The sequence below is a fragment of the Rhamphochromis longiceps genome, linkage group LG6 (genome assembly GCF_057381845.1).
Source record: "Rhamphochromis longiceps isolate RC_006_pf linkage group LG6, R_longiceps_female_GT1.1, whole genome shotgun sequence".
Classification (NCBI taxonomy): Eukaryota; Metazoa; Chordata; class Actinopteri; order Cichliformes; family Cichlidae; genus Rhamphochromis; species Rhamphochromis longiceps.
In genome coordinates this window covers 39,549,639-39,621,727 of record NC_140562.1, presented here as the reverse complement: position 1 = coordinate 39,621,727, position 72,089 = coordinate 39,549,639, and the positions used below count along the sequence as shown (strand labels likewise).

Here is a 72,089-nt window from a genome sequence, read left to right as displayed (position 1 = left end):
GGAGAGTCATTTCACTGTTGGGGGGGACCCTGTGCAGCAGCTAGAACACAGCACAACTGCTCTATGACAATGACAACTATCATTATTGTTTTAAGCTTAACAGTAAGTTATTAAGTTTATCGAAAGAAACTAATTTTTTAACATAAATGTCTTAGCTGTCTTATAGCTGGAGCTAATATGCTCAATTTTAAACTAATCCTGGACTCTTATTCAAGAGTAGTGCTGCAAATCACAACTAAAAATCATTACTTACTGACACTTGGTGCAGGGCTTGGTTTTCTTCAAGCCAGTGTTCTTCTGACCGGCTTGCAAACGGAACATTTGAAGAGCAGGTAAGAGGAGCTTTGGTGCTCAAAGTCAGAGTTGTGATGTGAGACGATCGCATTAGCAATCTCACTGATGTCATACAGAGTCATGGTTCTTCTAAAGCTTGGTGAATCAATATTTTGTTTCCAAATTCACTTTGGAGGTGTATTTTATTCATTCCTAAATTATTTTGTATGCAAACTTGTACGTTTGACTTTATATGAAAGAACTGCTTTTGTTAACTCTTTCGACCTCTTCTTTAATAAAGATAATTAAACATGCTGCAACTATGAGTCACTTGTGACTTTCTAATTGAATTATATTTTTACTTACTAAGCCCTCCCACTCTTCCAGCTCTACACACAGTTCTCTCAGAAGTTTACTTTCGCAAAGACCCCGTGCCAGACAGTCACAGCTGACCATTTTCCTGCAGTTATCTAACTGGGCAGCAACAGTCAGAGTCATGGTTTTGTGAGTGCATGACATGTGTGTATTTGAATGTTACCATCATCAGACATGCATCATGTTGTGTGTGTGGCCTGGTGTGTTCATCGATACATAAACAGAAACACAGTCACACTGAGATGTGAAATGTTTTGTCTCCATGGTGTTCTCCTCAGGGTGCTTGTGTGTGCGTGTCTGTGCTTATGCACACATCTATGACTGACTGTGTGTGTATATGTGTTATTTATGCTATTTTATTTGCACTCTTCTGCTCTGTACATAATTGCCTAGAAGGGGTTCTGGCACAAAATTAAAATTCACTTTTAAAACCTCCCACTAATGCAATGTCACTCAGTTTGTGCACATGTAATATCAAAATAAGATGCCAAAGTGCACCAAAAGAAACAAAAGAGAAAGAAAACAGAGGCATGAAAAGCATGTACCCATACACTGGACTGTAAATCTTCACCTTTAAAGCATCCATTTAACCCAGAGTGTAATAAATCACAAAGTAGTTTTATTGCCACCATCTCCACTCTTCTTCTGCACATATCTGCCTGTCCATCACAGTGTAGCATAAACTCAGCAATATTCAGACTGTTGTTTAACAATTTGAGCCCTCACATTTGTGCTCCCTAAATTCCTTGGGGAAAGAGAAAATAAAAACAAGGAGCAAAAACAAGAGAAGCAACAGACTAAGGGAGACAGGGAGTGAAGGAGAGGCAAGTTTGAGGCTGAGTCACTGACTGACAACCAAGCACTGAATGAATGATCAATAAATGAATCAGTTTTGGGGCAAAGTGTAAGCATGTGACTGACAGAGAAACTGACTGAGAAATAAACAAGCTATTCATACTGAATTCAGAGGAACTTTGGCATACTCCATATGAATAGATAAAGAGATATGTTTTGTGCATCAAAAAGTCAAGGTAAAGTTAGGTGTCTCACACTTAACGAGAAGAAAACATACTATAGGTGCAGGGAAAGACTATTCAACCATCTATTCCTATTCTTAGTACATAACGTTCTCCATTACACTTTTCCCAGCATATATTTCACTAAATAAAATTTTCCATTTGTAAATCATATTAATTATAATGAGTCTAGCTCTTTTGCTTTTTGATGCCCACTAAAAATTTACTTCTTAGGAATTATTGGTTACATTTGACCAATAATTCCCAAATTTCTCCTACACAGGCATACGTTGTTTTTGTGTTCTCGCCAAGGTAGATGACATTTGATAGAAAAACAGACAAAAGCAGACTCGCCAGCAAAGCTAATTTTCTTGTATTTGGACTGTGGAAGAAAACCCACTTGAGAGCAGATAACCAAGTAACCTTGACATCAGACTAACAAGCAGTGTTTCACTGCCCTCTTTGGTTTAAAGTTTCAGACCTCTTTCACCTCCCCTACAGTTTTCCAACTTATGTTGGAAACTGGTGGGCCTCACTTATAAAACTTTCTGACAATTTAATTCACACAGTTCACACAGCAATTTAGCTCAGTGGATTTGCTGGATTTTAACAAGTTTTACACAAGACAACAGTTTTTAACAAGCAACAAGACACAAACTGAGCAGATTACACATAGAATGTTCTGCAAAAACAAAAGAATTCCATTGCAGTTGCTGACTGTACGCATAACATTGTTTTGCTTTTGGTTTTTTTTATCTTCATCTGTGTTATATAATTTTATTCCATTCATTCTATTCCATATAGACCTGTGAGACAAACTCTTTATTGTACCCCTGACAAATTAAGCAGAGTTCTTCAACCAAAATCAAAGTGCTGGTGCTCTTAAAATGAAAGTGTTAAAAGGTGTTAAAACTTTTACTTAGAACATTCAGGCTAAAAGCACTCTACATGCCAGTAGCAACACTTGGAGGTTCAGTATGTTTTTGTTAGTTGTGTTTTTCTTTTGCTGTACCTGTTAATGCAAAACAAAACATGTATCATTCAGCTAAGAATGTCTAAGCTAGACACATTATGTAATTCCCTCAACAGACACACCCAACCACAAACTGAAAAATCAACTAAAAATTTTCTATGTTTACTATAAATTTGATGTAATGTTTCTTATCGACAGACATTACAGAAATCTGTGCTGCTGAATGAGTGGAAATTTGGGGGGGAAAGGGAAAATCTTAGTAACACAACTTGTTTCACTGCATTAAAAAAAATGTGAAAAAAATCTGTGTATTTATTGTTGTGATATAAAGCAGATCTAACGTGGTAACACTGTTTTATCTGTTAAGCAGCACCAAGTACTTCTGTTGTTCTGTTGCACTGCTAAATTTTGTGGCAATGCCTATATACAGTATCTCCCGATCAGCCTTACTCTGCACTGTTATCAGTGGGGACAGCTTCTTGCTTATGTGCTCGGCTTAGAAGTTATATATTGTTCTATTGTTATATCATCAATGCAGTAGTAAATGATTGTTCCTCAACTCCTTGGTTGGAGACAGTTGAAAACCGGGAAGTAAAAACTTTTTTTTTAGCTGACAACAGACCAGATCTCTTTCACAGAGCTGCGTGGGTGTGACATTTACACTACTAGGATGCTGGTGATGTCAACAAACAGCACACTAAAAGAATTTCGAATCCTGGTTCACACTCTGAAAGGTGAGAGAAAGCGACAGATAAAGGGAGTGCGGGTGGATGTGTATGAAAAGAATAAAAAACATGACAAGGTGTGAGGGACATTGCAAAAGAGTCTGGGACAGGCAGCAAAAATGTGGTGACAGCTGGAATGTCAAACTGACAGCCTGAGGTCTGCGTATGTCACTGTGTATGTTTTTGTGTGAGTGCAACCGAGCATACATGCATGTCAGGGGAGGAAACTAAATCATATTCATACACAGTTACAAGAAGTATGATTCTTTCATAATTTAAAATCATATTTTTTCCAACAGTTACGCTTTAAATGAACATCTGGTTTCAACCCTTTCTACAAGGAAAATAAGAAAAAAGACTCTTTTACATAAATTCCTGCATTAATTAAATGTCATCACAGGACCAAGAACACCTTCAAATTATTGAATCATTTTTTAGCTGTCCTAATTATTTATTTCTACTGCAGATATGTTCCTACAGCAGACTATTAAGACTAATCAGCCTACACACAATTGCACTGTGCTGTAAGTTATAATAGTACCTGTGAAGTTATAAACTATTACACTGGTCAGGGAGCAAATCTCTGTTTTTCGAGATATTCAATATGTGTGTGTGTGTGTGTGTGTGTGTGTGTGTGTGTGTGTGTGTGTGTGTGTGTGTGTGTGTGTGCGCGCGCAAAGGGATCAGTAAATTATTGTTTTACATGTTTCAGCAGAATTTCTTCACTGAATAACTGAAGTGTGCCTCAACTCCCCTCATTATCTAGCTGCCACTTGTAGCTGTGTCTACTGATGTCAGCTGATTCCCTTTTAGGTATTAGTGCCAATATTTCATAAATATTTTTTACTGATGAACCAGGATGAAACAGAAATTTTTGTTACTTTCAGGGTCTTAGAAAGAGAAACTGACCAGCATTTGAAATTCTCTCATTTATACTGAGCACGCAGACAAGATATCTAACTTGCCAGTAAAAGCCTGTTAAATCTAAGGGTTGAGGAGAGCTGAAATAGATGTAGTACTACACACCAACAGCTTTTCCAGTGCAATTGAAAAAAGTGCCAACAAAGGATATGGTCAGTTGTTTCAGTGTAGTTACCAGGTCAACTAACACTAATGCAGTGCACTCACCAGGACTGGCATGCATCATGGGATTATTAGCGACCTTGTGATTCACATGTGCTGCTGAAGAATGCCAGACTATGCAAGAGACTGGTCTGGTTATAAAAGCTTTAACCTGTTGAATGTCCACAGCAGTGAGTGACATCTTTGCCCGCAGAGCCATTTATCTAGAACATTAGCAGGAAGGTCTGAAATCACATGTTGCACATGTGCACTTACAAATGTGGGGTTATAGGCTTTTAGCTTACATTAGAGGAAGAAAAAAATCCCAAGAAAAGCAATGGGTTTGGCAGAGCTTGGTAAAGGTGCAAATAATAGGCCTGTAGAGAGAAATTCAAACTGATTCCTTTAAGAAACATCCATCTAAAACAAACTACACACACACTAACACAAGTTAATTTTCACAAGGAAATCTTCCCAACCAGGGTCTTCATAAAGCAATGAGTCCGACAAGGCCACGGTTAATAGTCATTTTAGAATAGCTAAGGGGCTTTGTTAGGCACAAGGCCAAGCCAAGGCCTCCTGAGAGATATTGCTTTTAAAATGGGGACTACATATACCTGGCAACATTTCATAAAATAATCATGCAGCAACAGAAAGAATTCAATAGATGAAGGATAACAAATAATTGCTTCTTTCCTATGTCAAGAAATGTAGCTCTTGAGATTTACAAGAACGTTAGCTGCGAGCAAAACACACAAGCACCAACATAATCAGTGGGAGCAGGAGTTTCACCTTTGCTGTTTTTCACTTTAGAGCAAAAAACCCCTTTCAGCTCCATTTTGGTGACTGTTGTAAAATCAGCTGATCATTCTTAGCATGACCGGTGTCAGTGAGCCACTCAGTGCTCAGTGCTACTAATCTATCTGGTCATTGTAATTATAGCAGCTTTACAACAGCTGTAGAGGCAGCTCAGCCCACAGCCCAGAATTGTCTAGTTCATAGACCAACATTTTTTTCACAATCCTACCAGGAATTTTCTTGGCACAGATCATAAAGGTCCAAAAATTCATCATGCAATAAATATGGCCTCTCTAAAGGTCATATTGTTATTTTTTTTTTAATCTAAACTCTATTTTCATTTAAAAAGTACTTGTGTTTAATGTGTATATGGTAGGAAAATGCTCTTTCAAAATTATGGCAGCATACCCAGGGCTCTACAAGCATTTCACTTAAGAAATAAAAGTGAAATCTAGAATGTGAATAGATATTTTTGGCGCACCACTGCAAATAAGTCTTGCATTTTCACACCCTTATTAGTGAAGCTCAGAGTATAAAAATTCAGACAGTGACTTTAAGCCACTGCTGATAATCCCTGTTGCTAGTTAGAATGACAAACAGCAGGTCATGTCAGATCTTGCTAACGCACTTCTTACTGAACTTAATGACAGGATAAAAAATGAAACTGTGCTGTTGTTAGGTTTGTGCACTCTCTGCAAGCTAGTGGAGAAACAGGCTGTGACACAACATGACTGCTGTAATCACTCAGCCCATCATAGTTTTATGAGCTAAAATGTATTGCTCTGTAAAAATCAGTACAAAGGGAGGAGATTCTTTTCTTCAAGCAAAAATAATCAGGTCAATCAGAAATTTTATACAAATATATTTAGGCTGCTTGATTTTTTCAGTTTTGTGTTTTTAGTTTTTTCATCTTCATTGATTCATTGATTTATAGTTTCTCATTTTCACTTTGCAGGTTGATAGCATGATGTCACCTTACAGAAAGAAACTTCAGAAAAGGTTTTAGTAACAAATAAATGATTTCTCTTTCATCACATAAACACTGTGTGGTGATGAGTAGAACAACGTTAAAGAGACTGCAGAAAACTGCAATTGGACAGAATGAAAAACTACAAAGTTGGAATACTTGGCCAGATTTGTGCAAAATACAATAGCTGGCAATGGACTGATGCAAGGATATTGATCGTACGCCCCCGTACAGTAAAGAGGCAGATTAACAAGATGTAATAAGACAGCTGATGAAGTTGTTTCGGTAACTCAACTCATCTACAAGTCATTTTTTCAGAGGATTATTGCAGCCATGCTAGAGGTTTAACTTTAAACGAAAACTTCAATCTCCACATTTTAACTTTATTCTCAAAATAATATTTTTAATTTGATCTCAAAAAGACATGTTGAGTTTAATCTTAAAATGTTGACTGTATTTTCAAAATGAACGATATTAGTGATAACTAATTTGCCCCCAATACTCTGTCATAATACCTGAAATCAGGTTTGTTTGTACGTGTCTTTTTTCATAATTCTTGACCACAGGGTTATCAAATGATTTGAAATGACCCGAAATGTTGAAGCTCTGAGTGTCATGGATTGCCGGGGCAAGCCGTGTGGAATTGTAGAAAGGGACCAAAAGGCGGCAGCTCTGGTGCAGGTGAGTAAGTACAAACAACGGTGGCGACAAAACATGAAACTGGAAACCTAAACTGGGTAAACTAATAAGACAAACCAGAAACGAGGATGCAGGGAGGTCCGGAGAAATACATACGGGAAGACGCAGGGAGACCGAGGGGAAACAACACAGACGAACCAGCAACTACTATGACAGAAGACAACTTAAATACACTCAGAGAACACAGGGAGATTACATACAGGTGGGAACACAGCTGGGAGTGATCATGTGACGAGTGTAGGGAGACAAACTGAAACACTCACATAAGACGCAGACCTTCACAATAAAACACATACACGCAATGACATAACACACCAACTTAACACAGACTGGGGGACACAGAACATAGGAACATGAACCATGAAACAGAAGAGTATAAACACCCAAGGTAACCAAAACCACAGGATACTAATAAACTAAACAAACACGGAGTCGCAGACTCCGGATCATGACAGGACCCCCCCCCCCCCCTCAAAGGCTGGCTCCAGACAGCCCAACAAGAAAAACAGCCAGAAAAAACAGAAAACAACCCGACCAGGGCGGGCGGCGGGGGTCCAGGACGGAGGGCTCAAGGCAAAACAAAACAGGAGCACCAGAAGGCCAAAAGACAAAAAGAAAAACAAAACACGAGACCCAACCCAAGAAAACCAATGAAACGAAACACACCACAGCCCAAGAAAAATGGAGTCCAAAACAGTTCAGGGGGCCGGCCAGGGGGCCGACAGCACAGGAGTCCAAACAGTTCAGGGGGCCGACCGTGCGGACGGCAACGGCGGCCACTCAGGCGAAGAGGGTCCGGGGGCCGGCCGTGCGGAAGGCAACGGCGGCGACGAGGGAGACGACGGAGCAGTTCAGGGGGCCGACCGCGTGGAAGGCGATGGCGATCCGGACCAGGCGAAGCACAGGCCGGGGCCGGACCAGACGAGGACGAAGGCTCTGATGAAGCCGGACCAGACGAGGACGAAGGCTCTGAGGCCGGACCAGACGAGGACGAAGGCTCTGAGGCTGATGATGATGATGATGATGATGATGCTGCAGCAGGCGAGGATGATGATGAAGCTGCAGCAGGTGGCTGGACGGGCTCCTCGGGCCCTCCAGCGGACGAGGCACGAGGCTGGACGGGCTCCTCGGGCCCTCCAGCTGAGACAGGTGGCTGAACAGGCTCCTCGGGCCCCCCAGCGGAGACTGGAGACAAAGGCCGGAGCGGTCCCTTGGACCCTCCAGCGGAAACAGGAAACAAAGGATGGAGCGGTCCCTCGGACCCTCCAGCGGAGACACGAGACGAAGGCCGGATGGGCCCCTCGGACCCTCCAGCGGAGACACGAGACGAAGGCCGGAGCGGTCCCTCGGACCCTCCAGCGGAGACACGAGACGAAGGCTGGACGGGCCCCTTGGACCCTCCAGCAGAAGCCATCACAAAGCCAGCAGGCATGGAGTCCTCTGGCAAACACGAAGGCAACTGGCGATGCACTGAGCACTGGCTCTGCCCAGGCAACGCTGACATGGTGCAGTTCTCAGGTGGCGGCATAAACTTCAGGGGTCCAGAATCGGCCGGGGACTGAGACCTAGCCTCTGGGGAAGCCCTGGAGCGGCAAACTGTGCCAATGGCGGCTGAACCATGAAAAGCACCTTGAGGTGAAATTAGACTTTCTCCCTGCATGGAGTGAATGAGTGAAACCGGTGATACTGGGGCCTGCGCTACGGGGGACACTGGGGCCTGCGCTACGGGGGACACTGGGGCCTGCGCTACGGGGGACACTGGGGCCTGCGCTACGGGGGACACTGGGGCCTGCGCTACGGGGGACACTGGAGACTGAACTGAAGGAGGCACAGGAGACTGAACTGAAGGAGGCACAGGAGACTGAACTGAAGGAGGCACAGGAGACTGAACTGAAGGAGGCACAGGAGACTGAACTGAAGGAGGCACAGGAGACTGAACTGAAGGAGGCACAGGAGACTGAACTGAAGGAGGCACAGGAGACTGAACTGAAGGAGGCACAGGAGACTGAACTGAGAGGAGCACTAGCTGCGGGGGAGCTAACCGAGCTGAGAGTGGCTGCGGGGAAGCTAACTGAGCTGCCGGTAGCTGCACAGGTGATAAGCAGCTCGCGTTGACATCCGCCACACAAAACGCAGCCCCTGAATGAACAGTCATGCAGTCCGGAAATGAAAATGAGTCCTCACTCACCACAGCCGGCGATTTAGAAGTCCGAATATCCGGCTGTGGGGTGGCGCGCTTGCGGCGCGATCGGCGTCTCCTCCCCGCAGACGGCTCCGACGGGCCGGGCAAGATCACATCCGGCGAGTCGGGCAGCGAGGCAGGAGTGGCTGAGAGAAGGTGGGGTGTGTGCCGGAGAAAAGCCTGCACGGTCGGAGGAAGCGAAGTTAGAAGCCATGGCAGGCCGGAAAAGAGCCGTTGTAGCCGACTTTCCACGGCGCGGCAAAGCTCCTCTGGAGGGTCCTCAAGCCACAGCCCGAGGAGAATCTCCACGTTATATGTAACGTCGTCCCGGAGCTCCTCGGACGGATTTACTGCCGCTGGGTCCATGGTGGCTGGTTCGTACTGTCACGGATTGCCGGGGCAAGCCGTGTGGAATTGTAGAAAGGGACCAAAAGGCGGCAGCTCTGGTGCAGGTGAGTGTTTATTCACAGAGGTGGGTAAGTACAAACAACGGTGGCGACAAAACATGAAACTGGAAACCTAAACTGGGTAAACTAATAAGACAAACCAGAAACGAGGATGCAGGGAGGTCCGGAGAAATACATACGGGAAGACGCAGGGAGACCGAGGGGAAACAACACAGACGAACCAGCAACTACTATGACAGAAGACAACTTAAATACACTCAGAGAACACAGGGAGATTACATACAGGTGGGAACACAGCTGGGAGTGATCACGTGACGAGAGTAGGGAGACAAACTGAAACACTCACATAAGACGCAGACCTTCACAATAAAACACATACACGCAATGACATAACACACCAACTTAACACAGACTGGGGGACACAGAACATAGGAACATGAACCATGAAACAGAAGAGTATAAACACCCAAGGTAACCAAAACCACAGAATACTAATAAACTAAACAAACACGGAGTCGCAGACTCCGGATCATGACACTGAGGGTACTGCTGTCAGAAATAGCAATTATAATCTTTTATTGATGAAAAAGTATGCCAGGAAACAGCAGTTTCCGAAGTGAATTTGTGACAGGTGAGATGAGGTGAAAAGATTTTTAAAGTTAAAAGCTGATATGGTACTGTAGCTGGCTTAAGAGGGAATAAGAGAAAAAGAAACATAAGCTATTCTGCTAGCCACTTAGCACTGCGTTATAGACAAAGGATTAAAGCAGAGGAAGAAGTTGAAATGTCAGGCTTGGGAAAAACGTGCTCACATTGAGTTTCACCACCATCCCTTTAATCACTGACTCTTGCAGTACTGTGTGGAGCTCTGCCAAGGTGTGTACGTACGAGTGCAGAGGTGCACTTGTGTGTTTATCATAAAAGAGAGAGGCACTTTAATGGAATCCCACATCCATCTCATAGCCATTCCAAATTTAAATGAGACATTTTCCCTTCCTGCCTTTTAGCGATGAGGCATATTAATAAGCTGGGAAACGATGCTGAAAGGTTAGACAACTTTTTTTCATACAGAGGAGAAATGGTGTGTATTGTCTAAAGTGCTCGGAGGTTTTAAATGCGGGGTCTGTGTGTGGAGGTGGGGCAGAAGGACTCCAGACATTATTCACAGCTGTGTGAATCGAGGTAAAAGGTTGATCAAACACTATCTAGAGGTCCATTTCAGTGGTGACAGTTTTAGGAGTCCTTTCACATGCTTGAACAGTGGCCTCCAATCCAGTCACTTTATTCCTTCTTTCTCCCGTCTCATCTCCTCTGTTATTTTCATATCTATCTCGACCCGTTCTTTGTTGTTTTTGCTTGTCTTCTTTGCTTCTGTTCCTCTACTTCTCTCAGTCATTATCAGAAGGTGACAGAATGGTTTCACAGCACAGCTCAGAAGCACTCTGCAAAAGGCCAAGAGCAACTTATTCCGTTTTAAGAGAATGCTTGTCATTTCTTAATCTCTCTTAATTTTCACATTCCCTCTTTTTCAGGTGGAGTCAGTGGCAGTGGAAAGAAGCAACATTCTCTGATGTTGTTTTCACTTTTCAACAGATTCTGTTATCACCTTGCCTCAGCATACTTGTCATTTCAAACAAGTATGATTAAAAAGCTTCTGTATGAAGAGTAGTGCTCTTCGATCATTTTTACAGTGATGATCAAGTCTATTCATATACTGTCTGTGCACATCTGTGTTTGCATGTTCGTGTGCATTTACTATCAAAGACTCAAAGGTTAATCACAAATACAAGATGCCAACTCCAGTTAGGCAATTTATAGATCAATTTCTGTGATGTGCTACCATTTTGTTTGAAATAAGCAGCTCCACTAATAGACTCGTTACCTTTTTTTTTTTTTTTTTAAAGAAGCTTTAATACATTTTTGAATTTGTGGCCATTTCAACCAGCAGAACCTTTTGCAGTAAGACCCTATAAAATTACTATGACAAATGTGTTCACACTCATTGCCCATTACCACGGTTAGCCACAATGGAAGAAAAACATTTTATTTTGAGGTTGCGTTTTCTAAAGGTAGTTTCAAAATTTACTCACCAGCTAGTTGTTGTGTTTGCCAGCCAGTAGATGTGATGATAAAGGGAAAAAATTGGTTATTGGAGTATTTTTTTTTTCAAGGAAACAGAGCCTTCTGCGTTAAGAAACGTGGCTGATAAGAGCAGTAAGGCTGAACTTAAATAGTGAAAAACTTTGGCTTTAAAAATCTGAAAGTTACCCCAGTGCTCCAGAAAGCTGGGAGGATCTGCAGAGTCAAGTGCTTTTATTTGTGATTTTAGTTTATACCAATCATATCATTTAACAGACTGTATTTAAGCATAATGAATAGTGCAGCTTTAGGATTCACTGGAACAGTCATAGGTATGCTCATAATCTAAATGTCATGCAGAATTTTCCAGTTGAGAATCACTGGAGATTTTCCTCAGTCGTTCTTTCAATTAATTCCATTGCATTCATAGACTTTGTTGCAATCTTCAGCAATTGGGAAAGGTATCCTCCCCTGAATAATTTTGAATGTTCAAATGGCAGGAGAAAAGAACAAATAATAAAGCAGTAATTTTTAGATCTCATACTGATACTTTGCACAATTGCCAGTTATGAGATGGAATCGTGACTGCTGCTTTCATTGAATCATCTGGCATTTATTCCAACAGTAACAGCCCAATGCTCATTCCCTCACTAATCCCACTGTGGTTTGGTGGTCACAAAACTCAAACTCATATCTGACTCCTAACTGGGTCAACAAAACTTTGAGACATGCAAACGTTTTAAAAGTACTTTTAACAATACGACAATAAACTAACAATAAAGCATTATTTTTGCTCTCTTGCACAGCGTTACAAGAATACCATCTAGCACCGGTGGTATACAAGTCTTTTGGCAAATCAATATACAGTGACTTTAAACTTACTTATACCTGTTATTATTATTATTATTATTTATTTTGAATGATTTGAATGAATGATCTCCTTCTTGAGATTTGTCTCATTGCAGTGTGGTGAAAGGTTATGGGTGCTACAGCGGACATTTGCCCTGTCTGAGTTTGGGGATAAAGCTGTCTTAAGGACAGACTTGGTGCTGTTGTAGCAGGCCACTCATATTGGCTGGGATGAGACAATACCTTAAAGCAGGTATATACACCATTCAATTTCCGGGTGTCTCCCCAACATGAAAGAATCATTCGGTCAAAGAAAACTGGGCATTGTAACCATCCTGCAACCAAAGAAAGACAAAATTCTACCAATGAAATGGAACTGACAGTTGTCTGTGAAGGCCAAAGGCATATAGGTCTGCTACCTTATTCTTTATCATGGGAGATTGTCTATAGAGTTCCAGACAACTAGAGCATTTAGCATCACCTGTGGTGGCAGGGCACGTGACAAAATCTGTAGTATCATGCGGTCCATCCATGTCCACCTACTAACTCTCACATCAGCATCATTGGGGTCACAGTAAACAAGTGCTGATGTTCTCAAATTAGAACAGTATCGAAGTGTTTTTCTCTTGTTCCATTTTCATGCAGTAAAGAGATATAATTAGTCCATTACATTTGCTAAGCAAACACACTTGCAATTACCATCTTTCTTTTTTTTAACCACCAGTTTCAATGTGGTAGAGCACAAATTGTCAACTTTTCAACACATTGCTAAGAAAGGCCTATTTTTGAATATGGCTAACCAATACACACACATTATCATATGCATTCTTAAATATTCAACCGACATTTGTAACAATTAGCAGCTGAAAATGTGTAAAATCAACTGTAATATTTCATTCATGCAGATTATATATGGAATCAGTAACAAACTGGAGAAATTGAGTAGAAGAGGAGTGAAGAGAAAAGCCGTGATGAGAGAAAGAGGAGCCATAATGCTCTGCTAAGTGAAACTCCCATGCAAGAGACTTCTGTGAAGTCAAGTCAAGCATGTGCCCCTGCTTCATCGCTTATCCATTTATTTGAAAACTGGCGCATTTCAGATTTTTAAATAATTTCTTCCTCATGACATTATGAATAATTTTCTTTCTACATGATTTGACAGAATATTGAATATAAACAGAGTTCTGTGCTTGCTCTTGAAGAGACGAACGATAATCATCTCTAACTATTGATTTTTCACAGTTCAAAAATGCATTTTTTCTTCTAAATCATGACTATTCTTTATATAGTGCTTTTGCGCATCCCTTCCTTCAGTAAAGACATAACTGCCTAATCTTTACTCAAGGCTTTAGATCACACTTGACGTACTGTACAGAGAGACATAAACACAGGAGATAGCTAGTTGACAGAGTTAGCAGTTCCACGAGGTTTGGGTAGAATTTCGCAGGGTGCTTTGATTTAATTCTCAGGAGATAATATGACTGAGATTCAGCTCCAAAGACAATGAAAGAAGGGTAGAAAGAGGAAGCAACAGCAAGAAGAGGGAGGTTAAATATATGTTGAGACAGCTTGTAAGATACAGAGACAAAGAAGAGATGGGACTGTGTATGTGGAGAGACTGACTCAGAGTGAGCTAGCCGAATTGTATGTCTTGAAATCGAAAAGGAAACTGACAGAGAGACTTATCTGAGTGAAGAGGATTTAATCACAGTCTCAGCAGTTAACCAATAACATCATCATCCTATTTCTCACTCTCTGTATCATTTCTTCTATCCAGCTCTGCAGTTTTCCCTGGACACAGACCATTGAGTACAGGCAGCTTCCCCTCCCTCACAGGTTCCCTCTTAATGGAAAACTAAAGGTGTTCTGGCTCATTCCACGTTCATCTGAGTCTAGCGCAGTAACTCTCCAAACGGAGCTCGTTATTCCATTATCACCAGCGTGTGTGTCCGCGTATGCGTGTATGATTCCCTTACAAGTCCCAGAAGTGCTTTTTATTTGAGAACAAAGCCATCAGGTGTCACAGTGTGAGATTTCTTTACCATCTGAGTCACAAGGATGAGTCAGTCAAGGCAACGGAGCTGATTGGAAAGACACGTGTCAGACATCAGCTCTCCTGACCGAGTGTCTCATACACAGTCCCTCAGGCAAGCCCTTAAGTACACTAAAATAAGGCTATAAGATTCCACTTTAGAGGAATTCTCATGCCCACAGTGGAGGGTTAGCTTAAAAATAATTCAATTATATACAAGTGAGGAAAAATATTTAAAATGCAGGCAAAGGTGACTATTAGGAATAACAAAATCATAATTTTATCTCATTCTCAGTTTGTTGCCACAATTCTTTCTCATTCCTGATCCAGCTTCTTTAAGAGTGTAAAACATGTATCATGTAACAAGGCAGAATGACACAGCTCTACATCAATCACAGTTTGAATACATGTTGATTAAAGTTCCTGAACATTTTAGCTAATAGGAAGAAAAGATGAGGTACAAGAAGTAAGATGCTTCTAAAACTGTTTCTTTTTTTCTCAGTGGCTTTTATTTTGATTCCAATTTGTGTGATCATAGCCAAGGACGTGAAATGTATAAGGTACTAAACTGTAAATATATGGTTTGCTCCAACACACAAACCAGTCCCTGACACTCCAGGAAAAATTTCTAAGACATGTGTCAGACATCATGTATGCTACATTAATTTTGCTACTAGATTATATTAATAACTGAAAGGGCCGTCGTTTTATAGATGCTATTTTTCACTGGTAATGAGAAAAAGCATAAAAACTGTCATTTTGCCTTTTTTTTCTATTTCATACATACTTGTTTACAGGAAAAAAAATGATTAAGATTATGACTCAGTTTTAATACGAATATAGTATGTAAAAAAATAATTGTGGAGTCATATAATGTAGCTATATTACCCCAAAGGACTTAAATTGAATTAATTAAAACAGCGTTAATACAGTGTAACCATATGGTCATAATAGCACTAATGGGCTACAGCGATTATATGCTTAGGAGGAATTTAAGAATTAATCACATTAACTTTCTAAAGTAGGGCTAAGCAAATATTATAAAACACTGCACAAATTCTGCAGTATTGCTGAGGATCATTTATATATTACATTGGGCACCATTATGCATGATGCACTTTAAATTAGTTGGTGTCATTTATATTTAAAGCTACTAGTTTCTTAGTTCTGAAGTAAGAAAAACATTCATTTAGGGGTTCACTTTCTAAGACAACAAGAAAATCCAACAAAAAAGTTGGATTAACCAAATCTGAACAGATATAAAATTAGATAAACTATAATTTGGTTAAAAATCCAATCCAAATACAGTCCGGATTGTATTGTTTTCCAGATACCTGAACCTACACATACTGCAATTCAGTTAAACATTAAATAGAAACTTCTAGAAGCGCACACCAGCAGAACAGCTATAAACTGTTGTGTCAGCATCTTCTATAGTTAGTTACTGGTATCAGACAAGCTGTACTGTATATGTTTGGGGGCAGAAAGGGCATGGATTTATCTGGGCATCAGCATTCTGTCATTTTACTTTATACCTCTTTCAGGTTGAAACCTGTCCATGTACCGGGTCATTCCTATATTTCAAGAGTCTAAACTTGGCACAATATTTTCCTAAATTATCCATTGGCTGTGGAGCTTGAAACAAATAGTCCATTAATAATATTTTGAATAAGAACTAGAACTTTGCAAAGGTAAACAATCTTAAAGTGAACATGCCAACATGGCTGCTTTTTCTCTGGCGTCCCCCTCAAATAATTAGCTTCAACTCAATCTCTGTCTATAGCTCTGCATGCTGAGTTTTAATGAGGGTTCAAACTAGTATGAACCTGTCTGAAATAATAGAAATATATAAGACCAGTTATACTTCACATATACTTACACTTTGCACTATATTGTAGTTTCATTGCACTGTAACTGTGAGTGCATATACGCATATACATACCTGTACAAGGTACAGGTTTGCATTCTAAAATGTGATATGATTCCCCTCATCTCACAGTACCAAATCAGAAATTAGAGCAGTTGCAGTGGGTATATTGGTCATTGATCCAGGACCTATTTCAAGTAACCCTTTTATACACGGACATAGGCTGTCCATCACTTCAAAGGTTTATGGAAGCCTTCATTTAAAAAGTGGGTCAGTTCCAGATTGGCACATGGTACGGTCATCGACTCACAGCCTGGGTATGCTGCATGAAAACTAACTAGCAATGAAATACCTCATGGATGATGATTTATTAATTAATTTAATTTTTTTCTTCTATAAGCCTTTTTTAAGTAAGATTACACACCTCTTGTATATTTGTTCTGTTTCACTGTCTTTGGTACTATACTGTACATTTTTACATGTAAAAAATTCAATGCTTTGTTGCTCTGTTAATATGTCCCATTATTGCTTTATAAGGACATCATTATTCCAGAATAATAACGCAGTAATATGCAGGCTCTGATCTTTAACCATTTAACACCAGAAGCTTGAAACAATTCTCACCAAATAGACAGTGTTTTCAAAACATCATACTGCTTCAAGCTTTTATTTTATTTTGTACACAAGCAACACAGAACATTACTTCTTTCTGTCTTTTGTATCGTTGGTGGATTTGAGGCCAGACCATGAGCCTGAGGTGAATTTGACTCTCTAAAATGTTTTTGTTCACAATAGTCCTTTGTGTAAATGCTGAAATACAGTCTTGATTTCTTCAATTCAGCGTTAATATGTGTTTGGAGTGGTTGTGGTGAAACAATCCTGTTACCAGCCAGCCAAAACACATTGAATTATCTCCTTTTACAAGGTTGAGTTTATATAATATTCCCATTGCTTGGTACAGTTGAATTTATGGACTAAGAGAGACTGTGCTCCTTTGTGTTCGGCTCATCTTTTCTTCTGTCTTCTTCCACAAGCCGAGTCTGTTCATCTGGAGGAAGATGAAAGGATGACTTTTGCTCATTGATATAAATAAATGGAGAGAGAGAGAGGGATGAGGCGAGCCCGTGTAGGAGGGGAGATATCCTTGGGGCAAAAGAAGGAGTAGGAGAGAGGGATGAGCCGACCACAGGGAGGAGAGGAGGTGGAGGGTGAGGGTGAGAGGGAGGTGGAAAATGACGAGAGGAGATATGCATAGAGAGGAGAGAGAAGGAAGAAAGGGCGATAGATGAGTGAAGGGATACGATAGGCAGGAGAATGGAAAAAGAAGAGAAAAAAGAGAAAAAGTAAGAAGAGAAACGAGTGATGATGGGAATGCACAAGAACACTCACTTTATGAAAATGAGATTTTCCACCACATGTTGTTACATTCTATCATCAAAGGTCCAACTGATTGATTGCGCATATACTTACACACAGTGTCTGTTCACTGTGCACATTTTATTGCTGCCTGCACACATGCACACAGTATACATTTATACGCAAACAGTGTTTGTGGGGATGCGTGAATTGCCTGTAAGCTTGTGTTGCTTCTTACAGTATGTGCGCGTGTGCAAGCAGTTGTAATCTCATCCACCTGTGTTTGGTGAAGTACATTTATAAGAAGCAGTTAACCTTTCTTTCTTGTCTAAAGCAATGGCATCGAGACATTTTATTAACTCTGGCATGTGATATATTACCACACTTCCCACAGTAAGATTACATTACCCCTCTCTCATTTCTCCTCTTATTCCTCTTTGCTGCCACTTTTCCTTATCTTTCCTCTGCTCTACTACTCTTCGCTCCTTCTCCTGTTTTTCCCCATTTCTTCTCCACAACAATTTATTTATTTATATATTTACTCCCCCTTCCTACCTGATGGCATCCACCACAGTAATTACACTTAAGGGGACAGCAAGGAAAGAAATAATGGGCAGAGAAACACTCAGGGACAGAGGGAGAAGATCTCAACATAAGCCACTTTTTAAAGAAAGACAGAAGGAGACCGAGAAGAGACATTCCTAAGGGAAACACAGTGTTGAGAGAGACAGAGGAAAAGAACAGGCTGAAAAGCGGGGAGACAAGAAATGGTTTTACTGGGGGTTGGAGAGGATATAAATGTTTTTTTATCTTGCAATGGAGTCTTCTTTACCAGGCAATCCTACCTGGTTATCAGTGATGGCTGTTTCATTATGCTCTCCAAGATACATATGGGTCTCTAATAATTGCAGCTTTCAGAAGAGATGTGTTGTGAACATAAGAATAGAGGAGTGACTTAAGCATATATATATATAGAGAGAGAGATCTTTTACCTTTGCTACTATAGAAGTCATGTTCAATGTTCAGCATCACTGTTACCTAAACTAGGGCAGCGTCAATTTACAGGTAATGAGGTCTTAGAGGACCATGTGATAGATGAAAATCTATGAAAGGGTAGATGACGGCTTTGAGAAAAGGATAGACAGAAATCACTTTTGGTATAAATGAAAAAGTGTCTTCTCTTCAGTGTTTAAATAGCAGAGAAGACAGGTTTGTGAAAAAATAGCATGCATGAATATCTGAATAGTTCGTGATCATTAGTCTTCATCACTTGTGTGATGACTCTTTTAAGGCCAGAAATGTCATGTTTAAAGAAATAAAAGCAATGCAGTATATTCCCAGCTGTCAAGTATCCATGCAGGCTGCAATACCAAAATGTCTTTTCTCTTTTTTTGGCCTTGAGAGAGAGTGTTGAAATTCTTTTAATTTAAATGTAACCTCTTCAAAATACAGTAGTAATATTACATCGGACTTCTCACTAGGGGTAGTTGAAAAACTCTTATAAGAAACCAGAAATACATGTGAAGAAGTAAGAACATTTTGATCATTATGCACACTTTATTCCATAAACTTTTTTTTCTATATATTTCTAGACAGGCTTGCCTGTTTTAAGGTTTTAAAAGAATGAGAAAGATATGAGAAAGATCACAAAGCTTCCATGGCACACAGATGTTTATCCCAATCTGAGTAAGAACATTTCTGTGCCTCAAACGTCTGCTTATGGTATAAAATACGTGCTGAATAACTGTCAAAACGGACCTGCTTCTTGTGCCTTTTACACAAGAAGCCTAGCACACATTCACATGTGTCATATAATTGTAAGCTATAGAATGAAAATATAAATATATGACACCCAGCTCGCCCCTGCGGGCGGTTTATCCTTCAAGTTCGGGTCCTCTACCAGAGGCCTGGGAGCTTGAGGGTCCTGCGCAGTATCTTAGCTGCTCCCAGGACTGTGCTCTTCTGGACAGCGAGTCACCACACCTAGTGCTCTGATTACTGCATACATATATATATATATATATATATATATATATATATATATATATATATATATATACTACTCTAATTGTTATAAACAATAATAATTGCCCAATAATGTTCCCAAGTAAATTAGTTGCATTAAAGACTTGTTGACCTTAATCAGAGTCACTGGAAATGGGTAACTGAAAAAAGCACAGCTTATAATTATTTTAACTTATAAAAGTAAAACTTCTTGGTGGTTTTTTGTTTTGTTTTGTTTTGTTTTGTTTTTTTTTTGGGGGGGGGTCAGAACTTACATTGTTATACTTTATTATAAAGTAGAGATGGCACGATACCACTTTTTTATGTCCGATACCGATACCGATATCATAAATTTGGATATCTGCCGATACCGATATGAATCCGATATAGTGTGTTTTAATCAATAAAACTGTTTTTTTAAAAATATCTTGCTGCATTTTGTATAAGTTCATACTCAAGTTTAAAACAACAACTACACTAAAGCTATTCTGTTATACCTATATGCAAAAAAAAAATATTTATAGTTCAGCAATACTGATCAATCTAATAAACTTAAACCTACACCATCCTCCCTATTCTGGTATTTTAAAGAGTACTTAGCGTAAATATTAAGCAACCTAACTAATAGGGTTCCAACTCCCAGCAACAACAAAAATAAATAAATAAAAAATAGGGAACCACCCCTCACACTCCACCTCATGATGCTTAATCAACGTAATCAACCTTAATTTGATGCAGTGTGAAAAAAAAATGCACAGAAATCAATTATTTTTCAAGAAATATTAAATAGATTCAACATCTTTCTTCAACAAAATTGCAGACTGTACAGATGGTACCTTCCCAAAGGAAAAAGTACTATAGCTTACTAGGGTATATATATTAGACTTAATAGTCACTATATACAGTAATTGACTTCTATTCATTTTACATCAAATTAAAACTTTCGGTGTAAGATTCGGATAATTATTTATTAAAAGCTAGACATTTTAAATGAGAATAAGAAAGAAAAGTATGTCTTTATGCCCCCTTTTCCCTGTTAATGCCCTATCGGCCCCCCTGGCTAAACTTTGCTAGATCCGCCCCTGCACAGTTACCAGCGTCAGCTACGTAGAAAAAGGTCCTCGAGTAGAAAGTAATAATAAATAAATTCTAACAACAGCTGATCAAGCTTAAACGTGCTGCTGTTGTTTAGCCGCTGGTTTCCTCTTTCTGGTGCAAAGTGGGCCAAAAACAAACCAGAGAGATGGACTCGCGACAGAAAAGCCGATCAGCTGATCATTAAGCAGTTTCATGATTGAAGTAGCAGCAAGAAGAGGCAGTCGCTCCATATATCGCTTGTTAAGCTTAATGCAGGAATGCTTTACAAACATTCAGAGATGGACTTACACACTTGCTTTACTTCTCTCGGGGATAACTTTGTCGGAGATGAAATGCCGGGTTGCTAGCGAAGCTCCAAATGCTATGCCACAGCCGCTCTATCACGTGATGCATACTGCTCCGACGTGCTAACGTTCTGAGGTGAGTTACGGCGTGTTGCAAGTTTTGTGAGGTGCTTTCGTGATATTTAATGGATCGGATTACATTTTTTATTTTTCTCCGATATCCGATCCAGTAATTTAGGTCAGTATCGGACCGATACCGATACGTAATATCGGATCGGTCCATCTCTATTATAAAGAGGGGATGAATGCAAAGTCATGCAGAAGAATGGAAGATTTCCATCATCATGTGGAGCATAAAAGGGGATATAAAGCTATTGAAACTGCATCATAATTAATTGCTGGCAAGTTGCTTGCCTAGCTTAATTGTTGGGAGGAGCCGGCCTATCACATTCATTTAGCACACTAGTTTTGGATAGGATTTGGTCCACTGAGAGGCCGCTGCTCAACAGTCCAGTCAGTCACCTTCATAGAGTCTGACACCAGACTGCTTTCCTCTAATTCAAACTTCACATGCAATCACTTTTCATTTTCTCATAAATCCTGTTAGATCCCACCTCCCTCTCTGTACTCCTATTAGGTGATTGTGTTTTAATTTGGAGCAACGAATGAACTATTAGCTGTCATTGACACGTTACCCATGTAATGCTGGAAAGGAGCACAGCAGCTGTGACAGTTTATCCTCGTTCACTCACTCACCTAGCCATATGCACACACACACTCACTAGCAAAATTAAATGCACATACTTTTGGAAATTAGATTAGTTAAGCTGCCTAAGTCTGACTTGAGACAGACAGAAACACCTTAGAAACACAACACCGAGCAGATGAGGGAGGCTGGTTGCTCCTGTTTCTTATAGACATGTGCTAACACTCTGATCACTTATTCATGAGGTGCCTGAGAGTGAGGGAAAAGAGAGAAAAGCAGTGAGTTGTTTTTTTTTTTTTTTGTGAGAAAAGACAGTTAATTGCAGTTGCAGGAGATGTCAGAGCATTATCAGTGTCTGCTCTGGCATCAGAGTTGCGTGGCAGCCAGATAGAAGCCTTATCAGCAAGATAAAAAGTGAGAAGAGGGTGCGGACACAGGAAGAAGTGAGAGACCGCAAGTGATGAAAGGGAAGAAGAAGAAAGAGAAGGAGGAGGAGGAGATGGAGGAGGAGGAGGAAGTAAAAAGTCAAGGGGAAAAGATGGAAATAAAAGAGGGGACAGTGAAGATTGGAAAATAAAAGAAATTCTAATTTTGTCTTATCTGTACAACTGGAAAGGTTTTATCTCTGAATTCACTCGTCAACATGCTGCTTCTGATCACCCCAGAAGTTTGACTGGTTGCCATGAAGCAAACATCAGCGATGATTTAAAATTATTATAATTAAAATACAAATAAAACCTCTTTATTTGCCTCTCCCCTATTCATTTATTTCTCCTTTGCTAAGCTCCAGTCTTCTTCACATTCCCCGTAGAACAAAGCTCAGATTTGACTTTTAGCATTTATATCCTATCTTCAACTCTTTCTCTCTAAGTTTGCCCTCTATTTCTCTCTCCAGCACAATTTCTTTGTCTTAGATGAGTTTTGTGTTCCTTTCATCTCTTTCCGATTTTTTCTTTCTGTGCTGTTTATGCTTTTTCCCTTTCAACTCCCTTACTTTAGGTTATTCTGTACCACCTCTTTGTATATCCTCGCTCCCTCTGCTGCACTTCAGCTTGTAGTACTCCAATCAAATTCTGATCACATCTTTATATCAAAGATGCCAACCCTCCAGGAGGAACTGCTTTCATGTGATGAAACTTGCTTATAATCCTTTCAAAGCTGTAAAGCCGAGGCTGAATATTAACATTCCACATTATTGACCTTCTTCTTACACAACACTTCTTCTGTCAAGGATGCAGCTCCACAAAGTATGCAAGGTATTGAGTGACTGTATTTTGTTTTTATTCAGTGTGCTTTCTGTGATGCTATAAGATTATGTATTTATTTAGACTTTGCTCTTCTTTTCACTAAGTCTCAACAATCCAAGATAAACCTAACATTATCCTTTGTCCAGATTGTGGATGTTACGTCAGCAGCTCCATCAGTTTGCCCAGGACTAAAGGGAAAATTCCCCACATCACCATTTTGTTGCTGACGCATACTACATAACATTTGATAATATGCACAACTGTCACTTTATGCCACATACTCAGATGTGGCATCAGCATTCATGAACTTTTTTAAAGATCGGCATTGTTGTGAACTGACAGTTGATGGCACAAATTGTTTTGGGAAACTGTCACATATTGACTTTTGTCTTGTGAGCATTAGTGATTCTGAGAGTCAGATGCTGTCATCTTTAATATTCAGTATTTTGGGTTTTTTTGTTTTCTACATAAAATATACCATCCTTGAGGGGGAGGAGCTGACCGATCTGCCCAATGTTTGTGCTGCAGCATGACAACAAACCCAAGCATGTAGCCAGAGTCACAAAATAACATCTTTAGCCACAATAAAAACAAGGAGCCCTGCAACAGATGGTAGGCCACTCACAGATCCCTGATCTCAACATTATAGAGTCAGTATGGGATAACCAGAAGAGACGCAAGACAGCTTGAGGGTAATTTTCTGGGAACACTGATGTGGGCTGAATGTTGCCTGGATTGTCCTTGCGTAATACATATACTGATTTGAAGCGAGCTAGTAGAATTGTCTTAACTTCTGAAATGTTTTGCATGGCAAAGAGTTGTGGATTTAACATCAGGAATAACAGGCAAGAGATTACAATACATTTTGTATTGTACAGAGCATTACCCAGAACAGTTTGTTTTGGACTTTGCTGTTCCCTCTGAATTTAAATTATGTGTTAGTATTCTCTTATGCTGCAGCTAGTCACTGTTCAAAAGCAGGTCAATGTTCAGCAAAATGTATTACATATTAGTATCTTGGGTTGCAATAAAAAGAATTGCTCCACTTCTTATCTACTGATTGTGTATGTGCATCAGTTTATCTGGTGGATCTTGAAATGTCGCCAATTCCAGTGTAGTAAGAGGCAATTAGGGCATCTTAGTAAAGTTGTCACTAAGAAATCTACTTTCTTCTGTTGACTGATCTGCCTAACGATACTGGAAGAATTAATTGAGTCAGTGGAGATAAATGGCTCTGCACTGACCATGAAGTGACTTTCAAACCATTGATTTGTCGCTTATCTTGGCTAATAAGATGCTGTTGCTGGCAATGGTTGTTCAGACCTAAGCCACTTTGTGTTACCTTTTGTCATGAGAAGTTTCTCTTTTATGGAGCAATGTGACTGTACTGGTGTTTATCAAGTTTGAAGTGATAAAAAATTGTTATAGAGTAGGATTTGATGCCTTACTGGGATACTATTTGATTTCCAAGTAGCCAAATGTCTGCTGTACAAAAGGCCTAAATAATGATTTAAACACCTATATGTTAATTGATCTTTCTTTCTTTCGTGGATAATATTGCTTTTATTTGTGTTTTCCAATTTTATAATCTTTCCTAGGAACACTACGTGGTTGACAAAGGTATAAGTACTATATAAAATGACACATTTAGAAAAGGTAGGTATTTCTAAAGAAGGTTTAAGTGCTCATGAAGGTGAAACATTAAATATAGCACAGTGAGGAGCTTTCAGTGGTTGAAAAGCACTGCAAGAAGTGAAAGTGACATTCAAATACAATAAGTGAAGGTTTCCCTTCTGCACTTTGTGTTCGAAGACACTCATTTAAATTATAAACTTCATTACTTTCCTCTATGGTGCATTTCATTTAAGAGGTGAGGTGCAGGTGCTGAATTGATGGAATGCACTGAAAGACATTTCAGCATTTTATCTTTTCATAATGCAGCAGAGGCAGCCATGACACCTAACCCAGATAAATACTATAATTATCAGTTCTGCCTCTCACCGCTCACCCGTCTGCCGATCGTCTGTCATATCCATCATGCCTACACAAACACATGCATGCACACAGGGTTTTGATGTGTCAAATCTGTATCAATCACGGCAAGTCAAAGTGAGATTTAGTGCAGCATCCTGCTGGGGCAACCACACTGTGGGAGAGTCCATATTAAACTGTCAGCTGAAGTGGGCCAGATTGTGTTAGGCCAGTCTATCCATTCATCTGCGCTAATGGTTTTTTATGCCTCCATCCATTTCATGAATGGAAGGGTGGTGAGGAGAGAGGAGGACAGGTCCCTGGAGACGAACAGAGGTGAGGAGAGTAGGGAATGAAGAAAAATTGAAAAGTTGGAAAAAAGAAAGCAACTAAATGATTATATAAATAATAGAGATGTGAACAAAAGCATAGCAGAGGAAAAAAGCAATCACAGACATGGCGTATATAGAAAAAATATGTGGTAAGCTTTGGCACATAATGAAATTAGGTAATTTTGTTCACTATATACAATTAACTACATTCTTATTTCAACATTTGCCACTGTTTTAAATGAGCAAGCTCACAGCTTCTTTTTTAATAGCAATATGGACAAAACAAGGGCTAATGAAATGAAACTGGATGCCACGTACAACAGCTAGCAGAAGCTCTACTAACAAGGCTGTATGGTAATGAGCTTGAGGAGGTGAAAACACACATGCATGAGTGGACACACCCACCCCTCCTCACACACAGATACACATTACCTCAACAAGCTCTCATTTTGCAATGACCACTTTTAAGAGTTTGTTGCTATGGCAACACCGTGATTTATTTCCCAATTAAGAGTTAGTGAACTTGTTCGCTTACAACCGCTAATATCACTGCACATAAATTACCTTCAATGCAGTCTATTTCCTATTAAAAACAAAGCAACATCACTATCTTGCATCCTCTAAACGAGCAAACTTCTGTACAAAGAGTTTGCTTTCTTGTGAGTTTATTGTACAGAAACAAATATTCTGTAATAATTTTGTGCTACTTCTAATTGGCAATTATTGTGTTTGCAAAAAAAAGGATGAAATTCAGCACGTTTCACATCCAGTAACAACTTTTTTTCATCCATCTAGCTAAAAATGAAGATAAACAATATATGGATGGATGAGAGGTTCAGTAGGCAGGTGGGAATGTAATGGAATCAATTAGGCAAACAGTTGTGATTTATATTCTGTGTTGATAACAAAGAAAGCTTAATTTAGTTTATCTTGCCTCCGTCCTGCTATCATTTATTTTTCATGTTTATGATGATAACATATAAATCCTTCTTCCTTTTCATGAAAAAGTGAACACCGGTGCCTGTGTCTCTGTTTCTCCGTGTCAATGGAGAAACTGCAGGAGTAACTGTTCTTACTATTCTTAATACAGACTGCAAAATGTAAATGCACATATCAGTGTGGCTATATAAAAACAAAGACAATGACAATGAATTTCTATGTGTCATCATGTTAGCACGAACAATCTATGGATCTGTAATGGAAAAAAGACCCTTGCTTGCTTAAGATTGCAAATAACATTCTTCTGTAATGAAACCCCTCTGTTCCTCGTTCTGTTTTCTATTTCCCTCATTCTCTCCCACTCTTATCCCTCCTCGCTGCAGTGTTCTTGAGAAGTAGAACTTGTCTGGCCCTCATTAATGTCCTTGGCATTCGCTTGGCTTTGCATCTCTCTCCCCAGCCTCTTACAGCTTCATCCCACATTCTAGCCATGCCATCCTTGTAGCCGCAACACTAGCAGGCTTCAACTGCAATTAGTACTTGTGTCATCACACATTCACAAGCACACACACACACACACACACCGTAGAAGCATTTAGGTCGAGATATTTTTTGTGTGCACTTCCACCCTTTCCATTCTTTAACCCTGCAGCCCTCTCAATAATGATGGACTTGTTGGACAATAATTAGACTGAGTTAATAAGCATTCAGCTGGTCCAGGAAAACAAGGGGATGCTGTGTTCCCTTCCATTAATGCTTTATTATAGGCCTATCTACTTTAAACTCAATGGAAGACTGACAATATGTAGCACCAGTGGGGTATTATCTTATTTTGTGACAGGTTTATCATTGGCTGTTGTTGAAAGAATGCGGAAAGGGTTGCTTGCTGTTTAGGCATAATAGTACTGTGGTGATTAGGTAAGATAAAGTTCCTCATGAACACTGATCAAAGTTTGCTTTTCTTTGTGTGATGTGCTGTACTGGAAGCCAGCCATAAAAGGAATGTGTACTGCACAGTGTTGATAAGTTCTATCGCTCTGTACAATCTGATACTGTTTGTGGCATTAGCTTGCAAAGGCTACAAATTGTCACAGTATCTCATTAGCTGCAGTATGGCTCTTTCTTTTGGAGCCATACTGCAGCCCTATCACAGAATTCGGAAAACTAGGCAAAGTCATTACCGTTTACACTTTTTCAATCTCTTCAATCTTTTCATGTTCTGAGATCACTCCTTTATCCCTCACATTCTATTTTTCATCACAACTTTATCCTCATTCATACCCTCAAACACTCTTTAAACTTGAGGAAATGAGACCCACGTCTTTTGGAGACAAAAAAAAAATGAAGTAGGGTCTGGGGTGATCACCAGAAAGTTTTTGACACGAAAAATCACCCTTAAGCTGGTGTTGAATGTTTTAGAGCGAGCTGGTCTCTTATTCTTAGGGGGATAAGACAGCTCCAGTGTCTGCTTGTCTGCCGGGGCTTTGGAGGTAGAGGAACGGCTGCTACCTCTTTTGCTCTCCCCTCTCATCTCTTCATACTAATTAGAGAGAACTGGTTTTAAATCTTAGTGTGGACACACATCCTCGCCCTGCACACAGGTGGGTGCGCGTAGTCATGTGTATTCATCAAAGCTTTTCTGAAAGAGCATGTTTTTGTCAAAATGCATTAAAAAACATATTTTAGGTCAACATTTTATTTGTGAGACATGTTCATGCATAGTGTGACCATTCTGTGTGTATGTGTGTGCTCGTGAATATTGTTCAGTGTGGTGGCAAATCACCGCAGGCGATGATAAGGATGAGGCTTAAGAGGTGGGCTCTCCAAGCCTAATCACTGCACCCATTTCAAAGACGAGGATGCCAATTAAAACTGATAGGGCTCAATATAGGCTTTTGGGCTGCCACAGTGAAGAGCAACACTGCCAACATGAAAATCAATCCCCCCCCCATCTATGGGTTAGGAGATGAGGTTAGCCAGTCAGTGATCTGAAAGGAGTCTCTGATAAATATGCAGGCTCTATAAGGAGCTGCAGTGGGGGCAAGAGGGACTGACTTGGGGGTCATGGAGAGAACACAGAGATCTGTAAGTCCCCAATCACCGTTTGTGTGTGTCAGTGTATGTCGGAGATCTGAAGGTCTGTGATCTCCACTTCAGAAAGTGGGTGGAAAATTGAGTTAGTGGGTCTTTGATATATATACTCACTGACACTTTTTTAAGTACAGGTACAGATGCATATCTAATGCAACCCTATACAAAGTAAATTCCTCTGTACTTAATAAAGAGATAAAATTTCTTAATATTTCACCCTTTCTTGTGTTTTGATATGGTGAAAAAACATCTTTATAATATTAATGCAAACAGTAGTAGAGTTGACAGTGGTTTCACAGGTATACCTAATAATGTGGCTAGTGAGTGTATATATGAGAGTAATAAATTCATCAGCTATTAATTATGAATATTTATCTGCCACTAAGATCCATATCATACAGCCGTTTTATGTAAGAAGGGAACTGGGTATTCATATTGGTAAAGTTACTGGAGCAGTTTAAAGTTTTGGGAAGAAGTCAGAAATTAAACCATCTAGCCACATAAATGGCATCTATACATGAGGACGACACTGATCTTCATATCTAACCCCCAGGCAAAAGGTGAAAAAGATTATACCACAAAATGTCAGATAATTATTTTACAGACATGGGAATGAAACATAATCAAACATCAGACATAAAATTAAAGTGACATCAATCACAGAAAAAGGACAGCAGCAGTATGTAAAAAGATGTCATTATAAAGGACATTAATCATAGTAATGGAATGACAATAAAGACAAACCCAAAAGAACGCACATTTTCTTTTTTTTCTTTTTTTTTAATATCAGTGTCTCAACATTTAGGGTTTAGAATCACGAGGAATTGCAAGGAATTATCCCACTGAAGTCAAACACTTAAGCTGTGCGCTTTCCTCCACTGTACAAGTGTTGTAGGTCACGCTCTGCTCAGGCAATTTGTGGCGACGTCCAATATCTTGCAGTGCATGTTTGTGTGCTTGCACAGATGTGTGTGAAGACTAACGCAATCTGACAAGCTGATAACATATTTCATGTCATATCGTTTGACATCATTAACTAATAAAGATTGATTGCCCTTTGTTCCCTGTCAGAGAGTGTTTATCCTATTGCCCTGCTGCTGTTTTAGAGGATTTTTGTGGATATGTGTCTGCAAGAATGAAACAGGCAAAGAGGAGTGTTTCTGAGAAGCTTAAGGCTTTCCAAGCCATAGATCAGATGGTGGTTGGACCCAACCCTCTCCCATGATGCTCTGCAGGCGAAAATCTTTGAAATACTCTAGCCGGTGACTAGAAGACAGAAAGACAAATTTAATATATTATGCATAAAGTAGTGAAATACACATTTATATACATGTAATTTGAAATGACAAAGTTGACTAATGTGACTCTAAAAGGTACAGATTGTGGATTGGACATAAGTACCATTTGATCTACACCTGTTTTACAACTTAAAGGCGCAGTATGCAAAATCTCATCACTAGATGTCAGTAGACTGCAGTTTCCTGTTTCCTTAACCCTCCCAATTCAAGTGCATTATTTATGTTTGCTGTAGGACAAACATGTTTTAATTTGTTTTTGCACGCGCAATATTTTAAAATATTTGGATAATATCAACACGTAGCAATAAATCAGAAAAAAAAAAGAAATTTGCCAAATATTTTTTGCAGTATTTTAGGTTTTTAAAACCCAAGATACCTCAAAAATTCTGGCTGCAGACTACCGTTTAACAAGTTTGAGTGTAGGCTGTCAGTCCGCTGTTTACCTCAGTTTTCAATATGCTGAGTGTCCTAGTCTATTTAACCTGGTGGAGGCTGTAAAACTTTGTGAAAGGAGTGTTATATGAGTCAGTGAACTTTCAGTGAACTTTTCTCTTGGTAAGTGGTGCTGTTGTTGCCAGTTAGCTGCTGTAACCGGCATTAGTGAAACTTGCTTTGAAGTGGATCTAACATTGTTGGACAGATAGCAAATGAACTGTCATACAATATGAGAATGTAATCAACTGGGAAAGCATAATTTTTAGAGCCTACATTAGGTTGATTAATATTAGCTTATAAGGAGAATAACCAGAATAAATAAGCATGTTTATGCATGTTTTGTGTGTTAGAGCACTGATTTCAGTTTGTGAAATGAGACTTCAGTTGAGGACGAAAACAATGAGGTGGAAATGAGGGAGGAGAGAACAGTGGTGAAGAAGGCAGATGAAGAGGAGGAGAAAGCGATAATGAAAATATACATTTGCAAATGTTAAATAGTCCTATGGAGTTTGAAAGAGCTATTTATGACATTTGAATTAATAGTAATACCATGAATATGGACAGTCTCTAGCCACGTATATAACATGTTATTAGGTGGAACGGCGATTTCTATCTTGGCTGCTGTTTTCAAGATGTTGCCATGGCTTCCATAAACTGGCGGCCTCTCCTATTTATTTTGTATGTATTTTCTGAATATTTTAATGAATTAGTGTAAAATTCTTTTTTCTTTTAAATTTCTTACAAAATGACTTACTGTACCTTTAAAAGAATATACAAAAAAAGGTGTGATTTTGCACATGAACCTCTTTTTCTGTCTCAGTGCCTCACGACAGCACCACTATAACATAAAATGTCTGTGCACATGACCTATGGCACATCAAACTTCACTTGTAGAAGTCAGCATACTCACAAGTTAGGCATTTGTCCTTCGGCTATCTCCTCCTTGGGGATGGGATAAAGAGCCTCATATATACGATTCTCTCCTGAGCCATGGATCGCGTAGGAGTTCATCTTGTTGACATTGGGAGGGAAGTATGTCCAAGGGATGAGAGCCTCACCTGTCCATCTGTCTCCAGTGATCTTGGTGTTAAATACCATGGGAAGCTGTTGCTGGAGAGAGAAATCAAAAATGTAAGAAATATCCCATAAACCCAAAAAAACCCTACGAATACCTCCATACGCAGCCTACCAGGAATGCTTGGCCGGCTCCTGACAGTAGTAATATCAGGTGTTGTCCATGTCTAAAGTAAAAACACAGGGAAGACGTGTCATTGTTCCACTGTTTATAAACATATGGCTATATATACATGGGCAGAGCAAGAGCTCAGCTTGGTACTCACGGACAAAACTCGACTTCCAGGTAATTTTCTGTAGTACTATCAAGGAAGAAGGTCTCTACAACTGATGAGATATGGAAAAATGAAGATAAGACTTTTAATCTCACATTAATAAACTGCTTTAACTGTCTTATTAACCTTATCAGCACTTATTTAAAAAAAAAAAAAAGACAAAAAAGTAATAATTAAATTATTCAGGTCATTCATTTTTGACTCAGACTTTAACAGTAACATGCAAAAATAACAATTACATAAACTTTTAAATACAATTATGTGAGCAGCACACTCACTAACCTAGAATCATGCTCTTTATCTACCTAGATCATAATGGGGTTGGTTTCCAATCTATTAAGTAACATTAATGAGACCAAATATGTGGGGCTCATTAAACGGAAATCGAACTTACTTGAGGTCAATTAGAACCAATTGTTATTACTCAGCCTCATTGTGAGGTTTAATTGCTGTGTCGCCATAATAATGATAATGCAGTTACTGTAATGATCCCATAAACAGACAGTCTCTAGTCTCTTCAGCCACAGTAGACTTTATTCATATTATTTCAGCTTGCCAAAGGGCCTAAAATTGCATCCTAGGGACTAAATTACATAATCATAACTGATGGTTCCGTAACTACGGCTACAACAAGCATGGGGACCATAAAAGTAACACATGTACAATACTACAATCTATTACAATAAGCCATAAATGTGACCTTTTTAAAGATAATGAATTTCCGTTGGAATCAGCCTTATGAAGTCTGGAGCTTGTCGGTTATATAATTGCTGTTTCTCATTTGTTAATTATAAGCGTTTAAAAGAATTGTGCTACAATTAGGGAAAGGTCTCTGAAATATTACGCTTCAGCTAGCGGCTGGTTAGCTTTTGTATATAGCAGTTTAATATGAGATGGGCCAAATGGGAACAGATTAAACAAATAAAACATAACATGTTAATTTGTGAGTTTTAGAGGCGCTGGTGAGCAGGTTTGTTTTCCAAACTGAGGTTAAAGAAAATAAGATAACAGTTTCATGGGACTAGTTTCATGTTGTATAAGTATATATGAAATTCATCAATATTCTAATTTAATATAATATGAATAATCATACTGTGCATATATATAACAGAATGCATTTTCCTGTCAATAAAAAACATTTAAAAACAGTTGAAATTATGAAACCCAATTAAGCGATTAAAAGGGGATTCTATTTTACATTAATAATTTGCAAATGGGGCTACCTTTGATACATAAACAAATTAAGGGCGTAAGGCTAAAGGTATTTTATAACATATATATATTTTATAATAGGGCTGGGTATCGTCACTGATTTCTATAACTGTTTCAATTCCGATTCGATTCAATTTTGACTCAGTCAGAAATATTATAATTCTGATCATTTATCAGTACATATCCATATTTTTATATCTATGTAGGCAATAAAAGCAAAGCTGACACTTGTGAGACTTCATCAGAGGTGTAAGAATCACAGTAAATGCCTTTGTGTCAAAGTAATTGAGGATAAAACACAGAAAAACATGAAGGAGATTTTCATGGGGTGGCTTTTTATAGCAGATAACCACCTTAAAAATATTCTGCAGTAGAACAAAAATGGAAGAAAACCACAAATCAGCATATAAACATTACCTGATGCTATTGAGGTGAAGCAGAGCAAAGTTACAGAGGTTTTATTAGAGACAGAGCTAAGCGTTTTGTAATGTATTGACAGCAGGTCTTGTCAGAGGTCTTTTTGGAAGAAAAAAAACAAACAGTGGCCGATAGCACTGTAAACAACGATAGACTGATGTGTAATAAGCAAGCGAATAATTCAGAAAATAGAGATTTGTGATGGTAAACTGTTCTTAATGTACACTGAGAGAGGGAGCTGTGCAGGAAGTGTAATTTTATTGTGGTGGAAACAAAACAACCAAGGTAAGATATTTTTCAAACATGAAGCATAGTTTTGATCTTCTTTTGCTGCTGGTTCTGTGAATTTCGTTTGGAGTGACGAAACCGACAGCTTCAGAATCTGTGAGATGTCGACTTTCAGCACCCGACGACATGTCTGTGTGGACGACCCGATGGTCGCGCTTTGTGTTTACATCTTTATGCAGAATCTTTTTACTGGCTCTTTTAACCGTTTGCTGTTTTACCTGTTTGGCAGTTGTTGAAATAGTTTTGTGAGCTTTAAGCTGACATTCTGGCATTTCTGATAAAAAAATATTTATATTTAAAAATTCAGGATATCATGAATTCATATCACATTATTTGAACTAAAATCGATTTGGTTTTTTTTGTTTGTTTTTTTTTTTGCACGGACTAAACCCCTAAAAGCTTGTGTCTTGTGTTAAAAGAAAGGTTGCATGGCTATGGAAGCAACAGACCAATATACCCACCTTCATAATTCCACAGTCCAGGGAAGGCCTGGCTTGGGGGCCCTGCAGGAGCAGCCGGGTCATTGAAGAATGGACCAGACACCTCCACCTTCAGGCCTCCTAACCCAGGAGAGAAGGTGATTTTGAGGGGGTCATGATTTACAGGGTTGCTGTCCCAAGTGTGTTCGATGTCAAACTGCATTTGCGTGCGAGGACTGAAAGAAAGAAAATCACTCAGTCTTAAAATCTGCTGTGTGAGCAGCGACACAGGGAACAAAAAAGCTACAAAACTTACAGAGATTCACAGCATAGCAGAATGTGGAAAAGTGTTATAAACTGCAGTCCACGAGTCACCCCCATGTTTGTTTTCACTGGCTACAGGACAAGAGTGCTCCGAGTGCGCGTGTAATTTCTTTAAATACTCTGCGTTTCACCCTTTGATTCACCCGCAGTTTGTTATCAAATTGTGTAAAACAGAATAATGTTATCAGTAACAAGACAGTAAAATCATTTTCCTGGTAAAGCAAACGTCCGAGGATTACACTTACTTGATAAGATCTGAGAGTAAAACGATAAGCAGAGGACGATATTTTCCAACTCTATGCTGTTTACGTTTTCATGCAATATGTGGTTACATCTGTATGGAAATGTCTATCCAGCAATTTTTAAACCACTATTTGTGACACATTCTGACGAACTAGAAACCATAATCTCTTTTCACGTGATGACGTTATATATCATACCTTAACAAACAACTGAATTCAAACTGTTATATATGCAGAGTTGGCATTATTGACTTCCAAATGTATTCTACATCTGCTTCCTGATTTTTATTTTTTTTAAAGGAACATCCTTTCGCGTTTCTTGTACAGACGGAATGACTTTACGGTTGCACAGCTTCTTTTCCATTGGTCCCCGTTTGTTTACTTCAAAACAAGAGGCGGAAACGAGGATTGAAGTAAAAACATCTATTATGAATTAAAAATTTCAATGCGATGCATTTGCGTATTTTTTTAAGCGCATCCTGTCTCGGAAAATGTGTTTGGTGTTTTGTTGAAGAGATCAAAACACTGAGTTGTTTTGATTAGCTTAGCCGAGATTGATTAGCTGCTTTAGCTAACACGAGCTGCACAAATTTACTACAGGTAGCTAGCTAGTTTGTAGTGAACGTTTCTAGCGGCTTTGTGTCATCTTTACCTGAATTAGTACATTCTTAAACGACAGTTTTCTCTTCGTGTTCCGAAACGTTAACTTGAAAAGAACCCCTAGATTAGTGGTGCCAGGTTTGACAGGCTTTAAGTGTTCGTCTTTAGTTTTGGTAGTGGTGGTCGTTTTTGCCAGTGCAAATTCTTTTGCTTCTCTTTAGACGACATCGTAAGCATGGAGGCAGAACTGGAGTTTTTGCGTGATCAAGGTGAGACGAAACTTGGAAACGACATGCATATTTTTCTGTTACGCCGTTTAATCCATCAGTTTTTGACACTGTTCTATGTTAATTTCTTTTTTAAGCCATAGGTGGTCCCTGTATAAAGATCAATCAATTATATGGCGTGCATTTTTTGGATGTTTACAGTCTTCTGCTTGTGATGATCACTAGAACATCTATGCTTTTTTGTGTAAGTGTCCTCGTTTTTGTGTCATTTCAGTCCGCAGGCTAAATTCTGCTCTCAGCCAGTATCAATATGGGCACGGTGCTCTGTCCACATCTTCTCAGGTACGAAGACATAAGATAAAATGGGTTATGATAACTCTTTATTGTCATTGCACAGTCATACTTGGTACTATAGTACAATGAAATTAGAAACCGTCCCATTTCGGCACTAAGCACAACACAACACAGTAGATTTTTAAAAAGTGCAAAAAAAGTATGACTTAATAAATTAAAGAATGAATGTTTATTGCACATTATTGCCCCCCCCCCCCCCCCCCCCCCCCCAAAAAAAAAAAAAAAAAAAAAAAGTAAAGAGAGATGACCAATCAGGTCAGATGTTAGCATTGACTGGGGCTATTGCCCTGTTGTAAAAGCTGTCCTTGAGTCTGTTTTTTCCGTGGCCTCAGCAACCTGAATCTCCTCCCAGATGGGAGGCAGATTAAACACCCGGTGTCCTGGGTGTGTGCAATTCTGTAGGATGCTGCATACCCTCTTGAGGCAGCAAGTGCTAAACTTCAGGAATGTAAGAGGATGTCCAGTGATTTTTGGGGCCATATTTAATGACCCTTTGAAGTGCCTTTTTGTGTGCCATTGTGCAGCTAGAGAACCATACAGAGATGCAGTAGGTCACCACACTTTGAATGGAGCAACTGTAGAAGATGATCAGCAGCTCCCACTTAAGGTCCATTTTTCTGAGGGTTCTCAGAAAATGGAGATGCTGTTGGGTCTGCTTTATAACCTCCGAGGTGTTTGAGGTCCATTGGAGTACTGTGTCTATGTGGACACCCAGGACCTTGAAGCTGGATACCATTTCCACGCACTCCCCATTGATGCTGATGGGCTGCAGCTCAGACTTCTTTCTTCTAAAGTTGACTATAGCTGTTTTGTTTTGGTGGTATTGAGGCCCATATTGTTGTCCGCACACCTGTCTGACAGCCTCTCAAACTCAGCTCTGTATGCTGTCTCATTGCCCCCAGAGATGTGCCCCACCACAGTGGTATCATCTATGAACTTATTTACTGCATTGTCTGGGTGGGTACTGACATAGTCATGTGTGTGTACAGTAGAATGATCTTCAACTTAAAAACTTATGCTAGTTTAGCTCATCTAAAATTAATCAAGTATTTGGCATCTTCAATAAAAAAAAATTGTGATTGTTTTTTTTTTTTTTTGAACTGAGAAAAGTACGTTTTTGATACAATTAACTACTGCTAGCCCTCACCCCTTACATGCCTTATGTTTGTTAGGTTGAGGAGGAAAGACGCACTGAGTCTCCTGTGCCCTGGATCTCAGATAGAGGGTCAGTTCATCAGTTTCATACCACTTTGTAGACACGTTAGAGACACAGCATTCACTAGAGATTCAGCAAGACAGAGTTATGGTGAATACAAAATTTAAAAAAAAATTTTCCCCCCCAGTACTGAAACATCATTTGTCTGTGTTGCAGTATAATGGCTCCTCTGATAGCTGAGTATGATCGGCACATGGAAGAAATGACTGAACAGCTGCAGAGATATCAGGTAAATCAACAAAACAACATCCTGAAATAATAAAACATCCTTCATCTGAAATGTTTGAATACACAGGCGTGTGGTGGTGGGTGCTTGATGAAGTGATGTGATTTATAGATTTAAGTCCTTGAAATCTATTAAACTGATAATTCAGAAGTCAAAGACTTTGATAGAGGTAGCTGGGAAATAAATATCTTAATCCTGAGATTTCTTGGTCATCTGATGCATTAAATATGTCGGGATGTTGTCAATGACTCTCAGTGTTCACGTACAGACACAGATGACAGACGTCAAATTGAAGTTGGAGAGGGTTGTCAAGGAAAATGAAAGGTAAAAAAATATATAAATCCACTCATGTTAATATGTAATAAGTTGGTTGCACAACAGAACATGACAAATGTACTAATATTTTCAATAAGTTAAACCTGTCATAAGATATGGCATTATTCAGTATTGTGTGTGAATTTGTTACTTGAATTATTTTACATTCAGTGGCTGATTGATTTTCTATGACCTACCACAAATCAGGTTGCTGTAATTAGTGCGCTCATTTGTCTAGTAATTAGAGCTTTGATTAGAATTCTGGCATCTTGACCATTTGCATTCCAGCTAAATAATTAACCTTATGAAGGTTGTTCTATTTTATTTAGCACTTAAAACTATGCATGCTGTTAATGTATTTATTTATTTATTTTTGTGACATAACCTCTTAAGTCTGAATACTTTTTCCAGGCTTCATGCAGAGCTGAGAGAGTCTGTTGAGAAGCAGCTTCATGCCCTGCCCACAGCTTCAGGAGTAGAGGGCAGCACGTTGGAAGAAGATGCGGTCATCAAAAATCTCCAAGAACAGGTCCAGCTGTCTGAACAGGTCTGCATAAATGTCCGTTTGATATGTCTAAACATTTGTAGATTAAGACACACTTTTTTTCTTCTTTTTTTTTTTTATATAAGAAACACATCGTGTGTGGGGCCTTTCTAGCCTGTGTGTATATCCATCAGCCTGGAGTTTGAAGTCACACATCCATAGGTCTTTTCTGCACTCTTCTGTTCTTAAACACCAGGAATTAGAAGCTGACAAAGTTTTTCAGTACGCTGAAATTTCTACATGTGTTTTCCAAAACTTGAAAGCAAGCACATGGTGTCAAGAAATGCCAATATTTTAAGGAAGGAATTCTTATTTAAGCCACATCAAGCTGAAATGGACTGAAAAATAGAAGAAACAGCAACACGACGCAACTGAATAAACTTCTGTAACACAGTTAGGATGAATTTTCTAAATTCTTTCCTTTTTATAGCAAGAATTCTACAAATGTTCAGGGTTGAGCGAGTTGCAAATTTAGATTAATACACTTTATAGTTTAAGATGATTCCCTTTTCTAACGTTAAGTCTGTACAGACCTTGTGTCATTAGAAAGACTCCTTGTAGGTCTTTGCTTCAAAGGTTATCTTGCTATAAACTGAATCTGTGACTATCCAACCTGTCTTCCTTTAATACCTGGCTTTTTCTCTTTATCCTGATAAGATTTGACAGTACTGCTTATCAGAGTAGGGTGTAGTCTTAATCATGTATCCAAGGTTGTAGTAACAGTTTGGTCCAGTAAGGTTAATTGTGATCATTTAAGTTCTTTTCTGCATAAAAGCTGTAAGTTAACAAATTCCTTAATTCCTGAAATTTGTTTGTGACCAGCACGGTGGCACAGTGGTTAGCACTGTTGCCGCACAGCAAGAAGGTCCTGAGTTCAATTCCACCATCAGGCCGGGGTCTTTCTGTGAGGAGTTTGCATGTTCTCCCCGTGTTTGCGTGGGTTCTCTCCGGGTACTCCGGCTTCCTCCCACCGTCCAAAGACATGCACTTAGTGGGGATAGGTTAATTGGTTAATCCAAATTGCCCATAGGTGTGAATGTGAGTGCGAATGGTTGTCTGTCTCTGTGTGTTGGCCCTGCGACAGACTGGCGACCTATCCAGGGTGTACCCCGCCTCTCGCCCTATGACAGCTGGGATAGGCTCCAGCGCCCCCCGCGACCCTGAACAGGATAAGCGGACGCGAATGGATGGATGGATGTTTGTGACCATCCCCCCGGGTCCAAGTGTAGCCTAATTCGCAGTGTGGTTGTAAGCAATCTAAGATCAAAAGAAACTACATTTTTAGAGCTACAGTGTTTAGTTGATTGTTTGATTAAATGCTAAATGGGAAGTTAATCGGCACCAATTTGCAGGTATCCGTAAAAAACTCTTACTTCTTAGCTGATGCTTTTTCAGCGTCAGGGTATGCCAGTTTTTTTTTTTTTTGCCTACTGTATGAGAGCTACAAAGATGTATTAGGGTTTTGTCTGTTCATTCACTGACCAACTAAAAGCCATATTCGCCTCGAATACAGGTTAAACTAAATATTCAGGTGATCGACTTAAAAATGTAATATTATAACAATAATAAAGCTTTCTCTCTTTTTGTTAAGTAGCACTCAGAATAAATGTTTGTGAAGCTGAAATGTATTAATGGGTATGTTTATTTTGTATGGACACTAAAACCGCAACAGGGCCTTGGCTGAGCTGAAGTGCAGCTGGAATTTAGCTGGATGCTGTGAACATTCATCGTGACTGGAAGTTAGATCAGACGATCAATATTATTTTGATCTCTGTGGATTCAGTGGAGAGCACAAGGAAACAGCCACTCTGGCTTTGTCAGAATTGCTTTCTGACAGTTAAACATTTGTACCGTCTGTGTATTCTTTTTTTTTTTTTTTACATATGCAACATTGGGAAATGATACATAATTCTTTTTGAGTAGTGAGTTCACACGTTTGCACTAATAACTGAAGACAGCAAAGCCTTTCCCAGCGGCTCCACACACTCTTTTAATGAAGCTGTCATTTTTGCACTTTTTAATAATTCTGAACAAAACCCAGGTCATTTTTTGGATTCAGTGGTGACTTGTTATCCCGCTAACAAGATGCAACACACGTTATTTAGAAACCATTAGTCGTCTTTGAGGGAGAAGAGTTGTTTTTTGTGTCTGGAGTAATGATCTCTTGTGAATGCAGAAAGATGTTTGGTATTCTTCTTCCAACTCCTAGTAAGAAAGTTAACTCTGTGTCAAAATGTGGGTGGATATTGTTTGCTGTACGTGTTCAGGAGCGGATGCAGGCCATGGAACTGTGGCAGACCACAGCCCAGGAGCTGGATCGCCTCCAGCAGGTCTACCAGAAGACAATCTCTGAAGGACAAATCCATGACTCCCAGAGACAGCAGCTCAAGGTTAGAGATGGACCGATCCGATATTACGTATCGGTATCGGTCCGATACTGACCTAAATTACTGGATCGGATATCGGAGAAAAATAAAAAATGTAATCCGATCCATTAAATATCACGAAAGCACCTCACAAAACTTGCAACACGCCGTAACTCGCCTCAGAACGTTAGCACTCGGAGCAGTATGCATCACGTGATAGAGCGGCTGTGGCATGCGGGACCTGTCGGTGGTCTGGATAGCATGTGGAGCTTCGCTAGCTACCCGGCATTTCATCTCCGACAAAGTTATCCCCGAGAGAAGTAAAGCAAGTGTGTAAGTCCATCTCTGAATGTTTGTAAAGCATTCCTGCGTTAAGCTTAACAAGCGATATATGGAGCGACTGCCTCTTCTTGCTGCTACTTCAATCATGAAACTGATCAATGATCAGCTGATCGGCTTTTCTGTCGCGAGTCCGTGTCTCTTGTTTGCTTTTGGCCCACTTTGCACCAGAAAGAGGAAACCAGCAGCTGAACAACAGCAGCACATTTAAGCTTGATCAGCTGTTGTTAGAATTTATTTAATATTAATTTCTACACCAGAATCTTTTTCTACGTAGCTGACGCTGGTAACTGTGCAGGGGCGGATCTAGCAAAGTTTAGCCAGGGGGGCCGATAGGGCATTAACAGGGAAAAGGGGGCACAAAGACATACTTTTCTTTCTTATTCTCATTTAAAATGTCTTGTTTTTAATAATTAATTATCTGACACCCAAAGTTTTAATTTGATGTAAAATGAATAGAAGTCAATTACTGTATATAGTAACTATTAAGTCTAATATACCCTAGTAAGCTATAGTACTTTTTCCTTTGGGAAGGTACCATCTGTGCAGTCTGCAATTTTGTTGAAGAAAGCTGTTGAATCTATTTAATATTTCTTGAAAAATAATTGATTTCTGTGCATTTTTTTTCACACTGCATCAAATTAAGGTTGATTACGTCGATTAAGCATCATGAGGTGGCGCGTGAGGGGTGGTTCCCTATTTTTTATTTATTTATTTTTGTTGTTGCTGGGAGTTGGAACCCTATTAGTTAGGTTGCTTAATATTTATGCTAAGTACTCTTTAAAATACCAGAATAGGGAGGATGGTGTAGGTTTAAGTTTATTAGATTGATCAGTATTGCTGAACTATGAAATATTCTCTTTTGCATACAGGTATAACAGAATAGCTTTAGTGTAGTTGTTGTTTTAAACTTGAGTATGAACTTATACAAAATGCAGCAAGATATTTAAAAAACAGTTTTGTTGATTAAAAAACACTATATCGGATTCATATCGGTATCGGCAGATATCCAAATTTATGATATCGGTATCGGTATCGGACATAAAAAAGTGGTATCGTGCCATCTCTACTCAAGGTTCAGTATTCTGAAATGGAAATGCAAAGCCAGAACTTGATTAGAACAATAACCTCTCACCGCTAGATGGCGATATTATCATTGTAATCAAGTTAATTAGAGCACTTTGGCCTTAGTTAATGTGGGATATAAGGATGAGGTAATTACTGTTAGTTAACTTGACATGAATGCCCCTTTTTTCATCACAGGATCAGCTTGTTCACTTTCAGCAGCACACATACAAACTCCAAGCGGCCAATCAGAAACTGGAATCGGTAAGTGACGGTTAATTAAAAGTGTGTTAAATTGCTGCCTCCCAATTAGCCACGGTATTGAAATGTTATGCACTTCTCTGAAATTGACCCTGCTCTAATAATTAATCTTTTAACTAAGCGAATTGGTTTTCTAAATCACTCCTGTAGTCACCCAGAACTGTCAGGCTGTATAATTGACTGTCAGCTCACCTGGTAATCCTCTAACTAGATTCTTTTTAAGTCGTACTCTCTGCTCTCCCTCTGCCGCTCTCTCTCTATCCTACAGTCACAGATAATTCAGCACTAGAGATTATTTATTTATTTAGAGACACGACTGACCTGTATTTGGGCTTAACCTTGCTCGGAGATTAAGGAGTACAAAATATTGTGGATTTTTTTTATTCACACAAAAACTTGTGAACGCACATACACACACGCTAGGTGCTTGGTCACAATACACTGTATAAAGAGATTGTATAGTAATACTATATCCCTCTAATGCATTTTTAATGGGAAGGCAAGCTTTAGGCTCTCCCCCCTCTGACTGTTCATGCAAGCAGCCTGTTTCTTTCACAGCATGGAGAGTGACTGGCTTTGTAGTAATCACTGACAGAGACACCTCGGGGTTTAATGTAAAAGGACACTGAAAAATGTATTAGAGACAAGGTTGATTTGGATGTTGTTAATGTTGGAGCTGTGTTTGCAATCATGCCACACAAATGGCAGTCGTGTCTCTCTTGCCACACACAGACAAACCAGCAGTTCCTGAAGACAGTGACAGAGCAGAGCACGGAGATGGAGGAGCTACACAGCCAGCTCAGGTAACAGGCTACTGGCTGCCATCAGAGGTCATGTTCTGTTAGTGTGTAACTACTACACAACATGCTACACTGGACTGAAAATCACCTTCTCCCATGTCCTGTAACTTTGTGTAAATTGAAGTTGTTTCATAAATGGAGGTTATATTTGAGGAAGAGCAGTGTGAAGTAAAAGTCTCAAAGTGTCCAATAACACGACATCTCTACCCCTGAGTTCTTTTAAGTCTTAAAGTTTAAATGTATGTTTTAAGCTGTGAGCTTGATATTTGCCAAAAAGACATCTTTTCAACTGACATTTAGCAAAAATGAAGAAAATGAGGTTTTTTTTGTTTTGTTTTCTCTTGTTTTTTTTTTAATTGTCCAAATATATTTTTCAGTAACCCAGACAGGCTGCTATAAATTCTAGCTGACAGTTAATTTGCTATTTAATTTGTGTGGGTTTTTTTTTTCTCCTTTCTCTGTCCTTATGTAGGCAAGCCAAAGCTGAATTGAGGACAGCCACAGCCAAAGTGGATGAAATGACCAAGCTGTTGCAGAATCTCCAGGAACAGATGCAGAGACGGGTTAGAAAAAAAGAAAATATAAATACATATATTTGCCTAATTCATGAATATTCATGAAAAAAGACCAATACTTTACTTGTTTCAGGAGCATGAAAGGACTCTTGATTTGATCAGTTATAGTTGAGATGCTGAAAATATTGCACTCTGCATAGTTTTTTTTTTTTTCTTAATCCCTCAAACTAAAGCTGGAATTCTGCATTTTGTACTTTTTTCCCTTTTTTTTCAACATAAGTTGTGTGTGACAAGTTAAAAAATGTCAGCCTATCTGTTTTAATAATCTGAAATTAGATTCCTGCATACTTACAACTCTATTTTGAAAGACAGATACAGTTATGGCCCTACGTTTAGACAGTGTGTCTTTGCTTTGATTTTAAATTTTAAATCAAACGCTGCAGACTTTCAGCTTTAATTCAAGGCTTTTAAAAAAAGTACTGCAATAACTGTTTGAACTGAATTACTGACAGTTTTATATATAGTTGCACAAATGTCTAATGCCTGATTATTACATGAAAAGTTAAGTTAATTCCAACTGTTGAACTTGAAGAATAGCATCTAACCAAGTCAAGAGGATTCTCAAACAGGTACATAGGCATGTCACTGTCAAAGTCTATGATCAAGAGGAAGACGGTAAATACAGAGGGTTTACAATAAGCTGCAGACAACTGGTTACACTAAAGTATAGGAAGCCCACATTAGTCTAAGAAAACATTTAAAAGAGCCTGCTAGGTTCTGAAAATAATGTTTAGACAGATGAAACTAAGATTAACTTGCGCCAGAATGATGAAAGGGTAAAGTATGACGGAGGGAAAAAAAACGCCTCATGAGCAGAAGCATCTCTCAAACACCGTGGAAACTTGATCACAAGTGAGTTAGGGATGTTGTTATTGCTGATACAGTGTTGAATGAACAGAGAAATCCTCTTTCTGGATCGTGCTTCACTGTGCTAATGGATAATGATACAAAGCCCACTGCGAAAGTAACAAAAATTGAGTGTTCTTTAATGGCCTAGTCAGTCACTTGATCTCAACCCAACAAAGTTACTGATGAAAAAACAGAAAATGACATAAACTGAAGGCAGCTGCAGCAAGGGCCTAGCAGAGCATCTCAAGGGAGGAAATGCAGCATTTGATAATGTCCATGAATATTGACTTCAGATGGTCATTAACTCCAAATGATTTTCATTCAAGTACAAAAAAACCCTCCATTTTTTTTAAATTTAAAATTGTTAGTTTATCCAATGACTTTACTAAAGTGTAATTCAGTCACATCTTGATCTTTTTGGATGGAGGCAAAATTTAAAAAAAAAAATGGTGTCCTTGTCCCAAACTCTGGACCTAACTGTATGCATATGTGTTTAGGAAGAGGACATGGGTGAAGCACGGGGCCGTGAACACGCAGCAGACAGACGACTGCAGCAGCTTCAGGCAGCCCTGAGCCAGCTGGAGACCAGGTCAGCCCATGTTAAACTGTTGGCTTTCACTTGCTGGCTGTCAGCTAAGATGGAACAGTGGTTGAGATTAGGAAAGCACTGCCAGCGTATTGATCTAATAGAAAGTCATGGAATTTTACATCAGTGCTTCAGTGTTTATGGGGTCAAGCAATAGTTTTCTGACTTTCTTTCTGCTGCTGGGTATCCTTTCTTTTCTGCAATCCCAGGCTAAAAGCTGCATCACAGGAGGCAGAGGCAGTTCGCAGAGAACAAACTGTGTGGGAGCGAAAGGTGGGGGAACTCCAGGCACGTTGCACCACTCTCGAAGAGGAGAAGTATGAAGCCCTGTCTAAAGTTCGAGAGAGCGTTCAAGTGGCCGAAGAAGCCACATTGCACAAAGACCAGGTAAATGCAGTTACTTTGGACCTTTCAGTGTTTTATCGCGTTTGTTTTAAATGGCAGAGTCGTCTTTTTGACATATTCGACTGCATCTTCTAAATAGTTTTCAGATCTCTCCTCAATTGCCTATTTGTATCTGCCTTTACTTTTCACTTCAGGCCCTGTTAAGAGAGAAGCAGAAAACAGAAGAGCTGGAAAAGACAAAGGAAGCAATCAAGCAGTTGATCTATGATGCTGCAGTCCGCACCAAGAAGGAGGTACACGGTTACTAAATAGCTAGATGAATGCTTCTCCTAAAAATACACTCATGTAATTTGATTCGTGTGTGACTAAAGTCTACTTTGAAGCAAGTCGCATCATTACTTAAAAGCAATAGATGACATCAGGGTATTTGCTGCCAAATCTGTATGCTTTCTTTCGAAAATGGCAATTCTGAAAATGAAAGAAAACCAAAGTTTTTGATTCATAATTAGTTTTACAAGGAGAAGTGCAACCTCCAACTGTACCTTGTGCTTAGCCATACTTTTTTTTTTTTTTAACATATGAGGCACTAAGCTGAAAGCAAAGCCCTGCTCTTTACCCTGTGTAACCCTGGAGACATGGTGATTAATGCTCTGTTAATGGATCTTTTTCATCAAGGCCTTCAACTGTTTAATCCTATTAATGTAAAATGGTATGACTGAAGCACTAGCTGTCATCTTAGTCTCTTGCTGGCCCTCAACATGGGATGATATTCTAGAGATTAAATGGTGATGCTTTTAGACTTTTTCCAAATCATGGGGCTTTGCCTTTAACATGCCTTTGCTTACCTAGCTTACAGGTAATTTTGTCATTGAAGACAGTTTAAGTTTAAATATTTTAGTCAAAGTGGGTCAATGTTTTTTTTTTTTTTTACCTTAATCTACTCTGTCCCTCATTCTCATTTAAGGCAGTTCAGTCTTAAGATAAGGTCATGTAATGAAGAATTACTTACAGTTGAGAGTCAGACCTCAGACTTACCTGAAGGCATGAGAGCCACTCGAACTGATAAGTGTGAGGGAAGAAATTTTCAAAAATGGAGGCCAGAGATTACAATTAAACTGTATTCACAGTCAGCTTGCATGTAATCTGTTTTTTGACAGTTTGCAGTATTGTTTTTATGTGTCTTTAATATGCAAGTGCATTATATACTTGCATCAGGAAGGATGTATATGCAGGTGACACAAAGAAATGTCCATAGTTTAAGGCTATTGTTCTTGATTATGTAGTGAAGAATATCAGTTTAACAAAAGCAAGCAGGTAACACAAATGTAAACAATGGCCTGATGGTCCTTTAAATGTCTGTGAAGAAGAAAATGCTTTTGATAATTTTCACTTTAACTTTCTCACTTGAGATTTTGATGGGGATGGCATTTGTATTCAATACTTTTAGTGACTTGTCAGGAAGTAAGGCTGTGATGACTTAGCAAGATTTAGCATATTCACTGAATTACAAGGAAAGCACATAATATCATAGTAGCGGCAACACTATAAAGTGTAATTAAGAATTTGCAGCGATTGCTTCTTTTTTGGTTGCTATAGTTATTGTTTTTTCTGTTTGTTTTATGACCTTTGTCTCATTATTATCTGTTGTTTCATATATACATAAATCAAGTCAGTAAATACATCACTATGTTGCTGCTTGATGTTTATTTTCATCTTGACTTTTTATGGTTTCAATCTTCAGCAAATCTAGTTTGATTTCAGTGTACTAATGTATATGACTATATTGTTCACGCATTGACACTTCTTCCTTAAGTTACCAAGTGTGCTATTGAAAAGTTAAAATAGGAGTAGTCAAAGCAAAAGTCTAAACACAGACTGCTTTTCCTTATATCTGCACTTAACTCAGATGGTTAAGTTCAGGAGTTAAGCCTTTTTGTGACCATTAAAAGTCAGTCTAAGGGGAAGGAAAAGCAAAGGAGCTAAACTCCCCATATTTGAGCTTTATGACTTTATCTTTTAACAGGTGGGAAATGTTCGCAAACAGTGCAATGTTCAAATCCACCGTATGGCAGAGGAGCTGTCTGCACTGCAGCTGGTAAGAAATTGTCCAACTAAGAGGGCAAACTCATTTCAAAATCACCATAAATCCTTTTATAGCGTCTACCTGTCCACTCATTTCTGTCTCCTACCAACATTTTTTCCTGTCTCCTCTTCTTTCCGACTCTGTCTAGGAGTGTTCAGATAAAGAGTCTCAGATTGAAAGGTCCCTACGAGAGAGAAAAGCTGTAGAGGAGGAGCTGGAGAAGGTATCTGAATTTATCAGGGGAAATGCAGGAAAGACACTGCAAAAAGTTGTTCCAGTGTTTTGATGATGTTTGATTATGTGGTTTTGTGAATGTGCTGAGGCACTGCTGATCATTTTAATAGTCTGCTGTGTTTCGTGTCAGGTATATAAGGAAGGCAGGGCAGAGCCAGAGTTCAGGAAGATTGATGCCCTTCATCAGAGGTGTCTAGATGCTGAGAGGCAGAGGGAAGACATAAGTCTCACTCTGCAAAGCACGCAGAACAAACTTAAAACGATGGAGATGGAGTAAGTGCACTATAGATTTGCTCTTCATTATTTGATCCGTAAGTATTCTGCGCATCAGGTTTAGTGCTCTGCTTTTACTTTGCTCATTATTTCTTCCAATCTTTTACCCGTAGGTATAGCGAGGAGCTGTCACGATGCCAGGAAGAAGTGCGACGCCTGCAGAGCTCTCTGGCTTCAGCCCGCAATGACTGCATCGATGTCAGCGAAGAGCGGCTGCAACTGCAGCAGGAGAACTTTCAGCTCCGCAAGGAGATGGATGAGTTGCGCAAAGCCACCCTGCAAGTCCAGAATAAGGCCAAGCAACAGGTAAATGGGAAGGATGGGAATCGATAATGATTAATAATCCAAATTTGGGAAATTTGGGCTTCCTATGTGTCTTGGAGTTCCCATAATGCATTCTAATAATAACGATAACAAATTGCAACCCTGCCTAATAAATTACCGCATTTAAGAAAAAAAAAATCAAGGGTTAATTAATTAAAAGTTTTTCTAGCCTCATGACATTGTCTGGGATAATTTCTGAGGTATGTGTAAAATCTGTGAAATGGTCCTTTAAATAAAGTGGAATAATAAAGTGTTATATTTTTGATTAACTGCTGAAAAGCCATTGTCAGTAGTAGGATAGCTAGATATATAGCATAAAACAGGGTTTACACACAAGTGATAATGTACCATTACATAATTTATTTGACCATTTAAAAAGAGTTTGAAACTTTATATAACCTCATCCCTTCAGGTATCTAAGTTGGAGCAAGAGTACAGCTTGAAGGAGCAAGAACTGGATGCACGAGTGAGGGAGCTGGAGGAAAGCAGTCGAAGTTCTAGCGCTGATCTCACTCGACTTCTTACAGCTCAGCAGAAAAGTACACAGCGATGGAAGGAAGAGGCCAAGAACCTGGTCCACGCATTTGAGACTAAAATCACGACCCTTAAGTAAGACTTTTGAAATTGTATTTTTAAGATTACTAATGCAAGGACAGAAGGGCACAAAAAGAGATGTGCTTTTAAACTAAAGGGTTACAACTTCACAACTTAAATGCCAGATGACTTACAAGAAAACATGACTTTGTACAGGACTCTGTCCAGTCCTGTACAAAACAAAGTACACTCTTATTGATTCAATAGGAAATAAAAGGGAAATAGCAGCCACGTGCTGGTTGTCAAGTACACTTGATTAACTGATCAGCAAGTGTGACCACCTATATAAAAGCAGACGTTTGCTCAGGTTGGTGGTCAGGTGTGCCTTAACATAATATAACAGTCTTCCAAGGAGTGGATGCCTTGGCAAGTTCACCTGAGCTCAAACCATCAGAAAAATTGGAATTTAAAAAAAAAAGAAGAAATAAAAAGTAACACAAGAGCTACAACTCAAACTCTGCAGGCCCTAGTTAGCATGGCACATGTTAAAGTTCATGAGAATATAATTAGAAATAGAATGAAAAAGTAGTGCTTGTTTGTTAAGGTTTCCTGAAGAAAGCCTCTTCCGTGGACACTTCTAGGACTGTGTATTCCTGTGAAACCTTTTTTCACATGACTAACTTACAAACTCTTCTACACTGACAACTGTGAGTGTGACTTGACTGGGTAATTACTATGTGCTTGTGCACCTCAGGAGTTGTTGCCTGACACTCTTTCATTCCTCACACAAAACTAAAGCGATTAGTTCCCATAATGCTTTAGGGTGTTGAGGTATATTACCTATATTTGTTTACATTTTAGCATGGTTCAATGAAAATTAGGTATTCTTCCACTTTTATATAGATGTACTGACATCTGTTACAGAATTCCTGTGTCACTAACATTTTAAAAGATATTTGCAAGCAACTATTTGATAAATAGCAATAAATCTGCTTAAAATGTGAGAGAAACAAACACAGGTGTAACATCCTGTGAGGCATAGGTCATGCTGAATTTAAAACTGTGCATTCTTTGTGTTCAGCATTGGCAGAGTTATGACTCAGATGGGAGCTTGAGTACCTTAATTGCTTCCATGAACTGTAGGTCATTGCTGGTGCCGCTATTGACCACGCTGATAAATGGGCCAAATGGGCAGGTCGAAACTCAATAACTGAGCTAAAGTTGGTTTCGAAACATCGGTGTGCAGCTGACCCTTTCACCTTACACAGCATACTTTGCCTGTATCTCTGGCTGCTTTCATTCTTTTTCATTTTTTAAAACAACCCACTGTAGAAAAATTTGAAACAGTGGGTTGTTTTAAAAAATGAAAAAGAATGAAATTGGAAAAAGAAATATTTAATACAGCAGTCTACAAAATGAAATAAAAAGTTTTAATTAAATGTAAAGAAATATTCTCAGTCTGACACTTTACAGTTTTATCTGTAACAGTGAAACAAAGTTTAAGTAACAGATACATTTCAACAGCAGCTGAAACAAAAGTTGACTTGGCCCTCACTGACAGATGGTTGGACTCGTCTTTTTAAAATGTTCATTTCAGGGCTGAGCTGAATCGACAGAAGCAGCGTTCACGTGAGCTGGAGGCGCAGCTTCAAACTGACCATGACACAATTTCTGAGGTTTGAGCGACACACAAACACACACTAGAGATTATTGTAAGAGAAAAGTGAAACTGGTCATTTCTCAAATAATTCTTGTATTATATGTGAATGACTTTGTCTTTTTCTTTAAGCCTGTTAATAGGTGTTAGCCTCTGCAGATGTCAGGCCTTCGCAGCAGCTAAGAAAAATGTCAGCGCTCTTTAACAACTCAGTGATTCTAGAAGTTCTAGGAGTTTATGTTGTAGAATTTGCTTTCATCTTATGAGCTCAAACCTGATGTTTGAGAGCAGTTTTTCTCACATAATGCACAGATGCAGCAAGAATAATTTAAAGAATGTACCATGAACTGAAACAGCTTGGGTTTGTTCAGAAACAAATGAATTGCACTGATGTTGTCAAGATTTTGCATATTTTTAAAATGCAAAGCTTGCATCTGTGAACAGCAGCCTGAAAACAAGTGTGTCTGCGGTAATGGAAAATGATAATTCCACCATATGTTCCTTGGTACTTTAGTACTTAAAAAAAGCAAAAGGTTTAACACTGAGACATTTGTGTTTTACTCCATGTGTAACTAATTGATACATGTTTTGTGCAGTATGAGAAGCAGCTAGCGGAGTATCAAGAGAAGACTAGTCGTCTCCAGAGACGGCTGACGCAAGCGGAACAAAGGGCAACTACTGCTTCACAGCAGGTATGGGTAACTAATCTAGTGTGCTGGTCCCTGTGATGGGCTGCCATCGTGAGAGTCGTGCTAGGAGAAATATGTGTTTTTACTATCCCTTTGTTGTCTGATTGAAAACTGATATTATTTGTGGTTGTGCTCGTTTCATTTTACTTTTTGTTTTGTTTTTTTCTAATAGCTGAATAGGTTGCAATCTCAGCGAAGAAAAACAGCCTCGGTGGATCTAGAGCATGTCTAATGTGGTACAAGAAAGCACTGCTTTCATGTTTTCCATTCTTTTTGTGTACCAATGCTATATGAAAAATGAATTTTTCATTTTGTTATAAAAAATAAAACTAATTTAAAATAATCTTTTTTGTGTGGGTGTGGCGGATTTATTAATACTTACATTTTTGTGTCTTAAAATGGCTGTGGTCATGTGTTAAAGTGTTGATACTTTAATATTGAGGCTTTTTTTTCCCTCAGATTTGACTCGTTTTTTTAATGCATATTGTTTTTATGTTCCACTAACTATTTAAATAAAAAGTGAAGCGCTTTCTTCAAAATAACTTCCTGGATGTGTTTCAAGATGGGTACCGTGAGAAATTAGCTGTGAGAAATTAATATACCGACAAAGATTACTGATTGATTGAATGAAATGTCCAGTCCCAAATTGTCTTCATGGGCTCACAAGTCACTATTATAATTGCATCTGCAGATATTAAATGACAACTCCTTAGGGCAATTTTACAGATGAAATACAAATTCTAATTCCTTCTCAGCAACATATAGATGAGGGGGAAAAGATAACCTAATACATTATCTCAAAAGTGTGTGGACTTCATATCAGTAATTATACAAATATTATATAAACTGTAGTAGAAGTTGCATTTACATTTATCTGTTAAATATTCTGTTTTGCACCCACATATGAATCAAAGCCACTCAAATGTTTCTTGATCTCAGAAACCTTTGGTGTAAAACACAGCAAGGGCACAGTTAACATAACCAGTAAAACAAACAAGACGCACTCTGAGAGAGGAAACTTCTGCCAAGTCAGCTCACTCTGGGCAGTATTTACTTTTAAGGGATTAGTATTAAAAATTTTATATATTCATTTTGTTTTCTTTGTTCTTTTTAAAAATACTTTAACATTTTTGTAGTGCATTAAAAATCGGATAAGAGTAGCCTGACAGATAGACATGTACAAGTAGGTCATGGATAATAGTTATTAATTTGTAAGTAACTGGACATAAATAAGTTAAACTTATTATAATATATAAAGTAAATTTCTAAGTAACTAGATATCTCGTTCTCTTGAAAATACTTTTTTTTAAAAGATCTAACACATTTTGGGGTCAACTTGGAAGAAGGGCAGATATGAAATGTTAAAGTGAGATCAGAGGTCTGGATGCAAACTATAATGTGATACTTAGAATCCACATATACCAATCATCATTTTGTAAATGTTGCAATACAAATTTTTAATTTTAAGGATAGTTTTAAGTGGTCATTACATTACAAATCATTTTCTTTATGTTGACAATACACAACACAGAATCGTAGTTTCAGAATCAGAATACTTTATTGATCCCTGGGGGAAATTATTTTTTGTTACAGTGCTCCATTATAAACCAACATTAAGACAAGACAGACAATACACTAACTAAGAATAGTACAATATATACATATATATAAATACATACATAAGTCACTCATAAATAAATAGCTGAAAAAGAAACATGCGTAGCTGTTCTAGGTTATACAGCTTTTTGTCAATTTCCAATGAGTAACTCAATGAATTAACCTTGAAGACCTTGGTGGTTGAATCAGAAACAAAATACTTTATTAATCCCAGATGAAATTTTGTAAGCCAAATTTTAATGGACTGTTAACATGACTACACTATGCCCCTGCAAGGTTTTATCAGAATTCACTAAAATGCTACCAGAAACATAACCTACTTGGCAGATAGGTTCATGGTAATAACTTTAGTGGTGCATACATAGGCAGGTTGGCTATTTCTTCCTGCATTCTACTAAACAGAGCTGTTTTGGCTGCGGAGTCACATTTAGCACTCTATCAGACACGCCAGCTTTCTTTCAGAAAATTAATGTTTATAGGAGAATATACATGGATACAAAAAGGTATTCAAGAAATGCCCTATAGTTACCCCATGTTGATGAAGCACTTCTAATGAGTAACACACGTGTTTACTATGCTGTCTCATGGTACCTCCAAAGATATCCTTATCTTGGGAAGCACAGAGGATGTCCAGGTTGTAATGCGTAGCACTCTTATGCAGGCTATTGTAAAACAGCAGCATTGTTTCAGATTTGTAATTGCGTATCCTTCGTGCCTCTGTGTTTGTTTTTGTGTGAAAGTACTCCTGGATGACAGCATTATCTGTGCGTGTGCAGTAGCATCTTCATGCTTTGTAGTTCGCATCAAGCAGAGGGTGGACAAATTGCTAAGACAGCTGATCCTCTTTAACCAAACATTGGTAAAGGCTATAAAAAAAAGAATAGATTGATCTTTAATTTGGCTCTAAGTGATTCTTGTCTTAGTAGTAAAGGCTTGTATACTTTTTAAATGCAGATGTGCTTTGATTCACATTGACTCTACCCTTAAATGCTAAACAGCAGCTCTCCCTAGTGGCTACAGAAAAAAAACAAAATTGCAAAATATATCCATTTTCAAAGTTCACTGAGTTCAGTAGTTGATGTAATGGAACAGTTCTGTGGTAACAGTGTTCTGTCTTTTTATTAATTTCCAATACATTCTTAATTTTCTGTCTGCTCACATTGTCCCCACTGTCTTCTGTTCCAATCTATTTCTTATCTATTTCTTATTTTCCATCCTTTATTACCTTCTCTCCAGGATGATTGGCTCACATGCCAAAGAAACTGGTTATACCTAGGTATCTTTTTGGCTGAAGACATCAAGAGGCAACTGCCTGCTGAGTCAAATATGTTTCTCAAGGTTGGGAAGTCCTGGAAAGAGATTGTGGCTAAAGTTAATAAGATACCCAATGACCTTAAAGCAGCCACACAGTGTGGTATTTTACCAAACAGAATGCATAGAAATTAGGCATAGGCATGTTAATGCTGAAAGAGAAAGAAACATGAAAACATATGCATTTATGCAAGTGAATATATTGAGACAGCACACATGCCTTGTTGATATCCCAAACAGATCTGTTGGCGACTGTTTAGTGGAAAATGCTCTTTTAATGAGCTACAGAAGTGTCTAGAAGCTTACCTGGAGTCCAAGAGCATCATCTTTCCCAGGATATTCTGCACACATTTGTTTGTTACACACGACAACAGCAGACCTTTACAAAGTACTCTTTTTATATTATTGAAACATTTTCAAACAGCATCTTTTTTGTTTTAACAATCCCATTTCCAAAAGTATCAAAGTGCAAAATGCAAATAAAAACCGATCTTTGTTTATCCTGAGAATTTTTTCTATTTTTATGAGAAAATTAGCACATTTTGAATTTTATTGCAGGAACATGGCTCCAAAAAGTTGAGACCAGGGTAACAGAAAGCTGGGAAAGTAAGTAGTACTAAAATAATATAAAGTATAAAAAATAGCATCTTTAGTTTCTCAGAAGTAAAGAAGTAAATGGAGGAGTCAGCTGAACAGCAAGAACAAGATCCAGGCTATCAACACCTACACCCTGCCTGTGATCAGGTACCCTGCTGGGATAATAAGCTTGCCAAAGGAGGAGATAAAAGCCACTGACATATTCAATTCAATTTTATTTATATAGCGCCAAATCACAACAAAAGTCGCCTCAAGGAAACACAAGGAAGCTCCTGACCATGCATGGATGGTTTCACCCCAGGTCCAGCACTCTGAGGCTATATGCTAAGTGGAAGGAAGGAGGCTGGGGACTAGTGAGTTTCAGGACCACAGTCCAGGATGAGGCAACATCCACAAATGCATCAGGAAGATGGCTCCAACCAACTGCGTGCTCAGTGAATATCCCAGGCAGCAGAAATCCAAGAAAGAGGAGGAACCATCATGGAAGGACATGGTATGTATCGCCGGCAGATAGAGGAGGTGGCTGATATCCAGACATCCTTCCGGTAGCTGGATGAAGCTGGACTGAAAGACAGCACAGAGGTACTAATCATGACAGTACATTAGCAAGCTCTGAGCCCAAGATCCATCTACCACACCAGGCAAGACCTCAGGTGCAGCCTGTGTAAAGATGCCCCTGAGACAATCCAGCACATAACAGCAGGGTGCAAGATGATAGCAGGCAAGCCATACATGGAACGCCATATCCAAGTGGCCGGCATAGTATACAGGAACATCTCTGACAAGTATGGACTGGAAGTCCCAAGGTCAAAATGGGAGATGCCTCCAAAGGTGGTGGAGAATGACCAAACTAAGATCCTGTGGGACTTCCAGATACAAATGGACAAAATGGTGGTGGCTAACCAACCAGATATAGTGGTGGTAGACAAGCGGAAGATGAAAGCCGTAGTGACTGATGTAGCGATACTAAATGACAGCAACATCAGGAAGAAGGAACACGAGAAGCTGGAGAAGTACCAAGGGCTCAGAGAAGAGCTTGAGAGGATGTGGAGGGTGAAGGTAATGGTGGTCCAAGTGGTAATTGGAGCACTCGGTGCAGTGACTCCCAACCTAGGCGAGAGCCTCCAGCAGATCCCAGAAACAACATCGGAGATCTCTGTCCAGAAGAGCGCAGTCCTGGGAACAGCTAAGATACCGCCCAGGACCCTCAAACTTCCAGGCCTCTGGTAGAGGACCCAAGCTTGAAGGTAGACTGAACAATCAGCCGAGACTGCAAGACCAGACTGACCAACCTGTGCATTGCCTGGATTTATTACAAGAAGGCCTATGACTCAATGCCCCACATATGGATCCTGGAATGCCTAGAACTATAAAAGATCAACAGGACCCTAAAAGAGCCTTCATCAGGAACTCAATGGGGATGTGGCGCACGACACTAGATGCCAACTTCAAAGCCCATAGCACATGTCACCATCAGGTGCGGGATCTACCAAGGAGATGCTCTGTCCCCATGTATGTATGTATGTATGTATGTATAGATAGATAGATAGATATTAATATACTGAAATTTACAATTTGAAAGCTGCAGCCCTTTTCAAAAAATGGGTCAGTGGTATTTCTTTCACTGCATTGCATCACATCACTTACATTACTCTTCTTTTGAGACCACTAAGGCCAATTGTTGTAGTTTTAAAATCAGTCTTTTGCTGGATTGTAGCTTATCTTTTTCGAAAACCTCCCTGCTTCATTAAGAAATTATGGTGCTTAACAGATATAAACATTACTCTTGCCATGTGTGTGATTGCAACCCCATATCATCATGTTACCTCTTGCACTTATCATGAGCCTCTCCTGTTGTCCGGAGGATATGACGGTCATGATTTCCTGATATAATTTCAAATTTTGAATGGACAATTTTCAACTTCATCTTTCTCCATCTTAAATGATCTCAGGCCCTGAAAACACAGCAGCTTTTTCAAATTTTAGATCTTTTTTTCTATTTATTCCTTTAATGATGTCAACTTTTAAATAGCATTTGTGCTATATGCTGTAATTTTCACTTCGTATTTGTAGTTATGTTTAATCTATTGACACCTGACTACTTGAAGATCATGGCCAATTATCATCATTTTTTTTCTTTAATTCAGTTATGTACTACAGAAATCTGTAATTCTTTACATTTTACATTTTGCGTTTAAAGAAAATAGAAGAAGATTATTCTTAAATTCTAACTATTTGCACACTCTGCTTGTATTTATGCTTTTTCTCAGACGTATAGATTTTGCTTCTTATCCAGTGATTAGCTGCTAAAGATTCTGGCTCAGACATATAACCTTCAAGCAGTGCAGGCTCACCTCAGGAAGTGTTTTGATGCCATTACACGACTAGAGTTTGCTTTATTGGCCGAAGAACCTTCTGGTGCTCCAGAAATGGTGGGTGCTGGAGAACAGAGGACCATATATAGCAAAGACATCCTGAATATGGCCTTCCCTGAGGGAGAAAAGGTCAGGTTTGAGTAACCTTCACACTTGTGATCATTATTCTCTGACTGTGTTTTATTCAGCCTGTTATTTTCTTGTTCCAGTCCTTACTAAAAGGGTAGATAGAAATTGAAAAAAAAACAAAAAAAAAAAAACCCTTATATCTCATAAAATCGCTTATACTCATCTATCTGGCAGATTAGAATCCTTAGATTGGACCACCGATTGAGCTACCAGTTGCTGTTAGGTATCCAGTAATTTGAAAGCAAGAAGAAGCCTGCGTGCACATCTTTCAAGTGAACAGTTTTGCATAACAGTATTATTAATTTGAATAATAGTCATTCTAATCATAAAGTTTATGTAATTTTTAATTGCAGTTGCAGAATTTTAAATTTCAGCTCTCTCACTGTGGTGAGAGTTATTTTGCATTATGCAAGAACTCCTACAGACAGCATTTAAAGCAAAAAACGGACATTCCCAGTTTTAATTTGTACCCAAAATTAAAACATTTGAAAATGAAAAGCGGTATTGTCACGAAAACTTTGTTGGCAAGAGTGTTGTAATTGACAGCTGTATTCAGATGAAGTCCACTCTCTGCTCCTCTGGAAATTACAGTATATCATAACAAGACACAACAGATGTAATCAAATCCTCATCCCCAAGTGATTCTGCTGCTCTGTGCATGAGGGAATGTCGAAGATTGGCTTTGCAGTGTGGAGGATGCTAGATTTTCCTCACAGCAACAGCTTAGCAAGGAGGCCATTACAGCCTACCAGGTGAAGTCTACGGAGGAATAAGTGGTGGCTGGATACCCATCGCAGATACACACATAGAACACACACACACATATACACAAAATTTGTGAGAGTGTGTGTGTACATTAATCTATGTATCTGTGATTAGTGGGATGGGTGTCCAGTGTGTGTGTGTGTGTGTGTGTGCGTGTGTGCTTGCTTACTCTTTCTTTATACGAGATTTTAATTTCACTTTGTTTTTGCGTCCACCAGGTGGTGCTGACCATATCACAGATGATGTAGGGCAGGGACGTGGAAACACACTTGGAGAGAGACCATGACCGTTTGGCAGTACAAATTCTCACTGTGCCTTCTTTATTGTGTGATTAAATTTTAACCTGACCAAACAAGCCTGCACATTTTAATGACATCACCACTGACACAAATGCCATGTCGTCACCATCGATATCCATGCCAGGGACATTGTCACCTATCTAGTTTGGGAAAAGGTACGATAGACCAGCGTCAGTTGACCATTGATAAACGTCTGTTCTTGGCTTAATATAATACGTATAATACGTACAAGATTTAACTGGAGATTTTTCCTGTGATCAGTGTAACTTAGGTTTAAAACTTGACTTGACTCGAGGCTTTCTTTTGATTGATATCAGGTACAACTTGGACTTGAATGGCAGAGACAACTATCCTTCAAGTGGGACATGAACTTAAACAACTGTGTAGCAACAATTGAGCTGTCCACATGCATTTACGGCTATGAATATCTGGGATACCTTCCTAGAATGGTTATCACACCACTCGCAGTAATAGAGAGCCAGTCGTCCACAAGCCAAAAGGTTGGTGGTTATATCCCAGTTCCTCCCAGTGCATCTATCTGAATGTAGAGTTTTAGGTTAAAGTGGTTAGGCATAGAAAAAAGCACTTGTGTGAATGTGTGAATGAGGCTTGTAGTAAGAAAATGCTTTGAGTGCTCAAATAGAGTAGAAAAGAGTAGAGTTCCAGTTCTAAGTATCTAAACAGTTTTCCATTTTTTTTTTGTTTGGTGCTCTGCTTAAAAATGTGAGCGATTAAACAGAGTCAAATATAACAGAGCACAAAACAACTAACAAAATCATCATATATTATTAGTAATAGTTAATCAACATATTCAATAGAGATATTTATACAGCACATTAAAATGCAGAGTTTACAAATTAGTTTGACAAACAAGCTCAATCAGAATGATGGTGAATTCAATTAGACAGACTCTTTGAAGTCTTTATTGCATCTGATTGTAACAACTTTCAACTCATATTTTAGGATTATTGTTCTGCTGAATGTACCAATGAGAGTTTGTTAATACATATATTTGCTCTGCTTACATTCTGTTGTTTTGCTCAACAGTTAAATCATCTGTACATGTTATTGTACACCTTCCATCGGCAGACACACATACCAAAGCTATAACAGATGCAGTTTTGACAGTTGCGATAGGTTGCTTTGTCAAAATTGAACACATATTAAAAGTGCTGAAATACAGGGCCTGGAGAAATAAAAAGGTGCAACTGTTCAGCTTCTAATAATGTGGACTATATCTATTGATACCTGCCTTACACTGACTGAGCCTTGGTTTAAAATGACACATACACTTGTAAATAAAGTATTATTGATGTAAAACTGGTTGCATAAATTACACTTACATTGTGGCACATTTTTGTAAATGGTGTGTTGTTTCATTTCGACTTCTCTTGAATCCCATACAGGTTAGGGTTTCGAGTAAGTTTTTTTCTGTCTTTTTCAGTTTCATAGAAACATGCATCCATTCTTTTTCTGTTATCTCTTTTTGTCAATACAGGAATATTTTTTGTGTCTTTTTTAAATAACTTTGAATGTACTACATTGCAAACATATGTTTTTAACAGAGTGCTGCCTGTGACAATCTGACTGAATCTACTACCATGTACCATTAGATGGCACTATTGCTTTGTGGCAGTTAAACTATATGGTCGTGTGCAACTATGCAGCATTAATCTTTCTTATTTAATGTAACTGTTCTCTATTGTCTGTTTACCTCTTGATTAGTAGCTGTTTGAGTTACGGAAATCAGTGGTAGGAATTCAACTGTAGCTATAATAGATAACATGTATTATTAAGACGATAAATATTTTGTTTTTTTAAATTTGCATTAATTAGAGTATAAATTTAGTACAGGACCCAAACAATGACTCTGTCTTACAAAATAGAAAATTCAAAACTTAAGATTCAAGCATACTTGATAAATATATTTAAACTGTTTTCTCTTTGTTTGTTTGTTTATTTGTTTCATCATTTTTTTCCCATCAATTACGATCCGTTAACAATAACACAACTTGTTAATATTAATCCATATGTAATAACCTTTTGACTGAATATTTGAATATATCTTTATTCTAAAACCCCACAAACTTCTAAATGCCCCACCGAATTTTAATTTGAAACCTACTGTGCTTTTCATTTAAGGTGCTATTCGATTATTTCTCTTGCAGTTCAGATAGGTTGGAGTCAGTATTGCTGAAAGCCCATACTGACAAGACAGCTGGGAAAGCATTCTCTCTGTCTTCTGTAGTTTGTTATTGTTAAACAACACCTGAAGTAGATTAAAGCTGGACAGGTGTTTGGATTTATCCAGGCTGGAATCCCATTTTTCGTCCAGATCTTCCTGTGTGGCTTACCAACATATAGGGCGATCTGTAATACTTTATTCCACTGTCTGTGAGACAAGTGGAAATTACTGATGCCTCACACACACACACGCACGCACACGCACACACACAAAGCTGTGCAATAGCTTCTTTGAAATATTAAAATTAGCAATTGAATTGCAGGTATTTGTATTCAGCGTGAGTGTCTTGCAGGTTTTCTAGTCTCAGTTTTCCACAGACAGATCTGTTTTTAATCAATCACAATATTGTACAGATAATGGGGCGGTTCTTCGGTGGGCTGGCTCTGTCAGGAGCTTGGTGTTGTTTTGACAAATTTAACCGAATGAATATTGAAGTGTTCTCTGTCATTGCTCAGCAACTCATAAACATGCAAAATGCCAAAGCTGCAAAGGTACACACAAAACAAACGCACACCTGATTCTGACTTATGGCTTATAAATCAGCATTTCAAATGATTAGCAATTATTATTTAATGTTAAGTTTGTGTAAACTACTCAGTAGGTAGAATGGTGGCCCCATGATTGGAAGGTCGGGGGTTCGATTCCCTGAACAGCTACCCCGAGGTACCCCTGAGCAAGGTACCGTCCCTACACACTGCGCCCAATGGCTGCTCACTGCTTCACTGAGTGAATGGGTTAAATGCAGAGAGGAATTTCCCCATGGGGATCAATAAAGTACACTTTCTTTCTTCTTTTCATATTGCAGAAGTAACTGGCAGTTTTAGTGTTATCCTAATTTCTCATATATACTGTGTCTCTATAAAATGATTCATCAATTCTTTTTTCTTTGATCTGTTTTATTGACTTAAGCTCAGCTGCATCTATAATCACTATAACTGTTTTTCTGTTCTCCATCCAGGTGATTTTTTACCCAGAGGGATTTGGGTCCAGTATCCTAGCAAGGAAAATGACCCACATGTACAAGCTGTGCTCAGAGCAACTGTCCCAGCAGGACCACTCTGACTTTGGGATGAGAGCTGTCCAAATCTGTTGTGGTCATGGCAGGGTCAGAGCATCACAATGACACATGTGCATTCAATTATCTAGGCAGACAGACATCCGCCTTTTCAGCAATTTCCAGTGTGATTGCTGTGATTTTAACACACACACATACACATGGATATGTTGACTATATTTAGCTTTTGTGTACCCTGAAGCTAGATGTACAGAATGTTTACAGTGAAACCTTTTTTATTATAAGTAGATAACTTGTTTTTTTGGGACAACATGCTATAGTCCACAGCAAGAACAGTGAAACTATATTGATGATGACGCAGATTAGCAGCTAAGACCTTAAGATCTTCCAACCCCTTTTACATTAAGCTCTAGTTTCTCAGCGTCATTTTCACTTTGGAAATTCATTTACATAGTTCAATGCATGTCATGGTTGAATAGTGTGACATAAAAGGAGATAAAGAAAATTTTAGAAATGGGAAAAAATGCTGTTATTTATATGTCTGGGTTCTGTATAGGACTGAATGCCTGCTGTGTGGCATGAAATATTTTTTTTTCTCATGAACATCAGCTCCACATAGATTTTACAATGTGCACTTCACATTACCTTACTCCTCAACCATTTTGCGCCAGAGAGAAAAATCAAATAGTTCCTGAAAAATTAATTATTATTAATTATAAATTAATTTTACAGCCAAAATTACAAAATAAGTCCTTTAGGAGTGTATGAATTTTGGTTGTTAAAGAGTTAAGAGCCATTGTCTGTCTTTGATTTGCCATTACCTTTCCGAGTCTGCTTGTCCCACAATCAGTAAACATTCATTATCTCGCACTTCAATTTTTTTACATTTCAGTTAAGCAAACTTTTTGTAAATAGCGGAATTTTATTGATTATCATCTTTATTACATCTATAATGAGGGTTTTTCACTGATTTATTTTAACACTATAACATTAAGTTAAACATATTTAAATGAATTCACCAGCTACTTTGGAAAAGAGGCTCATACAGGCTCTTTTGCAATGATGTTCTTTTTTTTTTTTTCAAGCAGATTGGCTTTAAGATTTAATTCCATTTTGGTGATTATGGTTATCAAATTGATGCAGTTATGAAGTAAAAAGCATGTGAACTGAAAATTATGGATTGTAACTCAGTATGACTAATATGAAGCAAAAATATATCAAAACAAAAAAACAGTTTTTTAAAACAATTTCCACTGTATATCAGTTATTTGGAAACTTTTTATTTTTTTAAGGAATAGTAGACATTTAGATATGGTAATGACACAAAGAAATACATATAATTTATAATGTTTGTTCTTAGGACGTGACACGCTGGCAGTCTGTCCAGGCTGTACCCTCCCTCTCGCCCTATGGTAGCTGGGAAGCGGAAGAGAATGGATGGATGAATGATGATAATGTTCACTGAAGGTCACTGAAGAGAGATAACCCTCAACATTAGTAAGAATGTGGTTATTATTAGAGCACAGAGACTCAACCTGACAAAGGTCTTCACTGATTATGCTGTGCTGTTTGTTGTTTAAAAGGAAACATTATGGAAAGACAGGTATGGCAGACAGAAAAAATGGCTGATACTAAAAATCTTCTACCAATAGTTGGATGAAGCTGGACTGAAAGCCAGCACAGATGCACTAATCAGCACTGGAATGAGCTATAAGCACAAGAGCAGTATAGGCTGGGGTCTACCACACCAGGCAAGACCCCAGGTTCAGGCAGTGCAAAGATGTCCCTGAGACAATCCAGCACATAACTGCAGGATGCAAGACGCTATCAGGCAAGGCATACATTAACGCCATAACCTGCCAGAGTATACATAAACAACTGAGTCAAGTATGGCCTGGAAGTCCTGACATCAAAATGGGATAATCTCCTAAGGATGGTTGAGAATCATCTAAAATCCTGTGGAACTTTCAGATACAGACAGAGAAACAGGTGATGGCTAACCAGCCGAACAGAGTAGTGGTGGGCAGGCAGAGGAAGAAGTCCATAGTGATAGAAGTTGCTATACCAGTTGATGGCAACATCAGGAAGAAGAAACTTGAGAAGTTTTAAAAGTACAAGGACAAAAACTAAGAACCGAGAAATACCAAAGGCTAAAACTAAGTACAGCCCCTTTTCCTGGTTTTATGGTCATTTGGCCTTTAAATCTAGATTTAAAAAGCCACTTTGCTCTTGACATTTGGGAGAAACTATGTTTGATGTTTGACGCACTATCTAATATCTTCAATTTTTTTAATTGTTTTATTCCATAGGTTAGTTTTTACAGTGTAGCCAAATTGTTGTTGGTTGTAGCTGTTTTTCTTTCAGAGCATAGTTCTGCACCCTTGATTATAGTCCAAGCTCAGGGTATTATTTACACATCAAGCACCCTTTTCCCATTTATATCATGGCAGTATTCAGTGTGTGTGGAGCTGTGAATGTGTTGTCCTCTATGTGTATTTACTGGTACATGTCTTCCAAGCATCGCAAGACTCAGAAATTCAGCATCAGTATAAAGTTTGATGGCAACCCATTGCATCAAAGTTAATGGCAGCAATAGCCCTGAGCCTTTTGTGACTTAACTAGAATGGGTCATCTCTCATATCAATCTTCAACTCTCTCTGTCTCGCTGTTTCTCTCTCCCTGTTTCTTACTGTTTCTAATTTTTGTTTATCTACTCAACCTCTCTATTTCGGTTTCTTTAATCAGTTTTTGACAAACATATTTTAAGAAGTGACTTTTCTTTTTTTATTTAAGTGTTGCTTTAGTAATGCTCTCTGTGTGGAGGAACTAATTAAACTTTTATGAGGGCCCTCGCACCCTGGCGTGTCGAGCCACGCCCAAAACCTAATACCAGCATGTCCGATCTGATGTGACATTGATGGATTTCATGCATTTAACCACCAGCTAACATTTCATCTTATTCAACCAGGATTATAGTCGTCCCACTAGGTGGGTCGTAATCATGCCTACGACCTTTGGGAGAGATTGGACATTGTGTTTTCGAGTGACAGCAGATTACTGCTTTTTGGCGAGTGATTGAAACTCCAAATGCCGCCATGACCACCCCGTTTCCCTGAACGTAAAAAGCTTCGCAATTTAACATCACAAAGGTCTTTAGATTCCACACACAGGAATCGCATCAATCTGATGAAATCCCTTGGAGGAGTTCGTCAAAGAACGGTGCCTGAAAAGAGGGGAAAATGTCGCCAAAATTACACATTCATTTTAAAATGGCTGACTTCCTGTTGGATTTGGGATTTTGCTCCAAGAGACTTTTTTTGTACATCTTGATCTCTCCTATAACCTTCCCAGATTTCAGACTCATACATAAAACACAGAGCAGGGGCTGATGATTTGAAAGTTTGTAGGGGGCACTGTGGAGCCATTTTGCGCTATTCAAGGAAGGTGATCACATAACAACAAAGCCTTCGTCCCATTGGAGGTGTGTGCCAAATTTCAAGACTTTTTAAACTTTCCAAGCCCCTCAAACGCCACTTCATTGTTCAAGGTGAACCGCGTTGCCACCAGGGTGCGCCGTTCAGTTTAAAGTCACAATTTTCACACTGAAGCATCATGAGCAACTGATGGTGATATTCACTGCTTTTGAGGTGGCCACGATGAACCTGTGAAAATCAGTACGACAAAATGAAAGACATGACATTTCCTGTTGCCACTAGGTGGCCTTCTGCGTATTCCTGACAATGGGCACATCAATCTATTCAGGGCGGGTCTGACATCATGCCTGTAAAGTCTGGTACTGATCAGACTGGATTTCATTGAGTTATACTAATTTGTTTCTTCATGGCGAGACATCAAAGTTCGCCATGCTGCAGGGTTCACACCCTTTCGCGAAAAGTCACAGTTTTCACTGTAACCCAAGACCAACTCCTTAAGGCTTACCTGGAGAAATTTGAGGCTGCAGATGTCACCCATCACAATACTGTACCCCAAAGTGTAAAACATGACATTTCCTGTTCCCACTAGGTGGCGCTGTCCTTGATGTCAAATATGGCAGTTGAAATATGTTCAGGGGTGGAGCCTTATCATATGTGTGCTCTTTGGTCCAGATCGGACAATGTATGAGGGAATGAGAGGCAATAAGATTTTCATGGCGAGTCATCGAAATTCGCCGTGGCGCCACCGCCACACCGTATCACGAAAACTCAAAAGCTCCGCAATTTAACATGGCCCAGGTGTGTAGTTGACACTGACCAAACATGAAGCTTATACGACCAAATTCCAAGGAGGAGTTTGAAAAAGTTCGAGGCATGGAAATGGCAAAATTAGAGCCAAAATGTCACCTTCACTTCTAAATTGCGGACTTCCTGTTGGGTTTGCATCAATGGGCCCACAGACTTTTTTGTTTGTCTTGGCATGATACACATGTGTGCCAAATTTCATACATGTAGCTCAAACGATGTGGTCGTAGGGCTGCATTTAACAAGGCATAGGTGGCGCTCTAGAGCCATTTCCCAGTGCTCATATGTAAAACCATTAAAATACAAAATTTTTCACGAGACCTGGCATGTGTGCAAAATTTCATGAGTTTTTGAGGATGTTTAGGCCCTCAAAAAGGCCCTTGTTTTGCCTGAATAATAATAATAAGAAACGGAGCAGATACAATAGGGTCTTCGCACTCTCGGTGCTCGGGCCCTAATAAACGAATACTAGTTTTCATGGCTGCTGTCAGAAAGGCTTAATGGTGGTTCAAACCAAAGATGATACTTTTGGTGTTGGAATCCAGAGTTAAATTTTGTATGCAATTATTCATGAGGGTGTTCTAGAGAATTTTTGGGTGACTTGAAATTTGTGCTAGCTGAGGCTCTCTTTACAGGATTACTGTCTTCCTGTCTTCGTCGACTTCTCTGCTCAGACTTTCTCTGTCTTCAATTTTCCTGGATTCAATGACCAAAACATGGTTTTCCAGAAGGAGATCCAGGGATATAAGTAAGACGAGCTACACTAAAATAAGACCTTTGAAAATATGTATATATGTGTATATATGAGACTCTTGTTGCTTGTAGTTACCACCAGCTGGTTGGTAGTATCTGGTATAACGTCCCCTCTTTCAGAATTCTGCAAACAGTGTAAAGAGTGTAAAGATGTTTTAGATAGACCACAAAAAGGAGCATTCTGAGATTTTGGGAATTAAACAGGTTATATATATATATAGTTCCCCAAACTACTGCCTACAAGTAGACCAGTTTTAGAACTCATAGAAATCTCTCTAGACAGATCTAGTCTGGATGTCTTACCTCTTTCCAGTTTTTGAGCAAGGCTAAGCTGTTTAGAAACTGTATTTACCTCACAGAGATAAAATGGAAATCAATGTCCTCATCTAACCATAGAAAAAATGTCAGAGGGCCTTTTTGGCTGAGCACAGCCTTTGGCCTTTCTGCATCTTTAGATTTGTTTAAAATTTGGGTTTTTTTGTTCAGTTAAAAAGTGTAGATATAGCTCTTTTGTTTTTGCTTTTACTCAGTCAGCATGAACCTTATTTGTTTTGTTTGGTGTTTTTAATGAAGACTGCCAATTTATTTAGGAAACCCATTTATCTTGTGTGCTATGTGTGAGGTTTTTGTTGGTTTGTTTTTTTAAGGACGTTTGCTGCCTTAACCTGTGCACACATGCACCACAACTGATGCTTCCTTAGATTGCTTTCCTAGATTTTTTGAACATTTCTGGTCTGTCCTTAAGTGCTCCATATCAGTTGTACCTCAAATTGAACATCGTTTCATTTTCATTGGTGACATGTTGTCAAGAAAAAGTAAAACACTGTTAGTGTGATGTTGGTAGAAATGTGTATGGTTAGTAGCCTTTCGGTGGAATGTCAGGCTTTAAAGAAACAGCAGTGCTATTGTTGCTAACTACTGGGGAAGTTTTGTGAATTTTCTCATGGGGGAAAACTATTTTATGCTTTTTGTCAGTTTTTCAATAGTCCCTCCATCCTTTCTGTTTCCTCACAGCAGCATGTGGTTCTCCACGAGGAGGACACAGCCCTGTGATGGCCAGATTCACTTGCCACTTCAGCATGTTGTGCCTGCCAACATCCTTGGGAAATAGCCTCAAACAGAGCTTCAAAGTCAGGAGTCCCCCAAAATACTCACACAAATGCACTCACACATGAATATATGCAATTACTTCCTTTAGTGAGTTCTCACGTTGGATTTTTTGACAGTTACAGTTTCTTAGATTTGTCCATTGCAGTATTAATTATCTTATCTTATCATGCGTGTTACAACATCTTTTCATACCCAACCTCCTTTCAAGCTATCCTGAGCGGTTAGTTTTCTCTGGCAGTGAAGGATTGTGCCGGCAGAATCTGGATGCAGCTGTGGAGATTTACAACCATTTAAGTGTGGATCATTTGCCTACTTCAGCCAAGTCCCACTAAGTTTTGTTCTCTGGGACATCTCCAAATGTGTCTAAGGTGAGACATAAGCATGCATATTGCTGGGACAGATAATCACTGGATCATTGGACACCCAGGTTTCCAGTTGCAGTCACAACTACTATATAACAATAAAGGAACTGCTAAGACGTTGAAATTTATCTTGTCAAATGTACTAAATTGACAAGATAAGGCAAAAGTGAAAACTTACATAAAATAGAGCAAAATTAATCATCACAGGCTACTTATGCCACAATTTACTCATTTAATTATTATCCCCAACAGCACAAATGTAACTTTTGTTTTACTAAAGAGCTTGACACATAAAGATTGTCTTCATGAACAGCAAATCTGCCTCTCTTGTTTTTCTCTCTGTGTGTTTTTTATTCTGTTTGACAATTTTTCTATTAGCAATAGTACTGTGCAAAAGTTTTGAGTCACCTCTTCTTTATATTTTGCTACCAAAGAGCCAGACTTTCGTATAATTTTTGAGTGGTCTTGTTGGTTTTCCAGGATTTCTGAAGGTCTTTCTAATTTTTTCTTTGGTCACCGGCTGCTTTTTAATTAATTTCTTCCATCCCCTACTCAAGGAATAAACCAGTGTTGTGTCAACACATAACACATAACCTAACATAAAACATGTTCATGTCCAAATCCTGAGAAGCATTGTTTTTTTTAATGGGTTATAATTTTTAAGGTAGGAAACCAGTCCTGTAACTGCAGCCTAACATAGCAAGATACCAGTAGTACCTGTCATTGTACTGGGTCTGCCACCCAGTGTTTGTGTTTCAGGTTGAATTAATATCCTTTGATTTATTGTTATTCATGCTCCTGGTTCTCTTGGTTGTTTTTCTGCTTGTGTTTTGCTTCTGCTTTGATAGTTTCTAGCCATTAGTTTTCTGTTACCATGCCTCTCCTGTATTCCACGTTTCTTTCTAGTCTCACTTGTCTTCATATTCATTTGTCTCCCCCAGTCAGCTATGTTCTCATGTCTGCTTATTTCCCCGGTTACAGTGCCACATCTGTGTCTTAGTGTGTCTCATGTTTCCTGTTTTATTTGGACAGTTCCAAGTCCTGTGTTCAGTGTTTTCAGTTTTGCTTCCTTCCTGTCTCATTATGTTAGATCTGTTCCAGCTTTATATCTTCTGTTTCTTACGCTGCCTGTTGTTGCTTCATCCCATATTGCTGTGTGTTTCCTCCATACTGCTTGTAACTCCTAGTTCTTTGTTCCAATTTTAGTTCTTTGTTTCTGGTTTCTAGTTTTTGGCTTAGTTTTCTTGTATTTAGTGTTTGGGTTTTTGTACAGCGCAATAAAGCTGCCTCTTTTAGTTCACCTCTTTGTGTTTGTAAGGCCTGCTCTGTCTGCCTGCCACAGCACTCACTGTGACAGTACCAAGATCTACAATAAAATCTAATGTTTTATTATATTACTATCTAATATAATAGAACTAAATATGAAGCCTTTATGAGTTGGTTAAAGAAGATAATAAAAACCTTGTAAAACATCTAAGTTTCTTACAATGGGCAGAAAAGAATCTGGGCTAAAGCATTCAGTTACAATCAGTGCCCCCAAATGAATGGAAAAAACACAGCAGATTTCAAGTTATTTGCCTGCTGAGACTAGACCTCCTGAAATTATGTGATCATCTGTGTGTGCTTAGCTTTTTTAATGTGTCTGTAGTGCTGCCTTCAGGTGTTCCAGTATTTCATCTCCCGTGTACAGGCAAAACTACACATTCTGGTATATATGAGCCCTGTGGGTGACTTTGGCTGTGGCTTTCAGGTCTCACTGTTGTATGTTTCCTTTATTACTGGTATGTGCAGGTATGCTGATTTATAAATTATGTCAAACATAATATCCATATATACATATGTTCCTTGCAGAGATAAGGAGGAGATGTAAAACTGTAGATAAAAAGAAGGCTGATGAGTTTTGTGTGTGCATGTGTTTTAATTCTTCAAAAGTGTCACTGATGTTGCCTTTATTGTGCCTAAAATCACAACACTTATTCATATTACTACATTTATTTTGTGCATAATTCAAATACTGGTCCTTACTACAGGTACATAAAGCAGATGAGGGGTTGGCCAGTCGAGGCTGAAGACAACCAGGCCATTGCAGATGACACCTAAAGGGAATGGGGTGTGTTTATCAAACCTCCAGAACTAGTCATGACTGTCCTGGAGTCATGCTGGCACCCTGCTTAAGGCTGATTTCCAGAGACTCAAACAGCCAAAACAATTTTTACTTATTTGTTTTAATTAAATTTATTATTCATTAGGTAATCATTACTCCTGTAACACTGGTGTTGGTTTCCAAAACTATACACTGTGAAATTCAGCATCCATGCTTTTCTATAATGAAGTCAGAACAGGAGAACTAATCTGTATACATGATATATTTCATTTGTTCAGCAGTTTATTTTACTCAACAGCAAAGACAGATAATCATCTGTAGAGTCTATTCTGTGAAAAAAAAAAATGAATCAGTGAAAACAAAATAGCAAATATAGGAAACAGTAAAATGTATTTACATAATGTTGTTTGTACCAAAAATAATTCATCAGGCTCCCTAAAATCACAATTATCTTTCATTGTAATCATAATTATCCTTTCTGTCTTCATCAAAGATAATTGTTCATAAAGATTATGATGCTATTTGCATAATTCTTATTATCATAATTTCAGCTACCATTATAGTCACAATAATACATACATATATATATATATATATATATATATATATATATATATATATATATATATATATTTTTTTTTTTTTTTTTTTTTTTTTTTTTTTTTTTTTTACTTAATAACCTGACCATTTCCACAGGACATTTTTTTAATCCTACCTACTTTGAATCAGCATTCAGCAGGGATTACTCTTACATCCCACGACTTGGCACTCATTAATCTGTCAGCACTAAAATTTCATTATTCACTAATCTACTGGGTTGCTGATCTAAATTCAATCTTGAACACATCCTATCCACTTTAAGCTTTTGTGAGACACAATTCAAGTGTAAAACTGTAGTATTTTCAGTGAGGGCCAGTACTTGAATAAATGTGAAGGCATCAAGCACTTGATGAGCCACAGCCTTATAACCACTCACCTATGAAGCAAACAATGCTGATTATAACAATGAGCAAGAGCAGTAAGAGCTAACCTCCAAATTAAATGTGGAAGAAGGGCTGGAGTGGAACAATTGTGGAAAGATTTAAAGATGGCTATGTGAGGACTGTGATACAACTTTCAGTTCATTGCACCTTGTTGCATCGACCTGTATCGAGTGGATGTTCAGAGTTTCAGGACTTTCTTGTTGAGTTGCAGGAGTTTCAGTGATGAATATATTATTTTGGCTCTCAAGCCTAATAAGAGAATTTGCCCGGAATGACATTTTGTGTCTTCTAACCAATACAAAGTTGAAGTGTCAAAGTTGAATCCCTAAATTATGCTCGCAATTCAATGTATATATTTTACATCACCACATGGCTTCGTTATCTCAGAGCTGTCCGTTATTACAATTACATGACAGCGTCAGTTAAATTTGTAACGATACATAGCTTATAATAATTTTAACAGATTCATTAACTAACTATAAATTCCACCACACATGCACACATGTAATAAACAATAACAGTTTTTCCCTCCTCGTTTGTTGACAAGCTAACACTTTTCTCTCTTTGTAGACCAGACTGGCCTAGTGCTAAGCAATTATTAAAAATCTGACATAATATGACAAGGAAATTATCAAACCCGAGCTCCTGCTGAAACTGCACAAATACGTCACCAACCCTGATTTCATACCTGGAAAGATCTGTTTGAATTTCATGCCCAGAACATTTTTTAGTTGGAGTCAGATTAGAATACAAATGTTGTAGTTAAACATTTTGGCAGTTTCGTACAAACACTTATTTTCACAAACCAAGTCAGTGAAAATAACACCTCCTTGTTACAGCATTATGACTAAATGTATGGTCACACTGAAGGTTTTCTGATTGCATAACCAAGCAGAAATTATGAAATGTGAGACATTACAGCTCAGTATGTTCCTACTTGGCTGAATTTCTTATTGTGTTGCTTTTATTAAGTGGAGAAGGTATCTAATGCGCATGGGTCAGACCATGATATTTTTAGTTTAGTTTAGTAATTGTAGTAGACTTTAAAGCAGAGAAAAACACCTGCATTTGTAGGACTGTGACTGCTAACACTTAAATCAAACATAGTATTCTTCATAAATACATTGATGCACAAGAGTTACTGTGGTCTTTATTAGCTACTTTACATAAGCACAGAGCACCTCACTGTGTTTAGCAGGCATATTGCCAATGCACCGGATATCAGTGGGATGGAATAATGAGGTCCAAAGAGGGAGATGCTCAATTTGGCCCTGTTCATTAGTTAATCTATGAATCAGCTAACATAATGAAAGATTGTAAACTACCCAGTGTAAGATGGGTCACTGCAAATGCCAGCATTTATTTCAGTTCAGGTCATGATGAACAAATTTGGGGATATTTACACCTG

General features: G+C 38.7%; 2 protein-coding genes across 7 annotated transcripts; one reads left to right on the top strand and one right to left on the bottom strand.

The window, feature by feature from the left end:
• Window positions 1-29,091: 29,091 nt before the first annotated feature.
• On the bottom strand, window positions 29,092-35,109 carry lg6h4orf33 (linkage group 6 C4orf33 homolog). 3 transcript variants are annotated; one of them, XM_085410716.1, is made up of 6 exons: window positions 34,969-35,109; window positions 33,793-33,986; window positions 31,406-31,466; window positions 31,255-31,306; window positions 30,976-31,175; window positions 29,092-29,598 (listed from the first exon to the last, which is right to left on the bottom strand). In XM_085410716.1, exons 2-6 carry the CDS (start codon window positions 33,971-33,973, stop codon window positions 29,502-29,504), a joined length of 591 nt encoding a protein of 196 aa, XP_085266842.1. In that variant the 5' UTR covers window positions 33,974-33,986; window positions 34,969-35,109; the 3' UTR covers window positions 29,092-29,501. The 3 variants fall into 3 exon arrangements, with proteins under 3 accessions (XP_085266842.1, XP_085266840.1, XP_085266841.1); XM_085410714.1 differs by lacking the exon at window positions 34,969-35,109 and adding an exon at window positions 34,515-34,642; XM_085410715.1 differs by lacking the exon at window positions 34,969-35,109 and adding an exon at window positions 34,320-34,508.
• sclt1 (sodium channel and clathrin linker 1) lies at window positions 34,653-51,121 on the top strand. Of its 4 annotated transcripts, XM_085410709.1 has the most exons (22): window positions 34,653-34,729; window positions 35,138-35,185; window positions 35,418-35,485; window positions 36,670-36,722; window positions 36,870-36,942; window positions 37,208-37,263; window positions 37,666-37,801; window positions 40,066-40,188; window positions 41,767-41,832; window positions 42,562-42,632; window positions 43,102-43,192; window positions 44,551-44,642; window positions 44,849-45,026; window positions 45,179-45,277; window positions 47,008-47,079; window positions 47,216-47,290; window positions 47,432-47,574; window positions 47,688-47,880; window positions 48,311-48,507; window positions 50,030-50,108; window positions 50,686-50,781; window positions 50,951-51,121. In XM_085410709.1, exons 2-22 carry the CDS (start codon window positions 35,152-35,154, stop codon window positions 51,008-51,010), a joined length of 2,055 nt encoding a protein of 684 aa, XP_085266835.1. In that variant the 5' UTR covers window positions 34,653-34,729; window positions 35,138-35,151; the 3' UTR covers window positions 51,011-51,121. The 4 variants fall into 4 exon arrangements, with proteins under 4 accessions (XP_085266835.1, XP_085266838.1, XP_085266836.1 ...); XM_085410712.1 differs by lacking the exon at window positions 36,670-36,722; XM_085410710.1 differs by having other exon boundaries at window positions 34,720-35,185.
• Window positions 51,122-72,089: the final 20,968 nt, after the last annotated feature.

Coding starts and splice junctions, on each gene's coding strand:
- lg6h4orf33 (XM_085410716.1), bottom strand. CDS start 33,973: ATGCAGTTTGACATCGAACACACTTGGGACAGCAACCCTGTAAATCAT. Junction 31,467..33,792: donor TGGACTGTGGAATTATGAAG/GTGGGTATATTG, acceptor ATATCTCATCAG/TTGTAGAGACCTTCTTCCTT. Junction 31,307..31,405: donor CTGGAAGTCGAGTTTTGTCC/GTGAGTACCAAG, acceptor TTTTTACTTTAG/ACATGGACAACACCTGATAT.
- sclt1 (XM_085410709.1), top strand. CDS start 35,152: ATGGAGGCAGAACTGGAGTTTTTGCGTGATCAAG. Junction 35,186..35,417: donor GGAGTTTTTGCGTGATCAAG/GTGAGACGAAAC, acceptor GTGTCATTTCAG/TCCGCAGGCTAAATTCTGCT. Junction 43,193..44,550: donor AGGAACAGATGCAGAGACGG/GTTAGAAAAAAA, acceptor ATATGTGTTTAG/GAAGAGGACATGGGTGAAGC.